This window comes from Cricetulus griseus, chromosome 6, assembly GCF_003668045.3.
Source record: "Cricetulus griseus strain 17A/GY chromosome 6, alternate assembly CriGri-PICRH-1.0, whole genome shotgun sequence".
In the NCBI taxonomy this organism is placed as follows: domain Eukaryota; kingdom Metazoa; phylum Chordata; class Mammalia; order Rodentia; family Cricetidae; genus Cricetulus; species Cricetulus griseus.
Genome location: NC_048599.1, coordinates 150544040 through 150616128, shown reverse-complemented (window position 1 = coordinate 150616128; position 72089 = coordinate 150544040). Strand labels below are relative to the sequence as shown.

Below are 72089 nucleotides of genomic sequence, written 5' to 3'. Positions count from 1 at the left end.
TGAAGTTACTGACATTCTTTTCCAAACAAATTCCATAAGTTAACCAGAAGCTATAAAATTATGCAAGAAACTCTTCATCCCAAGGTAAGGTGGTTGTTTTAATTTTTGAGACAACAGTTAACAGATGGCAGTTAACCTCATAAACCTCCTGCCTCTGCCTACTGTGTTCTGGGATTTCAAGACTGCACATCACACTTAGCCTCTAATGGGAAATTTAAAATTAAACTGGGTCCTCAACATCTTAAATCCATATTTGCAAATTTGCCTGACTCACTAAAAATGTAACTGCAGTCTATTAATCAATGCTTATAGAGATCTCAAGGTCATCTGTGGACATGTACAAACATTTTTTTTAAAGGGTTGCCTGCATCACTATCCTTGGGGAGTGGGTCGGGGGTTAGTGGGGAGCATGGGAGGATGGGAGGGTGAGGTAATGGGGCGATTGATATGTAAAATAAGATTGTTTCTAAAAGAAAAATAAGAGGAAAAAAATAAGTAGAAATAAAGAAAAACAAGTTTCCTGAAGACTGTGTGCCAGAGAAAAAAGTGACACTAATGAGGACCTCTGAGTTCAGCCTCAGTGTCCTCACAGATTTCAGGCAGGATACTTACAGAAAGCAGGTAGGGCTAGCTAAAAGGACCTGAGGGCGATCGATTCAGTTCATACATGTATTCTTCTCATCGTGTCTCTTTATTCTTCCAAAATTTTCCCAGATCCCACAAGGTTTCCGGTTTATAGACCCACACAGACACAATTAGCAATTCTCTGGCAATAGCAAGGATACTAGGCATTCATTTCTCAAGGCCAGGAAAACAGATAAGATCTGACAAAGAGATCACCTTAAGTCTCAGAGGGAAGTCAGGGGATATGATTTCTAAGACAGGAGAAGGGGAGTTAGTTCTTAAAACTACACTTGTGTGGCTAGTTAAGCTAGAAATTTGTAATTGATAAATAGAGAAAAAAGGGAAGAAATGCGGTAGCTGTGGTTTCTGCACACTGGCTTTCACTTTCCAGGAGGCTGGGAACACAGCGTCATGGTAGCTATGGCAACCTGCATAAGCTGGGGAAGGAAAATGGGTGGCATTTTCTTCACATTAGCATTTTCACCAAATGCTAGCTGATTAAAGGGGACTCCTCAGTGTTATATCAAAGGGACAAGCTAAGACTATGCCTCCCCGATCCTACTTAGACCAACAGCTTATTGATTTTTGACCTGTTAGTCACTGTGTAGTTTACTATCAAATAAGTCTTATCTTCCTAATTCTGGGTCTATGACCTTACAGTGCTATTAACGCCAGTAAGCACTGGTGGAAATATAAGTAGAAGTTAATAGCACCCACAGCTAAACACTGAACTGAACTGGAATTCCAGTTGCAGAGGAGGAGGAGTGATGAGCAAAGGACTCCAGACCAGGCTGGTGAAACCCACAGAAACAGCTGACCTGAACATGGGGGAACTCTTGGTCCCCAGACTGATAGCTGGGATACCAGCATGGGACTGATCCAGACTGCAGGAGCATGGGTTTCAGTGAGGAAACCTGGGAAATCTAGGGACCTCCTGTAGTAGTTCAGTACTTATCCCTAGCATAGGTGTGGACTTTGGGGGCCCATTCCACATAGAGGGATTCTCCTTGAGCCAAGACAAGACACACGGGGGGGGGGGGGGCTATGCCCTATCCCAAAGGATATGATAGACTCTGATGACACCCTATGGAAGGCCTCATCCTCATCCTCCAGGGGGAGCAGAAAGGTTATGTATGTGATAGGTAGGATTTTAGTTGGGGGGGTGGGTGGTAGGAGAGGAGGGGAGGGAGAGGGAACTGGGATTGCCATGTAAAACAATCTTGTTTCTAATTCAAATTAAAACATACTATAAAAAAGGAGTGCTCCTTTGCCATCATTCTCTGCCCTCATGAAAGACAACCTGTTAAGAAAAAACTGGTTGTTTTCTTGGGCTACAGAACACTCAACACATTGTTACATTGACTGAATTAAAAGACTGGCGGGCTATTGCTTTATCGTGCACTATTTCTGCTAATTAGGCAGGCCATCACAGGGCTGGGGCCACAATTCTTGTGTTCACTTGGCCTGGAGGATCCTCCTCTTGCTTAGGACAGGCCTGCCAACCTGACAGGCCACACGAAAACTCTGTTCAGAAAGAGAGGAAAGGTCCCCCACCTCCCCATCACTTGCTTAGGGACAGAGGAGGACTGCATGTCCTCATCAGCAGGATGGCTTTGGGAGGGCTATTCCCAGCTCTAGAGCCCCGAAAAAGATAAGGAAGTTTGACAAGGGAACAGAGCGCGCAGGAGAGATACAGCAGGTGGGGGGAGGGCGGAGGAGGGGGGAGAGAGAAGAGAGAGAGAGAGAGAGAGAGAGAGAGAGAGAGAGAGAGAGAGAGAGAGAGAGAGAGAGAGAGAGAGAGAGAGAGAGAGCAGACATTTATCTCCGTGTGAGGACAATGTAGCCCCACGCAGACCAGTGCCACACAAAGCGAACTGTGAGGCACTGCCTGGGGACCAGGTGCTAAGCCTCTGATTCCTGCCACTGCCTGTGTTTCAGGGCTCTGGACCAGGGTGTGCGCCTGCTAGCCCACTCTCTGTAGCCTCCACCACCAGAATAACAGAGGGGAGTATGCGCAGAGCAGAGCCAAGGAGAGGCAGGGTGCATATTAGGATCAGAGGAATGTAGGAGTACAGTGGCACGGAAAAGTAAAGAATCATTGGAAACTAGGAGAAGAAAGGGCTAGAGCTTGCGAATGAGATCCAGAGGGCGGAACAGAGGTGACCATTGGCAGTGCCTTTGGGATGTGGGCAAGGAAGAGGCAGATGGATAGGCATCCTACCCAGCCAATCTGCACCTGGTTCCTCTCCACCGCCCCGCCCCCAATCTCCCCAGCAGAGACACCAGAAATTCCATCAGTCTTTACAAAAGCGCTGTGCTGAGAATCAGAGTGGAGCTGGTTGCTAGTATTGGGTATTTTAATGGCGTTTGCCAGAGGAGTGGGAATCACACCTCCCATGGTATTCACCATCTGACCAGAAGAGGACTCCTTGGACCAGAGGGAGGGTGGAACAGAACCATCTGGAGCCCCAGATCTCACCCTCAAGCCACGCCCACCTCATCCCCCATCCCTGCTGTCAAGGGAATACATCTGAACCTTGGGTGAATGAACTCCTAAAACTCCTGCCACCACCTACCAATTACTGCAATTACAGCTTGTGCCAAGTTTGGCTTAGGCGGCTTCTTTTTCAACTTCATTGAGCCATTACAAACCCAGGATAGGAAAAGTAGTTGCTACAAAGGAAAACCAGTTTTTGGTATAAAAGTCTGCCTTTTGTCATCTGTATAATGAGGAAAAAAACAAAACAAAACAAAACACTGTCCTTGTCTTTTCATGTGGTTATTGCTATAAAGAGAAAAGTAAGGTTTATAAAAAATTCTAATAAACTTTCTGTGTAAAAAAGATTAGAGAGAGAATGTGGTTGTCAAAGGCTAAGGCTCTGTGATGGCTATTGTTGTCAACTTGACTATATCTGAAATGAACTAGTCTGGAAATGAAGGACACACCTGTGATCCAGATACTGAGGCAGGAAGACATTAAGCCTCTGATCTGGATCTTGAGGCTGGAAGACACAGGCTTTTTATTCAGATCTTGAGGCAAGATGATACAATTTTAATTTGGGTCACATCTTCTGCTGGAAGCCTATATGAGGACAATGGAAGTTTGTTTTTCTCCTGCTTGCCCTGGCCTTATCGGCAATCCCTTCCTTCACTGGCATTGGAGGTGACTTCTTTGGGATTCCAGTATATACAAAAGACCAGCTGAGACACCCACCTTTGTGTGACTGAACAACTACTAGATTCTTGGACTTTCTGTTCATAGCTAGCAATTGTTGGATTAGTTGGACTGAAGTCTTTAAGTCCTTCCAATAAATTTCAGAAAGAGAGTGAGAGAGATTCATTCCATAAGTTCTGTGACTCTAGAGAACCCTGACTAAATCAGATTTTGGTACCAGAGAAGTTCTAGGGAAACAAGTGTAATGGTGAATCTTTTAAGTATCTGGAATTGGCCTTTCAATTGGACAGTACCTTAAAATTAACCAGGACCTTTATCAACCAAAGCCTCTTCAGTCACTCACTGTCCTGGGAGCTCAGATGTTCTGGAAGCCCATGGTGTAAACTATATTTCTTAAAGAGTAAGTGCCTTTGATTATCTTGATTCATCAATAGTGAATGACAATTGATTTAGTGACCCTGTATATAAAACTTTTGACAGTTTGGAGGAAAATATGTTGCTGGTTGGCTGCTCTTAGTACCTCTGGATAAACTGATAAAGGACAGAAACGAGCTCCATGATAAAATTAACCAATTTCAGAAAACAGGGATAAAATTTGTAAGGGTCTGAGGAAGTGCTGAAGGAGACCCCAGACTCAAATAAGTATATAAAAGCAAGAGCATTGATTAGTATTTCAGCAAATGCAGGGTCATTCACCTGTGCAAAATGGTGACGTCCCCGAGAGGAGCATTCAGGCTTCTTTTAAGCACAGCTAAGGGGAGTTTCAAGGACAGTTAAGTCATCTCACGTATAATTGGTTGAACAAGCAGAAGTTACACTAGTATACTTTTCACTGGCTGAAGTTTAGTCTTATCATTTTGGGACATATTTGTACAGGCTTGGGCGAGTCTGGATGTGACTCAGAAGAGGCTGCTGGATTTGTCCTTGAGACATTGTGAAGCTGACTTGATTTAGGCCTGTTTTTGTTCTCTTTCTCATCCCTGAATGCAAGACTACTGTGGATAACTGGGCCTTTGTGGGAGAAACACCTGTTTTACCTTTCTCAGAGAACTGGAACCTAAATTCAGTTGTGAGAGTGGGAGAGTTTAACCCTTTCAAATTGACCTGCTCCAGATGTGAATAAAGAGTCTAAAAGTTTCTAAATGTGACCTGGAAGAGATCTTCTCTCCAGCAGCCACAGAGTTCAAGCTACAGAAAAGTTAAACCAAAACCCTCATCAATGAAGTTGGCTGAATTACAGCAAAATTCAAGTCTCAGCCTCAGAAGGTGTCAGCATTTAAAGTAAGGCTTTAACTGGTAAAGAATGGGATGCTATGTTTTTTTTTGTTTGTTTGTTTTGTTTTGTTTTTTTTACCAATTGTCTTTACTTGGGATGGGAATATGTGAAATGACTCTATTGAAGCTGACAACTGTGAACCCTCAGATTATCCAGGGTTTATCTCAGGTAAGGAAGTAGTATCCTCAGCCCCACCCCTTGAAACATTGCCTGTTTAACCTAGGAAGTTAATCATTCAGTGTCTGCTAAACCAGCAGTGACTTTCTCTAAAGAAAATGCCAGGCAAGATAACACTGATGGAATTTGTGGACCACCAATCATTGCCTCTACATCTATAATCAGACTCAAGGCAAAGCAGCCTTCCAGAGGGGAGGCAGAAAGTGTAATCCATGAGGAAATGTACTACACTACTAAAGCACTTAATCATTTTACTAATTTATTCAAGCATAAATTTGGGGAATATGTGTGGGAATGGATTTTAACGGTGTGGGATAATGGTGTAAGGAACATAAAACTAGATCAGGCTGAGTTTGTTGATATGGGCCCTTTGAGTGGAGATTCAGGGTTTAATATAAAAGCTCTCACAGTTAAAAAAAAAAAAGGTGTCAAAGTTTGTTTGAATGGGTGGCTGAAAAAGAGTATGATAGCTTACTGAAAAGGAGTTGGAGATGCCTGATACCCCTGGCTTAGTGTTGATGAAAGGGTTTTAAGGCTCAGAGAAATTGCAATGCTAGAGTGGGTATGCCGATTAAAACTTAATCCTCTATAATGGTTCCAGAAAACATGCCCTTCATGATACTAATGGTGTCACACAAAATGGTGAAAAGGGGCATCAGCAAAGCTGAAGAGTTTTGTTGTCAGCCTTTTCCTAGTGCCAGACCTTAGGGTTGGAGATGCTGCTTCTCAAGTGGATGAATTCAATGCAGTGGGTTTAATTAGGCCCCAAGGTAGAAGAGGCCAGGTGGCAGCACTGAATTGTCAGAGGCAAGATGATCATAGTTATCATAATGGGCAGCACAGACAAAACAATGCCTATAATGGTCTAACCTGTGATGGTCAACATAGGCAAGGTGAATTTTATAGTGGCATGATTGTGTACTTAGTACTAGCTAATCAATCATGATTTCCAGGCATGAAATAGATAAGAAGCCTACTGCATTATTTTTTTTTTGAACTTGTAAGTGGGGAAATTTTCAAAAATAAAAGAAAGGCTACACTGGATTGTGGCAAAAGGCAATCTCAGCCAGTGAATTCCAGACTTGGGTCAGGTTTCAGATTCAGAACCCCTTGAATTGAAAGGGTGGCCAAGTTCCCCTGAGGAAAAGATACCTACAAGTTTTACTGTTAGTCTTTTTCCTATTCTTCCACAGAGGTAACTGTGACATTTTGCAAGGGTTTCTGTATAATGGGAGGAAAGTAACAATCAGAATTTCTGGGGTCTGTTGAATACTGGTTCTGAATTGACACTGATTCTGGGAGATCCCAAGAAACATGCCCCTCCAGTTAAAGTAGGGCTTATGGAGGCCAGGTGATTAATAGAGTTTTTGCTGATGTACAACTCATAGTAGGTCCAGTAGGTCCCTGACCTTGTCATGTTGTTATTTCCCTAGTTCCAGAATGTATAATTAAGATAAATATACTTAGAAGTTGACAGAATTCTCCCATTGATTCCCTGACTCCTGGAGTAAGGGCTATTATGGTTGTAAAGACTGACTGCAAGCTTTCAGAGTTACCTCTGCCAAAGAAAATAGAGAATCAAAAGCAGTACCACATCCCAGAGGGAATTACAGAAATTAGTGCCACCATCAAGTGATGTTTTATCTTTGCCACAGCCTTAATCTACTGCTATTTCAGCCAGCAATTACAACTCTACAGTTACTGACCTGATTCTCTAGCAGTGGTCTGGCTACTCTGGCTGCAGACTAATGGGAATTCTATTCCTGAAAGCACTGACTCTGTTTCTCTCTTTCTCCTTGATGCCATCTTATGTAATAATTATTGAAAAACAACACCTAAAGTGCATTATAATCTGTAATTATAACATGTAGTTTGCCCCCAAAAAAGTGTGGTTTCTGGCATATCTTAGAGATTTCTATGCAGTATGAGATGTCTTTAAAAAAAGGTTTAAAGAGTCAAAATATAATCAAAGATTATAAGATTATAAGATTAGTAGCAATAGAATAGTTCCTTTGGTTTCTTCTGTCTCATATGAGGAGGCTTTTGACATGAGACAGAGATTTTGGATTTTCCTTTAACAAGCATGTTTGGGTTTAGAAAGTGAGAGAGCCATTCTCCAAGTCCAAAGACAGCTTTGATTTTAATTGAATTAAGATCACAAAAAGATCATTTGCCTTTTATATTTGTAGAAAGCAGCAGAAACAAATATTTGGGAAGATTTATAAAGTTTTATCCTGTTGGAAATGTGCTGGATGATTCGTCCTTCTTCAGATGTCTCATTTGTCAAATTCCTTAGTTGGATGATTTATTCCCCTGGAAAGACAAAAACAAAATCCATCCCAAACCTAACTTTGGTGAGTGCATTTTTTTTTTGCAACATAGAAATGGTTTTTAGCAACATAAAATAACTTTTAATAATAAAATACTTTATTTTTGCATTCCTGATCAAATGAATATTTATTGGTTTTAGTTAGTCTTAGTTTGGATTGAGTGACCAAGCTGTTGAATGTCTCTCCTGTTCCAGTCTAATCTTTATCAATCTTGATGGTATCCATAGCTTTTCTTCTCCCGTGGAAATGAAAGCAAAAACACTTTCCCCAGTATAACACATATCTTGGTTTCCATTCTGAGGTCAATACATCTTTAATATATATAGACTGATTTAATGCAGCATTTTTTTTAAATTATTGAATGTCTGTCTAAAGCCATTTAGCCTTTAAAAAATTAAAAGTCAATAAAGCACTGTGGTAAACTTTATTTCCACTTTCTTTTTATTAAGCATATCTTTTAAAGTGCAATTAGATCTTTCTGTAACTGCTTGTCCTGTAGGAGGATTGTGTGGTACGCCTATAATATGCTTTATGTTGTAATATGCAAAACTATTTCATTTTAAAAGAGACATATGCTGGAGCATTGTCTGTCTTTATTTGTACAGGATGTATAGCCATGATGGCCATAACTTCTAGCAAATGTGTGATTCAAGAATCAGCGTTTTCAGAAATTAAAGCAGTTGCCCATTGCAATCCCGAATATCTATGATATTGTGCACATATACTAATTTCCCAAACTCTTCAAAATGAAATACATCCATTTGCCAAATTTCATTAATTTTGAGTACCTTTTGTGTTACTTCCTGCAGGAAATGGAGTTTGATTATACAAAGAACAAGTAGGGTATATCCATATAATTTCTTTGTCTTGTTGCTAAGTGATAGAAAAATCTTTGTTTAAACCTTTGCTGTTAACTCATGAAGGGTACACAAAACTTTCTGAGTTGCTCAGACCAAGTTATGTCAACAGTCTAGTGAGGGATGTCTCAGACAGTTGCCAGATTTGTGCGCAAGCCAATCAAAATGAAAGCACTTACCCAAGAAGGGGTCCAAATGAGAGACCAGCACCCCCACAAACCATGGAAAAACTGATATCAGCAAGATCCAGACTGCTAGGGAGGATAAAAGTACTTACTAGTTTTTAAAGATACCTTTTCCCAGATAGGTAAAGTGTTCCTTGCCTGGACTGAAACTGATCAAATAATAACTAAAAAGCTCCTCTAGTAACTTGTCCCCTGATTTGGTCTCTTGCTGGCAATGGGTCTGACAATGGCCTGGCTTTCATAGCCAAAACTTCTCAATTAATAGCTAAAGCTTTGGACATAGATTTAAAAATTCATTATGCATATAGACCCCAGAGTTCTGGCCAGGTAATTTGAATAAACAAAACATTAAACTTCAACAAAATTCTCATGAGAGTCTACCAAGGATGAACAGGCCACCCTATTCTTTTCTTTAGCCCCCTACACCCCATATAGGGACTAATTCCCCTCACAATATTATGTTTGGAAGACTTCCCCTACTGCTTTCCAGGTTCACAGACCAACAGTTGGCATAACTGTCTAACTATTCCTTTCCTAAATCACTTCAGGGTCTCAAGGTCTCCATGCTATTTATTAGACTAAACCAGAGACTTAGCCAACCCCTAAGTCCATCACCAGTTCTCCTTCGTTCGTTTGTAGAATCTGGGTCAAGTGGGTAGTCAAAGGGGCACTGAAACTAATAACCTAGAAAGGCCCCTACAAGGTGATGCTCTCCACTCCTGTGGCAGTGAAAGTAGCTGGCATTACACCATAGAATCACCACAACCAGGTCAAAAAAGTAGAAGCCACAGATGCTGCTGCTAAATGGACAGCATCTATACTAAGGAACCATTAAAATTAAGGTATCATCGGACCTCAGGCCCTTCCACTCCCTGCCTTCTACCTCCTCATGAGACTTGTGCTTGGTATGAACACAGCATTATTGTCTAACCCCCATAGCCCTCAGGCCTGGACCTGTGACCTAAGGAAAATAGATCACAGGGAAGATATTAGTTAGTGTGGCTACAGACCAGCAACCAATATTCATCTTGACATTTATTTGCTGATACATACTTTAAATACATCATTGTATAGAGAAAAAGATAAGGCAATTTATCTTTTGCAATGGGAATTCAGAGTTTACAATGCTATACATGGTCTGCAGCTGGGCTCCCTGGTTACCAGAAACAAGAGAATTTCCACTACAAAAATTTGGTTTGGAGGCTTCCCGTCAGGTGAGTCTTGACACTGATCTGCCTCCCAACCTCCCCAATCAACCCCTGCTCGCTTCAGCCTGAGCATCCCCCAGACAAGAGTGGACCTGCCCAGACCAGAAGGCACACCCTGAGTCCGGACACACCTTACCCTTGTCCACCAACTTCCCTCTGCCCTCTGGCTGCCGCCTGAGCCGGAGCCCTCCACCTGCAACCTGAGAGAGGGAGAGACCCCACCTGCATCCACTGGAAGAAGGGATGGGAAGACGACAGAGTAAGAACACACTCAACAACAGAAAGACCAATATGACACCACCAGAATCTAGGGACTCCACACCAGCAAGAATTGAAAAGCCCAGTGTAGAGGATGAAGAAGAGATGGACCTCAAAAATTATCTTAAGAAGATGATAGAGACCATTAAAGAGAAAACAAGAAAATGCCTTAAAGAAATAGAAGAAAAAACAAGCAAAAAATACATGAAATGAAGGAAAAAATGAACCAAAAAATTCAAGAAATAAACAAATCCCTTAAAGAATCTAATGAAAACCAAGAAAAAACAACCAAACAAGTAAAGGAAACAATTCAAACAGTTCACTGTTTGAAAGCACAATTAGAAACAATAAAGAAAACACAGAATGAGGGGATGCTGGAGGGTTGAGCAAAAGACCCAAGACAGGGATGGAGAGACCTGCAGAAACAGTGGACCTGACCTACTGATGGAATGGAGACCCTAGTCATAAAGTTGGGGAAACAGCATTGGACCAAACAAAACCCTCTGAATGTGGGTACCAGCTAGGAGCCCAAGATATTCTATGGCTCCTCTGACAGCCAAGCCAGTCTTTATCACTAGAGCACAAAGGGACTTTGGGAGCCCATTCTCTATGAAGGGATACTATTGCAGCCCAGGAACAGCAAGGAGGGTCTAGACCCTCCCCCAAACAATATGACAGTCTTTGAAGGTCCTTGGTAGAGGGCCTCACTATCTCTGGAGAGGAGTTGGGAGGGGCATTGAGGTTGGTTGGGTGGGAAACATGGGAGGAGGGGAGTTCGAGGGAATGGGGGGGATGGATATATAAATATGAGTAATTAAAAATAATAAAAAAATAAAAAATTTGCAGCTTCCAAAAAATTTCCTTAGAAAAGATTCTGGCCTTTGGGAAATAACAACAACAAAAACATGGGAAATCAAACTTTGTGCTACAGGATGGACTCTGGAAATAGAGTTAATCATTCCCAACCAGAAATTGGCCAGAATTGCTAGTTTTGCTTAGACACATGACCCCCGTAGTATATAGTAATAGGAACCAGTCAATCTGTCAACCCATTGACTGATGTAAGTCAATATAACTGGGAGTAACCCAATGTAATGTTAAAGAACTTACAAGGTACAAAAAACTTGTCTAATATCCCAAACTTTAACCTAGGGTACTTCCCCTTATTCTGATGCCTGCTATTCTGCCTAATGAGTTAATTTAAGTGTATACCAGCAATATTACTCAACCTCTGGGACTACTTGGTGGGCATGTACTAATAGTTTTGCTAAAGACACCTCTTCTGATGTTTTCCAAACTAAGTAGATAGGTTGATCAGGACCTAGAGGTATTAAAATTTTTCAGTTTCCTACGTTTGGCTTTGAAAAACAACCTCTTGTTTCCACACTACTTTGGGACAGACTGCATGGCAACCATTACTGCTTGACAAAGTTTCATAATTTTGGCTTTGCAGATCACAATTCTCTAGCACCCTTTTAGCTTCATTTTTAATGATTATTTCTATATGTTATGGGAGTTCCCTTATTTCTTTTCTTCTGGGAAATTTTGTGTGGGCTTTGAAGGATGAAAATGTATACAGTGCTAAAGTTTTAAATAAAATAATTCTTTGGAAAAATCCCTGCCACCATGGAACCACACAGGAATCCCATTGTGTTCCCTAATTACATCAAGAACAGAAAAGTTAGAGATTTACTAACTGGACACACCTGATCCCAAGGATGAAATACAGATCCAGAGCCTGAGGCCATTATGTGCAGGAGTTCAGTTAATAAGTATTGAGGAATCAGAATGGTATGGTATAATGGGAAAAGAGTAAGACATCAGGACCTCCCTTTGGGAGGTGTATGAGAGAAACAGGTCCATGTAGTGAAACTAAGACATGGCACAAACACTGTATCATGCCTCTTGTGGAATGAAAATTGCTCTTAAATTGTAGTGGAGCATCTGGTCCCCAGAAGAAGTCCTTTTTCCAAGGTCAGGCATTTGGATAAGGGCCTCTATTCTCTTAGGGGCTTGAGGGAAGTTTCTGCTTGATAAAGCAGTCATCCTCCTTATCTCTGGCAGAAGGAACTTGTGACCCTTCTATTGATGTAGGTGGGCACATAGTGGGGTTCCTGAACCTTTGAGAACAACAGACATTTAGATATTGGCTGAACTTACTGCTTTGTCTCAGGAAAGATGCTATAATAAAGTTAATGGCTGCTTTCATCTCTGAATCATTGAGTCTGCTTCCAGTCTTGCCTGTGGCTAAACTATTGAGTATAAAAGTTTATCTTTTTTTTTCAGTGAATGCACAGTCCCTAGATGTCTGTTATTACCTCCATGTCCTGATTGGTAGAATTACAGGTATGTACCATCACAACTAATTTCTTTGGTGCTTGAAACAGAGTCCAAGATCATTCTGAGCATGCACTCTATAGCCTGGCCATATCCAATCATCTTTATTTGCTGTTTTTTGTTTTTGCTATCAGGAGTCTCAATAAATTCTAGAATCTAGATTCTAGGTAATCTTGCAGCCATTTCTATATGGATTAGGCAGGATCCCTTCTGGTGGACTATTAGACTTCTGACTGGTGCTACTAAATGAACAATGCTATGATTAATGCAATAATAAATTTCAAGTTCATAAGAGGTTGCTACAAACATCTCTACTCACTTGGTGAATAGGCTGGTATACAATGCCCTATGTGGTATTACTTAGTGTTGCAACATTAGGCCTAATAAAAGGCTTATTTAGAATAATCATGTCTAAATAAGTAGTATAGTCTGAGTTGGTAATGTGAATAAAAGAACAGTAGAGGGCTACTCAATGTCTAACAGCACCTGCTCTGGTAGGGGACATGGGGCTAAGTTCCCAGCACCCACATGGCAGCCCACAATCATTTGTTACTCTATTTCCAGGAGATCTGATGCCTTCTTCTGACCTCTGCAAATACCAGGAACACATGTGGCACACATACATACATACAGGGAAAACACTCAAATACATAAAATCATTTAAAAAAATTCTCTTTGAGGGGCTAGAGAGATAGCCTAGTGGTTAAAAGAACTTGTTGCTATTGGAGAAGACCAGAGACCAAATCCTAATACTTACGTCAGCTCACAATCAGCTGAAGGGGGATCTGAATTCTCTGGTCTCCAAAGGCATATGTTATCTGTCACACACACACACACACACACACACACACACACACACACACACTGAAAGAGATTAAAAATTAAAAAAAAAAAACTTAGAAAAAATCTCTTTCAACTGGTCATGTGGTTTCATATCTGCCATTCTAGCACAAAGGAACTAAGGCAGAGTGTATCACTAATTCTAATTGGTTTTAATACTAAAAACCCAGAGTCAGACACAGAGGGTAAAAGCTGAAAGATCAGAGACATGGAGGAGCAAGCCAGAGCCACCTTTTATGTAAAAGTTCTTGCCTAGTATTTCCTTAAATCAACTGCCTATGGATAACTTCCAGAACTCTTTTATTTTTAACGTTTAAATCTGTAAAAACTTGAATATTATGCAGACACTGGCAAATGCAAAACACAATGCATTTTCCAATTAGAAATGAGATTGCCTTTCCCCATTTTGATTTTTTTAAAATAGGGTCTTCTGTTTCTGAGTGAATGCTAAACTCATGGCCTACCTTCTTCAGTACCAAGATCTCAGGGGTGACCAAACCCCATGTTTAATACTTCTGGTAGTTTCTTCAACTGTCCTATGGTGCTTGCTGAATCATTAATAAATTTTGGATAAAAATGCAAACTCCTTGATGATGCTTCTTTTCTTTGGGCTATTTCTTTATTTGTTCACTAAGTTCTATTTTGTACAAATGCTAGTCTAAATGGTCAGTAGACAGGAAAAGACATTATTTCACAGAAGAGAAAGTGTCCTTAGAAGACATGTAGTGTGGTTATTTAAACAAGAATGACTCCTATAGGTTCATATATTTGAATTCTTGGTCCCCACTTGGTGGAACTGTTTGGGAAGGCTTAGGAAATATGGGCTTGTTGGAGATGTGTCATGGGGCATGGGCTTTGAGGTTTCAAAATCCCCATCATCTGTTTCTCTGCTTCCTACTTTTGAATAAGGACGTAAGTTATCAACAATCTCAACACCATGCCTACCTGCCTGATGTCATGCATAATGGTCACAGACTGTATACTCCTCTGCAACTGTCAACCCCAAATTAAACATTTCCTTTTATAAGTTGCTTGGTCATGGTATTTAATCATAACAACAGAAAAGTAACTAAGACATGTGGCAATGTACAAGTAAAAAGATGAATGGTTAATGGGGCTGAAGAGTTATCTCAGCAGTTAATGAACACTGGATTCAATCACTAGCACCTACATGATGGCTCACTAATTGTAACTGTTTCAAATAATTTATTGCCTCCTTCTGGCCTTCAAAGGTGCCAGGCAAGTATGTGATACATATACATGCAGGCAATACATCCAAACATGTATAATAAAATTTTTAAAGTACATGGTTAATCATTCCAGAAAAGGAGCATGTTTGGGCACAAAAGAAACAGCAGAGTTAGGGTTAGGGTTGAAGTTAGATTTGGTGGCCAAAGGCTGTTGCATTTTTCCCAAATAGGTGGAATTGCTTGAGCTCTATTTTAAAAACCCTGGTGTTTACTAGAGTGGAAGACAATTTTTTAATGATTTCTTCTTATTTTATGTGCATTGTTTTGCATTTCAAGTATATTCATGTGAGAGTGTCAGATCACTAGAACTGGACTTACAGACAGTTGTGAATTGCCATGTGGGTGCTAGGAACTGAATCCATGTCCTCTGGAAGAGCACCTAGTGCTCTTAACTGCTGAGTCACCTTTCCATTGTGTGGGAGAAAACTTTGATTTTTTTTTAAGGAGGTAAAAGTCGTTCAAAGATAGGTCCAACATAAGCAAGTCTTGAATTTTTACATAAATAGTTTTGTTGGGGATTCTGATAGTACATACCTCTGTTGTGTGGCAATTAAGGAGTTTTGTATTTTAAGATACATTCTTTGTGTCCCATGTCATAGAATGATGAAGGGTGCTTATGAGAATAGACTATTCCATGTAGCTGAGAGCCTTAATACAAATGGAGACCTAGATTCAAAGCTCAATATTTGAGAAGACTGAACATTCAACTGACAAAGGAAGAGATGTAGGAAACATATCTTTGTATTCATTTGTATTCAGTCAGAGAGTGTTGGAATTAGTAAGATTACAAATTTGCTTTATTTGTAAGATTTTGCTATATATATGCACCATATGCACACCCGATATCCACAGACACCAGAAGAGATCATCAGGTCATCTGAAAATGGAGGTATACAAAGTTGTCAGCCATCGTGTGTGTCCCAGGAATCAAACCTGGGTCCTCTGGATGAACAGCCACTGCTGTTAAACCAGGGAGCCATCTCTCCAGCACCCAATCTGGTTTATTTGAAAAACTCCTAGTTAATCACCACCAGGCATTAAGGAGGGAAAATCCAGCAGTCATCCAGAAGGACTGAAGAGCATTTGAAGTATCATGGACCTTTTAGGAAAGTGGTAAGGATATTGGTTGTATAGTCAGGGACAGGAGTAGCAAGATAATAAAAGTCATACTGATTAAATGTGGCACTGTAGGCAATAGTAGAGAGGCTGCCTTTGATGCCCTTCCCATATAATGAGATTGATGACTACCTTAATTGCCATCCTAGAGCCTTCAGAAGCAGGCACCCAAAGCTAAGCACTGAGCCATACTCCTGAAAACCAGCTGTAGAGAGGGAGGAGGGATGAGCAAAGCAGTCAAGATTGTGCTGGAGAAACCCACAAAACAGATGACCTGACCTAGTGAGTGCAGAGGGACCCCAGTTGTAAAGCTGGGGAATCAGCATTGAACCAAACCAAGCTCTCTGAATGTGGATGCCAGTTAGGAGGCCTGAGCAGTCTATGGGACCTCTAACAGTGGAACCAGGATTTATCCCTAGTGCACAAATGGACTCTGAGAGCCCATTGCCTATGGAGGCATACTATTTCAGCCCATATACAAGGAGGGTGGTCTAGGCCCTTCCCCAAATGATGTGACAGACTTTAATGATCCCCCAAGGAAGGCCTCACTGTCCTTGGGGAGTTAATGGGGGGTGGGTTGAGGGTTTGGTATGGGGCATGGGAAGATGGGAGGGAGAGGGAATTGGGGGATTGATATGTAAAATGATTGTTTCTAAATAAAAAAAAATGTGACACTGTAGTTTAATTTTAAGAAGGCAGGTAATGATTGTAACAACAATAATGAGGATGAGAAGAAACCCAAAGTTCTGTATAGGAACCCAGCCTTGTTTTCACTGACTGCAGCTATGGAGTGGGTAATTAACTCAGTAAATATGAACCCTAGTCCAGGAACAGTCTTAGGTCTTCTGGAGAAGAGGCCCATGTGGATTCCTGAAATAGGATCCATTATATAGGATATCAAGAGAATAGGGGAAAAGGAATATGCAAAAGTTATTACAGAACCTAAAATGGAAGAAAACATTCTTGGGTCTTGTTAGAGAAAGCAGAGATCTCTAACAGGCTCACTGGAGCAGGATACTTGAGCTTTAGAGTTTGGCAGGTAACTCCATGATAACATACCCTGTAGATTGGGCATGTGATCAGGACTTAATGTTAAAACAGTTTCCAGTGGTCACTTCATACTGTGAGCAAGTTTTAAGACAGACCCAAACCACTGGGTTAATGTGAAGGGTGATCCTTATTTATCCTAGAATTCAGTGATGGCCTTGATATTCTGTCCCAGTGATGTGACCTACCGAGAAAAAATATTCCGGGAGAAGAAAGTCATCATCTTCAGTTACATATACACTGCCATTATTTTGACCTCTTCCCAGGGACACCTATTACAATAGTGTTCCCAAGTATTCATGTTTCTGAGCTATACTTTAGTTGGGAATGGGTAATCATAAAAACAACAAAAACAACTTACTTGATTGGGTTCAGAATTTTTTTAAGATACAGTCTCATCTAGATCATGCTGGCATGGACCTCATTCTATACTGGAGGGTGATATTAAAACTTTGATCTTATTGTTTCCACCACCTAATTGTTTAGATTACCACGTTCTATTTTTCTCAGCCCATTTCTTGTACATTCTCTTGTGAGACAGCATCTCAATCTTTCATGTTGGCCTGTACTCACCCTGTAGTCCAAACTGACTTTCAACTTTTGAACCTACTGGCTTGGCCAACAGAGTAGCTAAGAATACAGACTTTCTTCACACTACTTCTCCTGTGTCTCTTAATGAGGACAGTATGACTTGATTAAGGGTTCATTTCTAAAATCCAGGATGACATCATTCACATCCTGGTCATTAGCTTAATTACATCTGCAAAACTGCTTATTCCTAATTTAGAGGTTCAAAGGATGTTGCCCTCAAACCTTCTCTCTCTCTCTCTCTCTCTCTCTCTCTCTCTCTCACACACACACACACAGTGGAGTATGGACTCATATACATATTACATTACAATACATATATGTAATAAAAGATTCTTATCAGCATCTAATATTTCCAATTTTATTTTTTGTGAAAAATCATATATAACTTGAATTGCATTGTGTCCTCTACTTAGTTATTTAAAGTATACTTTGCTAAACACAAAACTCTGTATCTCATTTTTACTTTTCCAACTTTACTTAAGAGTTATTTCATTGATATTGTGCCTCTCATTTTTATGATGTTATCTACTGTGCATATTTTATTCTGATTAAAATGTGTTATTTATTCCTAAAAACTTTACATATTTTGTTTATCTTCTTTGAAATATTGAGTAATTTAACAATTTGGGGATATAGTCACTATGTGCTGTGTAGCTACTTGGAATGTCTGCTTAATGTTTATGTTCTGAGTATTTGAATCTTCAAGTTGTGGCACTACTTGGGGAAGTATTTTAAAATTTAGAATGTATAGCATAGTTGGTCAAGGTCACAAAGACATGACTTTGAAGAACAAATCTGGTACCTTCCACGTTTCCTATCTTTAAATCTGTCTATATTCTTTGTGTGTGCTGAGGATTACAGTTACAAAGTATACTTGCAGAGGCATATGCCCTATTACTAAGGTATACTCTGACCTTCAGTTGCTCTATTTTTAGAAAAACTTCACATATTCTATGTGGTTATGCTGAAGCCCTCATTTGAAGTCTAATGTTCAAAAAGCACAGATACTTATGTATGTATGGCCTTTATTTATTTTTGTATGTATGGCCTTTAATAAGTTAGTTTTAACACAAAGTCCCAGTGATAACCAAAAATCCATTAAATGTTGCCCAGGGACCTATAACTCAGGATACAGCACTTGCCTACAATGCCTGAGTCTGTGGTTTTGATCCAAAGCACTATAATAACGAACAAAAACAAAAGAAATAAATAAATAAAAAGTTGCCTAATGGATATTGGCAAGGAACATTATTATTATGTTTCTTTATTGGGTTATAGTTGAACATTTTAATTTTCAATAGACATTTAAGCAAAATTCCATTTGAAAATTAACATGATAATGACATATACTGATGGTTTTTTGGGGTTTTTTTTTTAAAGATTTTATTTATTATGTATACAATCTTCTGCCCACATGCCAGCAGAGGGCACCAGATCTCATTCAAGGTGGTTGTGAGCCACCATGTGGTTGCTGGGAATTGAACTCAGGACCTCTGGAAGAATAGTCAGTGCTCTTAACCGCTGAGCCATCTCTCCAGCCCTACTGATGTTTTTTATATAATTTCCTAACATATAACAAAATTTGGTATTTTTCTACTGTGTGTACATGTTCTGTTTCCATGTGTGGGTATATAACTATGCAGATGCAGAAGCCAGAGGACACTCAAGCTACACATCAAGATTTTTGTCTCCTAACTAAACAATTACAAAAATGTGACACATTCAAAATGTTCATGTCTGATGAGACATTAATGCTTGTAGACAATTTTAACTGATTTACAAATTCCCCATGAATGATAAAATTCTAAATCGAGATAACACATGAAAACTTTTATGTGTAGACATAAAGTACAAAACTCATACTGCCACTGAGCCACAATTAAGACAAGTTAACTTTTAAACTTCAAATGTGCTCTCACTTTCATAAGTTATCTGATGGCTGGTATGGTGGGAGCATGGGTGAATGCCTGTTCTAGAATCCTTACATCTACAATATGTTGGTGAATCTTGGTCATAAATTCAGTTGGACTACTGACGTGTTTTCAAATTGGATTCCTCTGTTTAATCACCTCTATTGGGTTTCTAATTCCAGATGAATTTCAAGTTCAATTAAAAAGTTTTAACATTCTTCATATTCTTACTGTTTCAAACACATGGGTTGCAATGACATGGGGTGCTTCAAGGCTTTACTGCTTTTAACCATATGGAATGATAACTAAGTTGCTAAGGTGTCTCAATAAACCTGCAGGATGAGGCTCTAGAATTGAAAACATTACACTTTTTGCTGTACCTGGCATATCACATATGAAGTTTCTAATGTAGAGGCCTGATTTCTATTTCAAAAAGTATCTATTTTTATTAATTTCATTGGGCCCCACACCTGCATAAGTTTTCAGGTGTGAATTTATAGAGTTTAATGTTAAAAAGCTTCCCTCTGTTCTTTACATTAGGTATTACTCACCTACAATATACTCAAGTAACCTGAAGAATGACACAGTTTTTCTACATTTTTTAACTTCATAGGAGACATTCACATGTATGGCTTCTCTTACAGAGAGCACTGTGGTAGCATGCCTTCCAACAATCTTTAATCACGTCTCTTTGTGGTATGTGTTCATTGGTAGAATAACAGTTAAGTTTCCATAGTTTGTACATTAATCAGATTCTCACCTGATTATATACTTTATAAGCTTTCTGATTATATACTTTAGTAAGATTTCATGGATTCTTTCCACTCTTAGGCTTTCTCATCTGACTTTGAGTGAGGTGTAACATGAGGAAGAAAAATTTCTGCATTGGGTGCAGTTACAGGGTTTCTCCTTTGAGTTCTTTCATACACAGAGAAGCTGTATTTGCTGTGAAATGTCCTGCGTTATTTGCATTTAGTGATTTCTCATGTTTATGAGTTCTTTCATGTCGAGTGAGTTGCTTCTTGAAGTAGTATGCTTTCCTACACCGTTCACATGTATAAGGTTTCTCACCTGTATGAATTCTCTGATGTTGAGTGAGGTGTGACATCCACGAAAAAGCTTTCCCACATACTGCACAATGAAATGACTTCTCACTTGCATGAGTTTTCTGATGGAGAGAAAGATACTTCTTGCAATGGAATGTTTTCTTGCATTCTGTGCATTGATATGGCTTCTCGCCTGTATGAACTCGATGATGCTCAATGAGCAAATACTTGTTATAGAATGCTTTTCCACACTCTTTACATTCATAGGGCTTCTCGCCTGTATGAGTTTTCTGATGTGCCGTAAGCCCAGACTTGCTGTAGAAGGCTTTTCCACATTGCTTGCATGCATAGGGCTTCTCATCAGTATGAGTTTTCTGATGCACAGTAAGCTGTGTCTGAGAGTAGAATGCCTTCCTACATTCTGTGCACTGATAGAGCTTGTCACTCACATGAGTTCTCTGATGCACAGTCAGGTGGGACTTGCAGTAAAATGCTTTTCCACATTGCTTACATTCATAAGGCTTCTCACCAGTATGAATTTTCTGATGTAAAGTCAGGTTAGACCTCCAGTAGAATGCTTTTCCACATTGTTTACATTCAAAGCGCCTCTCAGCAGTATGTGTTTTCAGATGATGAGTAAGTTGTTTCTTAAAGTAGAAAGCTTTGGGGCATTGTGTGCATTCATACGGCTTCTTATCTGTATGAGTCCTCTGATGCCGAGTGAGGCATGCACTGAAAGAGAAGGCTTTCCCACACTCTGTGCACTCATAAGGTTTGTCACTTACATGAATCCTCTGGTGTAGAGAAAGATGTGTGTTACAGTAGAAAGACTTTCCGCATTTAACACATTCATAGGGCTTCTCCCCTGTATGACTTCTCTGGTGTCGAGTGAGTTGTGACTTATAGTAAAAAACTTTGCTACATTCTGTACATTCATGGGGCTTCTCCCCTGTATGACTTCTCTGATGTACAGTGAGATGTGACTTATAGCTGAAAGATTTTCCACATTCTATACACCCATAAGGTTTCTCACCTGTATGACTTCTCTGATGCTCAGTGATTTGTGACTTGTAGTAGAAATATTTCCCACATTCCAGACATTTGTAGGGCTTCTCCTCTGTAGGAGTGATCTGATGCTGAGAATTGATGTGGGAAGCTTTCCCACATCCTGAACTTTCATGTGGCTTCCCACCTATACAACTTCTCTGATGCTCAGTGAAGTGTGACTTCCAAGAGAATGTATTTGTGCACTGTCTATGTGCACAGGATGTCTCCTCTTTAAGACTCTGACAGTTGTTGAGGAGTGATTTAAAATTGAAACGGTTCTTACATGTCCTGTGATGCCCTGTGTCCTGTGACTTCTTGCAAAACATCTTCAAGCATCCTTTCCCTTCATAAGATGTTGTCCCTTGGTGGAATTTCTGTGCCACATTCAGTTCTGCCTTAAGACAGAGAGAGGAATTACTTATATTTCATATAGCCACAGAGCCTTTTCCTACAATGTGCTTTCTCATATTAGTTTGGAATCTTTCCTGTGTTACGGAGATAAATGTCATATATAAAGATGTCTAATATTTACTCAGTTTACCAGAGATCTCTTTAATATGAAAATTCATATATAAATAATATTGTCTCAAACAATATCACTGGTCAAATATATTGCCAACAGGACTGTCAATTTTGACTGAGATTATAGCAATTTAAGTTGATCAGGATGTAAGAGTAATTTTTCCATTATCATTAAAATTATGTTCTTCTCTAGCTGGCAACAATCACCCAAAAGAGAAAGACACTCAGTGGTGAGTTCCTTTGTAAGTGTATAGGAGGTAATAAATAATGTGTACACAAGTTTACATGTGTCTATGTATCAGAAGTTGCTCTTCAGTGTCTTCATAAATCACTATTTTTAGTTTTGTTTGGAAAAGGTCTCTCACTGGACCCAAAGCTTACCATTTTGGAGGGAATCACAGGCCAGCAAACCCCAGTGACTCTAATGTCTCCATCTTCACAGCACTAGTTAGAAATACATATCACCACAGCTGTCTTCATTTATGGCTGCTAAGGATCCAAACTCAAGTTCTTGTTTTCTACATCAAGCATTTTACTGACTAAACAATCTCCCCAAGCCTGAGTTCATTTCTTTCATTTTTCAAATTACATTTGCATGCATGCATATGCATGCCATGGCACACATGTGGAGGTCAAAGGACAAATTTGGGGGGTTTTCTTTTCCATGCACCACATGGGACATGGGGATCAAATTCAGGTGGTTAGGCCTGGTGGCAAGTCCCTTTACAAGCCAAGCCATCTTGCTGACCTGGGTTCAATCTTTATGTTTACATTTGAAATATGTTAAAAGCTCATGTTAAATATTTTACTTACTTCAACAATTTCTTCATTTGATGTCTGGCTGTTGGTGATTTCAACTGGCCACAAAAATCCATTGTGATATTCCTGGTGATTCTCAATTGGGGTGGTCATTTTATGAACACCTAAAATGACATTAAATATATCCTTATCCATGAATAACTCTGAAAAATTCTTCATGTCTCTTTCTTCTTATCCTTATAGAAACTATAAAATAATATTGACCCTCCACCCTCCAATATAGAGGTGAGTGTGAGTACCAGAGGCTCTTTGAGCCCAACTTTCCCTCTTCCAGTCCTCTGACCTGCAGCTGCCAGACCCTTCCCACCATCGAATGACTCAGAGGGACCTGGAGGCAGAACAAAGCAGCCAGCATCATTGGCTGCCATTCCGGTCTTGCCCCTCAACCCTCCAGTAGAGAGGAAAAAGAGAGACCCGACCTATATCCACTGGAAGAAGAGATGGGAAGACAAAAGTATAAGAACATATCCAACAACAGAAAGACTTTTATGACACCACCAGAGTCTATGGACTCTACACCAGCAAGACCTGAACATCCCAATACAGATGAAGCAGAAGAAAACGACCTTAAAAACAACTTCATGAAAATGATAGAGGCCCTCAAAGAGAGTATGAGATAATCCCTTAAGAAATGGAAGAAAAGACAAACCAAAAAATGCAAGAAATCAACAAATCTCTTAAAGAAAGCAAGGAAAGCCAGGAATAAAAACAATCAAACAGATGAAGGAACAATTCAAACAGTTCAAGACATGAAAACTAAAATAGAGACAATAAAGAAAACACAACTTGAGGGAATGTTGGAAATAGAAAAGCTGGGTAAACAATCAGAACTATAGATGCAAGCATAATGAACAGAATACAAGAAATGGAAGAGAGAAACTCAAGTGCTGAAGATACACTAGGAGAAAAAGATTCATCCACCAAAGAAAATCTTAAGTCCAACAAATCCCTAATGCAAAATATCCAGGAAATATGGGATACCATGAAAAGGCCAAACCTAAGAATAATAGGTATAGAAGAAGGTGAAGAAACCCAATAGTCACACTAGACAATTAACAGCACAACTGAAAGTTCTAGAACAAAAAGAAGCAAATTCACCCCAGAGGAGTAGATGCCAGGAAATAATCAAACTGAGGGCTGAAATCAATAAATTAGAAACAAAGAAAACAATACAAACAATCAATGTAACAAAGAGTTGATTCTTTCAGAAAATCAACAAGGTAGACAAACCTTTATCCAAACTAACCAAAAGGCAGAGAGAGAACATGAAAATTAACAAAATCAGAAATGAAAAGGGGGACATAAAAACAGACACTGAGAAAATTCAGAAAATCTTCAGGTCATACTTTGAAAACCTCTACTCCACAAAGAAAAAGAAAAAACCACATGATCATCTCACTAGATGCTGAAAAAGCCTCTGACAAAATCCAACACCCTTCATGAAAAAGGTCTTGAAAAGATCAGGGATAACAGGAACATATCTAAACATAATAAAAGCAATATACAGTAAACCAATAGCCAACATCAAACTAAATGGAGAGAAACTCAAAGCAATTCCTCTAAAATCAGGAACAACACAAGGCTGTCCACTCTCTTCATATCTCTTCAATATTGTACTTGAAGTTCTACATAGAGCAATAAAACAACAAAAGGAGACCAAGGAGATACAAATTGGAAAGGAAGAAGTCAAACTTGCACTGTTTGCAGATGATATGGTAGTTTACATAAGTGACCCAAAACTCTACCAACTCCTTCAGCAAAGGGGCAGGATACAAGATTAACTCAAAAAAAAAAAAAATCAGTAGCCCTGATGGGGAAAGTACTTCTGTGTATGTTTATCTTATTGATTGTTGAATAAAATACTGTTTGGCCAATGAGACAGCAAGTTAGACGGAACTAGGAGTCAAAGAGGATTCTGGGAGATGTAGTAGAGAAGTGGTCCAGGCAGGAAGTGACATAGCAAGGAGACTCATATTTGAGCGAGGAGAAACGGGAAGTTCCCTCTTTTTCCCCTTCCTCCTCCAGCGGCAGGATGTGATCCACCAGCAAGGAGGGACGCCAATAAGGTGTCCGATAAGATAAGTCTTGTAACATATATACATTTATGATAGTTAAGACTGAGCTAGCAGATGAGGAATCCTAGCATTCGCCAAGCAGCTTTGAACCTAATACAAGTTTCTATGTATTCATTTGGGCCTAACTTGGGTGGGCAGCTGGCATAAAGCTCACACGTGGCAGTGGGGCTCAGACGGCATTTGGCAGAAAGATTTATTGTAACATAGCCCTACTATACACAGACAATAAAAGGGCTGAGAAAGAAAGCAGAGAAACACCACCCTTTTACAATAGCCACAAACAAAATAAAATATCTTAGGGTAACGCTAACCAAATAAGTGAAAGACCTGTATAGTAAGAACTTTGAGTTTTTAAAGAAAAAAAGATATCAGAAAATGAAAAGAACTCCCCTGCTCTTTGGGTAGGTAGGTTCAACATAGTAAAAATGACAATCTTGCCAAAACCAATCAAGCCCCATCAAAATCCCAGCACAATTCTACACAGACCTTGAAAGAACATTACTCAAAAACAAAAAACCCAGGATAGCCAAAACAACCCTGTACAATAAAGGAACATCCGGGGGCATCACCATCCCTGACTTCAAGCTCTATTATAGAGTTATAGCCCTGAAAACAGCTTGGAATTGGTATAAAAATAGGTAGACCAATGGAATTGAGTTGAAAACACTGATATTAACCCACACACCTAAGAACACCTGATTTTTGACAAAGAATCTAAAATTATACAGTGGAAAAAAGAAAGATCTTCAACAAATGGTGCTGGTATAACTGGATGCTGGCATGTAGAAGACTGCAGATAGATCCATATCTACCACCATGGACAAAACTTAAATCCAAATGGATCAAAGACTTCAACATAAATCCAGCCACAATGTACATCTTAGAAGAGAAAGTGGGAAGTGCCCTTGAACAAATTGATACAAGAGACTGATTCCTGAACATAAGACCAGTAGCAGAGACACTGAGATTGACAATTAATAAATGGGACCTCCTGAAACTGAGAATCTTCTGTAAGGCAAAGGACACCCTCAACAAGACAAAAAGGCAGCCCCCAGAATGTGAAAAGATATTCACCAACCCCACATTTGACAGAAGGCTGATTTCCAAAATATACTAAGGACTCAAGAACACCAAATAATCCAATTAAAAAGATGGGTACAGAATTAAATAGAGAATTTGCAATAGAGTAATCTAAAATCACTGAAAGACTTAAGAAAGTGCTCAACATCATTAGCCATCAGGGAAATGCAAATCAAAACCACTCTGAGATACCATCTTACTCCTGTCAGAATGGCTAAAATCAAAAACACCAATGACAGTCTACGCTGGAGAGAATATGGAGAAAGGGGAACACTCCTCCACTGCAGATGGGAGTGCCAACTCATATAGCCACTTTGGAAATCAGTATGGCGACTCCTCAGGAAAATGGGAATCAGTCTACCACAAGATCCAGTAATTCCACTCATAGGCATATACCCAAAAGATGCACATTCATACAAGGACATGTGTTCAACGATGTTCAGAGCAGCATTATTTGTAATAGCCAGAATCTGAAAGCAACCTAAATGCCCCTCAACTGAAGAATGGATAAAGAAAATGTGGTATATTTACACAATGGATTACTACTTAGCAGAAAAAAACAAACAAACAAACAAAAAAAAACAATGGAATCTTGAAATTCGCAGGAAAATAGATGGGATTAGAAGAAACCCTTGAGTGAGGTAACCCAGTCACAAAAAGACAAACATGTTTTGTACTCACTCATATATGGAATTTACACATAGAACAAAGGATTACCACCCTACAATTCACACTGCCAGAGAAGGTATGAAAGAAGGATGACCCTAAGAGAGACATACAAGGTCCCTCGGAGAAGGGGAAAGGGACAAGATCTCCTGAGCAAATTGAGAGCATGGCGGGGAGGAGTTAGAAGAAAGAGAAGGGGAGAAGAGGGTGGCAGAGGAGGACTAAGGGAGCAGGAAGTTTGAGTTGGGGGAAGAATAGAGGAGAGCAAGAAAAGAAATATCCTAATAGATTGAGCAATTACAGTTTTAAAGAGAATTCTGGCACTAGGGAAATGTCCAGAGGTCTATAAGGATGACACCAACTAACAATCTAAGCAACAGTGGAGAGGCTACCTTAAATGCCCTTCCCTAATAATGAGATGATGACTACCTTATATGGCATCCTAGAGAATTCATCCAGTAGCTGATGGAAGCAGAAGCAGACCCACAGCTAAACACTGAACTGAGCTCCTGGAATCCAGTTGCAGACAGAGTGATGAGCAAAGGGGCCAAGACCAGTCTGCCAAAACTCACAGAAACAGCTGACCTGAACAAGGGGGAGCTCATGGACCCAAGACTGATATCTGGGAAACCAGCATAGGACCGAACCAGACCCCCAGAATATGGGTGTCAGTTGGGAGGTCTGGGCAATCTATAGGGCCTCTAGTAGTGGATCAGTATTTATCCCTTGTATACGAATGGACTCTGGAAGCCCATTACACATAGAGGAATACTTTCTCAGCCTAGACACACAGGGGATGGCCTAGGCCCTGCTCCAAATGATATGACAGATTTTTTTTGAAGATCCCCCATGGAAGGCCTCACCTTGCCTGGGGAGCAGAAAGGGGATGGGATAGGTTGTTGGTGGGGGGCAGAGGAGGAGGGGAGAGGGAACTCAGATTGACATGTAAAACAAGCTTGTTTCTATAATTAAATGTAAAAAAAGAAAAAAGAACCAAAAAATACATTCAATTATTTACCTATATGCGAGAATGCACACATGGCACACAATATGTGCAGTGGTCAGAGGTCAAATATATAGGTGTTTGCTCTCCTTTAACCATACTGTTCTCACGGATTGAACTCAAGCCTCTTTATCCACTGAGCCATATTGGGAACTCTCAGTTTTATCACTATGTTAGAGTTTTAACTGCAGAGACTATTGATAATATTTCTAGGTAGTTTTGATTTTTGTAAAGGCAATTTTAAATTACATTGTTTTCTTCATTTAATTCTCAACATGTTAATTTTTCATACGTAGTCCATGTTTCAATCACTAGCACTACATAAAACTAGACAATGAGACACCCCTTCCAGAAATTCAAGATGATCCTCAACTACATAGTGAAGTTGAGGTCATCCTGGGCTACATGAGATACCATTTCAAAAAAGTTACCATACTTGGCTGGTATATGTAAGGCCCTGGATCTTACTTTTAGCAGAAATAAGGAGGGAAGGAGGGAGAAAATACTGATTTGCTATGATGATTGTGTAACCTGCTACCTTTAGACCATGTTTAAGAGCCTAAATCGTCATTGAAGTATAGGGTCATGTCACCTGAAAACTGAATTATACCTATTTCTTTCCTAACTTGTATTCCTTGGTTTCTTTTTCTTGCTTTTCTGCTCACTATGAAATTAACATCTGTTTCAAAAAGACTGTGCACCCTCTATTGTCCCTTATTTTAAATGGAATGTTCTTAGTTTGGATGGATCACTCTATTCATTCCCCCCTTCCTTACTTCCTTACTTCCTTTCTTCCTTTCTTTCACTCCATTCCTTTTCCCCTTCCTTCCATCGTTCTTTCCTTCCTTCCTTCCTTCCTTCTTTATTTTTTCTTTTTGAGACTCAATCTCTCTATGTATTCCGGCCTGTAATGGTCCTATATAGACCAGACTGGCCTCAGAACTGGCAGAGATCTTCCTGACTCACCATCATGCCCAGCACATTCATACCTTAGCACTTTAACAAGTCATGAGTCCTACTGTAGCCAACACTCACTGCAAAAGCCAGCTTCCCTAACCAAAGCTGACACTGATGCTAATCTATAGACACATGCATGAATATTTAATAGGCAATCTGACAGGCACATCAAGTCCATTTAGCAAAACATGAGCAGTAGCTTCCTCACTAAGGTCTCTAACTATCCCAGTCACATATATGACAATTCAGTTACTGAATTAGATTATTATAGTGATCATGTTGTGGCAGAGTTGTCACTTTTGCTTGCTCTTTTGCTATAATGACTGAGTTTCCAGAGTGCCATCTGTGCAGGTATAAGGAAGGCTAGCTCTTTTCATTTTACATTCAGGGTCTTTTCAGTCAGCAGCCTCATCTGTAGCCTCAATCTTTATCACTTCTAACCGAAGAGGAAGCAAATTGCAGTAACAGCACCGCTACCAGAAAAGAAAAAGCAGACATAAACATAGAATAAATATAGAAACAAATTAGAGCCTGCAAGATGGCACAAGGGATAAATGAGCTTGCTGCCAGTATGATGACCTGAATTCTATCCTCAGAACCCAAATGGCAGAGGAACCAACCCCCACAAGTTGTCCTCTGGCCTCCACAATAGTGTGCCATAATGTGCACACACCTGCATACACATACACAAACACAAATACACACATACACTGAATAAAAGTAAACAGATAAATGAATTAATAAATAAAAATAAAAATGTACACCAAAGAACATGAGAGTAATGGAGTACACATTTCAGGCTAACAATTAATAAATATTATGCTGGGTATAGTAGCACACACCTTTAATCACAGCACTCTGAAACAAAGGCAGGCCGATCTCTGTAAGTTCAAGGCCAGCCTGGTCTACTTAGTGAGTTCAAGGACAGGCAAGGCTACACAGAGAAAACCTGTCTCAAAAAAAATGAAGTAATAATAATAATAATAATAATAATAATAATAATAATAATAATAACAGTAATTAGATAATTAAAAGGAAACAAGAGCAGAGAAAGCAAATTGGAAAATAGGTGTGGTAGTTTAAATAGGAATGGCTCCCACAGAGTCATGTGTTTGAATGCTTGACCCATAGAAGTGACACTATTAGAATGTGTGGCCTTGTTGGAATAGATGTAGCCTTGTTGGAGGAAGTGTCTCTCTGTGGATGTGAGCTTTGAGGTCTCATATGCTCAAACTATGCCCAGTGTGGCAAAGAATCTCCTTCTGTTGCCTGTAGATTAAGACATAGAACTCTCAGCTCCTTGTCCTGAACCATGTCTGCCATGTCAGCATGCTTCCTGCCATGACAACAATGGACTAAACCTGAAACTGTAAGCAGCCCCAATTAGATGTTTTCCTGTATAAGAGTTGCCATAGTCATGGTGCCTTTTCACAGCAATACAACCCAAACTAAGACAAAAAGGTTAAATAAAAAGAAAATAAAAACAAGAATTAAAAAGGAAAGGAATACATGAGAGGGGAACAGAAAAGCATATGAGATAATGAATCTGGTGACAAAATAAAAAATACAAGGTAAAATAAGCCTTTAAGGAAAAATAAAAATATAAACACAAAATAACTGAATAAAAAGGAAATAAAGTAAAAAACACAAACTATGAATTAAAAAGGTTGGAACCAATGAAATATGGTGGTTATTGGTATGTTGCTAGAGTCTGATGTAAGTCTTCTGTCTCACCTTATCAGATAGTGCCATATTTTGGCTGATTGCTATCCTCATCAAAGATTTGTGCTAGCAATAGGGCAGCATTCATTAAAAAACTTGCATGTTTGCATGTAAGGGAAACACACACCAGAAACAACCAAAACTTGCTGATGGGTTGATATGGCTAATTCTCTCCAGAAATTGCAAAAATCAAGCGTCTGGTCAGGGTTAGATAAGTTGGTGAGAAGCATTCAACATAACTAACATGATGAACTGTCCTCTTGCTGACCTCCCTTGCTCAGTATGCGTTCACCCACCTGGAAGGCTCTGAAGAGAGGCTTCCACTACACTCCATGGCCCAAATCCACGCTCCAACTTGAAGATCAACTCAGGTTTTGTCATGCAGTATCCTGAAGTGGGAGCAAATTTTGCATAAGTGTTAGGTTCAGTCCACCAACAAAAGACAACAGATCTCACCAGGGAATCAGAAACTTTCATTAGGGCATTAGAGGGTTACATTAACATTCTTCACTGACTGGAATAGCACCTTCAATCAGCATAATGGTTTCCAGAAAAAGGAAACAGGTAAATAAAAAACACATTTTTTTTTTTTAAAGATGTGATGGTTTGGAAGAAAATGGCTCCTAAAAGAAGTGGCACTATTAGGGAGTGTGGCCTTGTTGGAAGAAGTGTGTCACTGTGGGGACAGGCTTTGACATCTCTTTTGTTCGAGCTTCCTTCAGTGTGACTGTCAGTCAACTTCCTGTTGCCTGTAAGATGTAGGAGTCTCAGCTCCTCCAGCACCACGTCTCCCTGAATGCCATCGTGCTCTCTGTCGTGATAATGGACTGAACCTCTGAAACTGTCAGCAAGGACCCTCAATTAAATGTTTTCCTTTGTAAGAGTTGCCATGGCCATGGTGTCTCTTCACAGCAATAGTAACCCTAAGAAAATACTTAAAATGAATTATACCAGAGAAAATAATCATAAAAGCAACCAACCCAGGGACTGAAGAGATGGCTCAGTGTTTAAGAATACTTGATACTTGTACAGACCTGGGTTCAGTTTCCAGCACCCATATTGGGTGGCACATAACCACTTGTAACTCTAGTCCCAGCAAATCTAACACTCTTTTCTATCCTCTGCAGGTACTACATACACGCAGCATAAATAAAAATGATTTTTAAAAAATGCTTTAAGTAAACTAAACTACTGGGTATGGTTAAGCAAATATTTAATTCTAGCATTTGCAAGGCAGAGGCAGGCAGGCAGATCAATTTGAGTTAAAGATCAATCTGGAAAACAAAAAAGCAGTCTGATTTGTAATGAGTCAGCCAGGGCCATAGAGTGCAACACTTTCTCAAAATTCAATAAATTAGATAACCCAGGCAGATTTTTAAAAATTGAAAGAACATAAAGATAATTTAAAACACATCCATCATCACTGAAAAGCAAATATTCCTTCCATGTGTATTGTACAGAAAAGACAAGGACATCAAAAAATAATGAGGAAAGATAAGGCATACATCAACAAATGACTATGTCACATATGATTATACAAGAAAAATAGCAAGATGAAGAAAATTCTAAACACCGTAAGAAGAAAGCCAAATACAATAACACACACCAGAGGTACAGCCATGCATTTCAGCTGTCACCACATTCACCAGTATTACAATGACTTTAAAGCTACACATCGACACAACAACCAAACCTCAGGTACAGTAACCCCAATGAACAGAGGCACAAAAAAATCAACACAGCACTTAAGCAATTAGAAACTATGGTCATGTGTGATTCATACTAGGAATGCAGCACTCTCCATATGGAAATATGAAACCCTCATACCCATGTACTAGATAATATACAGCAGTATTTCTAGATATAGTGGCATCTGCCAATAATCCCAGAAGTCAGCAGTCAAGGCAAACTGAGCTCTGTGAGTTCCAGGGCAACCAGATTTGTATAGTGAGACCCTGTCTCAAAAAAACACTATGATCACAACAAAAGCAATCATATGTATACAATGGATGCATAAAAGGTATTTTTATCTTCAGGGGGAAAAATCTCAATAAACCATGACTATATGTAACAAACCCACAGCCCACAGCTAGGGGAGTAGAGCAAGCCTGAGATGATTTTCTCTAGGAACACAGCAAAATATGCTCTTTTACCACTCTTCTAGTTTACTAAGAAAGACATATATACCTCATAAGGAAAAGAAACAACAACATCCAAAGGGGCAAGGGGAATGGAAATGTGAGGCTCTCTATAAATGATGCTATGAAGAGAAAACATTAGACTCTAAACAGAAGAGAATGGATGCCATAACATGTGACCACACAAGAAGTCAAAAGTCAGACTTCACACCTTCTATGTGCAACAAGAACAAACTTGTTGAGAAAGTCAGAAAAATCCCCTTTAAAATGGCCACTCAGCACCAAGCATGGTAGGGCATGCATTTAATCTTGGCACTCAGAGCCAGAGGAAGCCACATTTCTACGAGTTTGAGACTGGTTCCAGACCAGTCAAGTGCAACCCTGTCTTAAAAAAATAAAAACAACAAACAAAAAACAGAAAGCAAAGAAAAAAAAGAAAAGGTTCAATACTGGGGCTGGAGAGATGTTTCAATGGCTAAGAGGACTTACTGCTCTTCCAGAGGATGTGGGTTCAATGCCCAGCAGCTGCGTGATTGTGCACAATCACCGTTAACTTCAGTTTTGGAGGATCTGGCACCCACTTCTGGCCTCCCAAGGAATCAAGCTTACATGTGGTATACAGACACACATGCATACGAAATCCATAAACATTAAAAAATAGATTTTATTCAAGATGGTGTCAGCTATCAGCACCTTTGGGACCAAGGATCAGCTCAAGGAGCCTGAGAGACCCATGGAGGCTCTGAGGGAAGACTCGTAGCAGAGGACTCTGAAGAGCCCACAGCATCTCCTGACAATTACAAAAAGGAAGATCTTATGGGAAGATGCTTTTGTAAAGTGGTCTCATGAAACTGGAAACAAAAGACGAAGAAGAAGGCTGACAAAACCAGAGGTGCAGGAGTGAAGGGTATGGGAATGGTTTGGGAGTATGGCCCCAGGAGACAAAGAACATGCCTTTGCTGAATACAGCTCATACTCGCCCCACTGTTGCAGTGGACTGGGGAGCACTGCCAAGCAGTGCTGGCACGTTAGTACACAGCAGCCTGGAGTTCTCACAGGCTGTGCTGGCAAACTCACTGCCCAGCCACACAACTGCCCTGACTAAGCAATGAAAGGACATTCAAGACAGGGAATGGCTCATTTTCTGGATTGGGCCACCTTGAAAGAACTCCATGGTCTGTGCTGCCAAGATTTTACATGTAATTTTCAGCATTGCTGAAAACAAATACAAACAAACAAACATTAAAAGTATTGAATCTTTAAAAGTTCTCTTCCAGATTTATTTCATTCTATACATATGACAATTTAGCAGTACTGGCCATGGAGGTCTTTCAAAGAGCCTGCTTGTTTGTATATGTACCGAGTGCATGCCTAGTGCTTACAGAGATCAGAAGAGGGCATCAGATACCCTGGAACTGGAGTTAGAGATAGTTGGAAGACACCATGTGGGTGCTGGGAACCAACTTGAATCCTTAGTGAGAGCAACAAATGTTCTTATGTGAACTGAGATCCTGAGCATGGCTTGGGCATATATGAGACATCAAAGCCTGCCTCCACAGTGACACACTTTCTCCAACAAAGCCATACCCACTCCAACAAAGCCACACCTCCTAATAGTGCCACTCCCTCTGAGCTTATGGGGGGGAGGGCAATTACATTCAAATGGCCACAGCAGTGTTTTAATATATGTGAAAAAGAACAAACAGAAGCAAAAGTCAAAAGGATTACATGAATCTCAAAATCACTTCTATAGAAAAGTAAGCAACTAATAAAAGAAATCAACCTACAGGGTGATAAACTATCGGGCAAACTATTCATTTAACAAGACATTCATTTAACACCTAAAGTGAAAGAACACAGCCAATCTGCTTAAAAGTGGGCAAATGTCCTGAATAGATACTTTTCAAACACAGATAGTCCACAAAAATATAAATAAATGCTCACCACTCCTAGTTATGAAAACATCAATCACAACCACAAGGAGGTGTTGCTTCTCTCATCTTAGCATGGTCACTTAACATGCACAGTAATAAATGCTGAAAGATACCATAAAATGATGATACTAATACAACCTCGTACAGCTAACATGAAACACAGTACAATGCAGCCTCAAAAAACTAAACAGAACTACAGCATGATGCTACTATTGCACTGCTGGGTGAACAGTCAGGGGAAGTAAGTACTATGCATAGAAATCTGTAGCTCCCCATGTGTTAAAATGTCATTCACAAAAGCCAAGTAAGTATCCATTGTAGGGGAAGCTGTAGCCACCCCTGCTTAGGGGCTGCCTAAAGGTGTGCCTGACCAAGCCTGTGAGGGGGTGGTCAGGGTGATGTAGAGTGAGAGTTGGTCAGGTGGCTGGTTTCTGGTTTCTGTTTCACTTACGGCTTGTTGTACAGACTGCTGCTGCACCAGCTGGCTAGGTCACTTTGTAAGTAAGGCTTTTTCCCTATTAAAATCCCTTGTATTTCTGCCTGGCTCCGTATTGGTAATTTCCCACCTTAATCCATCAATGGAGGAGAGTGAAGAACATATGGCACATAGACTAACCCAGCTTGCAGAAATGAATTCTTATAATGACATGGACACTACTGGAGGGTGTTACTGAATCTATCATGTTGCTATTTCCTCTGAGCTTAAAGCCAATCAACTGTGGGGACTTGTAGCAGACACTGGCCCATGGTCATGGCAACAGAAGACCATATAGCAGATCTCTGGGTCTAGGTTGATGATAATATAATGAGTCTCTTGAAATTCCCACATAGGGTTGTTATAAATCCAACTGACATTCCATTCAGGACTGGCTTTCAGCCAACTATGTGGCACAAGTAGTTATAAACCGAGTACGGTTGGGACTTTTTGGTGGCACAACTGACTAAATGCCCTAGTTCTCTAAGAATCCCATTAATTTCATTTATTTTCTATGCTGGAATTGATGGCATTTTTCTTTGGGTTTCTCTACTCACTTCATGGTTGTGAATAGATGTTTCTTTACTGTAGTGGAAATCTAGTAGAGTCTTTGTATCTAAGCTAAACATTAGAGTAAAATAGTTGCTTTTCACTGTATCTAGGGTAAACATCAAAATGAAGTAGTTGTTTGTTGGAGGTATTTAGACCTTGGAGAAATCATTGTAGAAAACTGTTGGGGGACATTTTATCACATTGTGAACTCCAATTCGTTGATTAAAGAAAATTAACCTTAATTTTGTATTGATTAAATAAAATTAACTGCTGTGGAATAATTCTTTTGTACACTGTAAAGATTTGTCACTCAGATTGGTTTTAAAAAAGCTGACTGGCTGGTAGCCATGCAGGAAGAATAGATGGGACAACCAAACTATGGATGCTGGAAAAAATGGTGGAGTCAGAGAAGTAACCAGCCATATGGAGAGGAAGCAAGACATGGCAGAAAGGTAAATGCCACCAGCCTCAGGACAGCGCACAGATTAATAGAAATGAGTTAAGTTGTAAGAGCTAGTTGGTGATAACCCTGAGCTACTGGCTGAACATTCATAATTAAGACTCTGAGTGGTTATTTGGGAGCAGGAGGCTGGAACAGGAAAAATTTGCCTACAATTAACCTTGGGTCAGAAGGCTGAGTTAGCAATTAGTTGACAGAAAATAATCATAGCATATCAGAGGGCATCTGGGAGAGATAGAGAGACACAGGAAGTAGTTGGGTAGAATTTGTGGTAGTGTAGGTTTATCTGGTTTGGTCAAACAGAAGCATGAGTCTTTCAGAGATGCCAGCAAGAACAGGTTAGCTTTTGTTACTGAGCTTCTCTGAGCTTGCAGGTTTTCACCCCAGGCTTTGAATCTCAAGTCTTATTTATAAACAGAATGACTAATTTAGTTAAAGCTACCTTTAGTGGCAGCAACAGAGCCAGTGCCTTCAGGAACAGAATTCCCTCCAGGCTGCAGCCTGAGTGGTCAGGCCACTGCTAGAGAATCAGGCCAGTAACTGTGGAGTTGCAATTGCTGGCTCAAATAGCAGGACATTAGGGCACAGCCACTGTGCTGAAGTTAAAACAACAGAAAATGGTGACTGTTTTTCTGAAGGAGCTTTATAGTCTTTGTATGGCTTTAGTCACAAGATGGTCCTTGACCCCAGCATGTGGTTGTTTGAATAGGTATGGCCTCCACAGACTCACGTGTTTGAATGCCAGGCCCATAGAAAGTGGCATTAGGAAGTGTGGCCTTGCTGGAGGAAAGGTGTCCATTGTAGGGGTGGGCTTTGAGGTCTCCAATGTCCAAGTTACACCCAGCGTATGATACAGCCTCCTTCTGCTGCCTACAGATCAAGATGCAGAACTCTCAGCTCCTTCTCCAGCATGACGTCTGCCTACATGTCACCATACTCCCAGCTGCCATGCTCCCCACCATGATGACAATGGACTAAACCTCTGACACCATAAGCCAACTCCAATTAAATGACTGTGGTCATGATGTCTTTTCACAGCAATAAAACCCTAAGACACAGCACTTGAGAGGCAGAGACAGGTTGACCTCTGAGTTTAAGGCCAGCCTTTTCTACAGAGCAAGTTCCAGTACAGCCAGGATGACACAGGAAAACCCTATCTTGAAAAATCAAAAAAAAAAAAAAAAAAAAAAAAAGACAAAGTAAAAAGAAAAGGAGTCAGCAATAATTCTTATAATTATCAACCAAGAATTTAATCCATGCAGAGTTACAGGACAGACTTACCCAAGAACATGAGGCTGCTGTAGTTCTCTAGCATCACATCCCTGTAGAGTGACCTCTGAGCAGCATCAAGATCCTGCCATTCATCCCAGGTGAAGTCCAAAGAGATGTCCTCAAATGATACAGAACCCTGTAATGATACATTTCTTTTAAACCCCAAGTACTCAGCTTTGGGAACATAAAATTAGGGGTTTACTATGCTCTGTATGTGGTTTCCATTGAAGGTTTGACAGGGTGTGGAACCATGGGAGGGAACCTTAATGCCAAATTGTGTGGATTAAGTTGGCATTCTTATTTTTGTTTTGTTTATAAGTAGTGTGACTGGGGTGAAAGGACCTGTTCATTATGGCTATATTATTTCAAGGGTTGGCTTCTGAATTTTAAGAACAGGAGAGAGGGAGTTAAGCATGCAAGCATTTTGTGTTCCCTATGCTGTGACTATGGATCCAATGTGACCAGCTATCTCAAGTTCCTGCCAGTGTAAGTTCCCTGCATCAGTGGACTACGCTCATAAACTGTGATTTGAAATAAACCCTTTCTCTTCTAAGTTGCCTTTTTCAGGGTATTTTATCACAACAGGAAAGAAACTAAGTGTCTTATAGAAGGTATTGCTTGAGTTGTATCATGGAATAAAAATTAACATAAATATCTTACCTGTGTTAATGCAGGGATTCAGGAATTTTTTTAAGAGTTTTTTAAGCAATTATACTACAAACAAAATCTGACGCCCAGTCTGAAGCCACTCCAGGCCCATTAAATCTGTCCATGTATTGAGTGTCTTCAGCTCAGGTGACTTGAAGGAATACAGGCTCCTGCCCCATGCAAGCTCTAGGAATAAAAGTATCTGGACACATGCAAATTCCTCTGCGCCCCAGAAAAACAAATGGTTCTAAGTAGGCATGTAACCATTTCCATGAGCTGAAATCCCCAGGAGTAATTCGAAAAGGAACTTCCTGCTTACTCAACACAGCTGTGTAAATGGATATGCACACCTTTAATTCCAGCACTCTACTCAGGGGAGGCAGAGGCAGGCAGTTCTCTGTGAGTTCTAGGCCAGCATGGTATATGAAGAGAGACTCTATTTCAAAAACAAAACAAAAACAGAGTACAAGTGTTTGAAAGGACAAGGGCCTTTTTTTTTTTTTTTTTTTTTTTTTTTTGCTAAGGGCAAACCCTCCTACTCTGTTGTAAAACATTTTAAATTATGTAGCACTACTCTGTCTTGGTTAGAGAAGCTTGGTCGAAGTATGCAACACTTAATATAAACATAGAGACTTGTAAGTGGTCAGAATTCTGAGAATTAAGTGGTTGCTGACTGCTCAGCAGTGTATGGCACACCTATTCTCATCCCTCCCATGGCTCAGGAAACACCACTGAAGAGGGCATGGGAAGCAGTGTAAGGATTCAGGGATTATTCTGGCCTTCTCTTGTCACCTGGCAGAATGCACTCAGGCAGTACTCTGGTAAGTCCAGGGTTCCATGACAACTAGTAGTCAGCATGCAGGTGCAAAGGACCCCTTTAGAAACAAAAGACTTCTGCCCATTTATACCCTTTTCCACTCCTCTCTTTCCCACTCTCTTCCCGCTGTTCCCCTGGGGCAGACAGGACTTTTCCTGTCTCCCTCTTCTCTTCTGTCCTCTCTATGTGTCTCTTTACCTCTTTTCTCTTTCCTCCCTCTTCCCTCCCTTCTAATAAAACTTCTCACTTAAGCTCTGTCAGCCTGGCATGTTTGTCCCTCTGCCTCGATCACCCTCACCTGCCATGCAATCCGCTAAGGTCCCCCAGGCAAGGTTCCCCTTACACTTCATCATAACAAGCAGTACTGGGAAACACTGTCTTCCAGAAATGACATGACTATTGCACTCAGGAACTCACAGATGCAGTGCCTACTTGCACATCCACAGTCTGTCATGAATGCAAGATAGGCAATAAGGCCTTACCATTCTCAGTGGAGCTCTAGGCAGTTAATAAATGCTGGAGGAGGGGTGTCATTGGTGTGGTCACAAGGAAGGCACCCTTGATTAAGTAAATAAACCCTCCCTATTCAAAAACATCCTAGTAAAATGTAGTAGACACAGACAGATACTTTAGAAAACAACAGGTCACTTCTTTAAAAACAAATTAAACAGGGCACTGTCCACTCTTGAAGGAGACCAGGGTTCCATTCACAGCACCCACATGGCACCTCACAACTGTCTATAACTCTAGTTCAGGAGATCTGATGTCATCTTCTGGTCTCCAAGGCCACCAGGTACTCATGTGGTTCACAGACATACATGAAGGCAAAACACACATGAAAGTAATTATTTTTAAAATAAAAATTAGTCTCAACAAGCTATCAAGCTTGAGTTCAATTCTTGGAACCTATATGAAGGCGGAAGAGAATGGAGTCTACGAGAGTTTCCTCTGACCTCAACATGTCAGCTCTGATACATCCACACAAATATATCATGTACACAGAACCACATGCACACACGCATGCACACAAATAATAAAAGTATCATATGGTCAACTGTTTTTATTTGTCCCAGTTATCTTCAGCTGGCAGCCTCTGAGGGAGTCTCAACTACGAGAATGTCCAGATCATATTGGTCTGTGGCCAGGTCTGTGAGGAATTATCTTGATTGCTGACTGATGAAGGAAAGTCACAGCCCACTGTGGACAGGTGATCTTGGGTTGTGTTAACAGTGTGGCTGAGTGTGAGTCAAAGAACAAACCAGCACAAAGCTTATTTCATGGTTTCTGCTTCAAGTTCCTGCCCTTCGTTCCCTCAGTGATAGACCATGACCTGGAAATATAAGCTGAAATAAAGCCCTTCATCCACAAGCTGCTCTGGTTATGGTGTTTGTACAGCAACAGAATGGTACTAGAACAACATTATGTTGGCTATAACACTATTCAGTAAAAATGCAGATATGTTCATTTCAAATGATTCTTAGATGAAGAGTATAGAAGGGCATTGCTCCCAACTGCAGGTTACCCAGCTGTTCTCCAAAAAGGCTGCTCATCCCATCTTAGACTACTGTTGACCCAAAGACTGATATTCATGAAACACTCCAAGAACCTAAGACATGTCAACTTTGGGCACCTGGTAGTTCTAGTTGCCTAATTGTAGGCAGTTCTAATACCTAAGACCTGGAAGACACAGGCTGGGATGAGGACATATCACTCTGTAAAGTAAGCAAGAGTGAAGTTACAAAAAAAAAAAAAAAAAAAGCATCCTGCTGAGGCTCATGTGCCTCTCAGCAAAAGAAGCACAAAGATTGTTCACATGGAGTCAGGAAAGAATCTTCACAGATTACTTGTGTGAAATGTTCACAAACAGAATTTAATTCCTCAAAATATACTGCTCAGAATTCAGAGGAAAATAAGAGACTGTTTGAAATATACCATAAAGAACAAAATGTTGACCACAATGTGGAAAGGGAAAGTTGCACGGGAATGCTTATAGGGTGGTGGAATTTTAAGAATTTGTTGGCAGAGTGCTCATCCTGATTCTGCATCTCCATGACACTGGATAGGAGGCTGTTGTGGGCAATGGATCTTTTTTGAGTATTGGAAGGATCCAGAAAATGTGTCAGCAACAGGGCAATGCCTTCCTTTGCTCCTTCCCACTTCTCCCCTCTTCTCCTCATTTTATGGGTTCCAGATACCTTTGCCCCGCCCCCACGCTCCACCTCCACCTCATCTAAAGGATCTTTGGAAACCACTCTCATTAAGAACAGTAGTGGAAAATGACTTTTCCCTGCTCCATGCAGCAACCTGAGCCATTCATTTTGGAGACAGCCACTCAGGGTTCTTTTTTAAAGTTTTTAAAATTACTTTTAACTATGGAGCATATGTGCTCACAGAAGCAGGGACAACTGGATCCCCATGAAGCTGAAGTTACAGGTAATTGTGAGCCACTTGATATGGTGCTGGGAATCAAACCCGAGTCCTCTGGAAGAACAGTATATGCTCTTAAGTACTGAGCCATCTCTCCAGGCCCATAAACCAGAATTCTTGACTTCACTACAGAAAAAAAAAAAAAAAAGAAGCCTGTATCAAACAGGGTTGGAATTTATCAAAGCAATTTAAGCAAGAAGCTAAGACAAAGGAAGAAAAAGAAGAGCACACACCCACTAGTGATGTGGGGTCTTCAAGAGCCACCCTTAAGTTTCTTTAGATCAATGATAGATAGACGATGGACAGACAAGATTTTGAGAACTAGTGACTTTGAGGACTAATGACCTTGCATTTCAAAGGATCACTTAAGAAGTTAAATGAGCTAAGAGGGTAGTTCCCGAGCTGCACTGGATAGGCTTATAGCTAGAAAGTAAATCAAGGGCTGTAGAACTTCAGGTGTTTTTACTGTTAATAATGTATAGTCTTGTTTGGCTGATGCCCAGAAAATTCCAGGTTTATGGGAAAGATGTAAGGTCATACTTGTAAAAGGTCATGTACTCATCGGTTGTAAACAGTTCACTGCTATTTTGACATTCGTATCTGAAATACTGTTATACAGGACTGTTGTCTCAACAAAGGCAACCTTCACAGGAAATCTTAATTTTTCTGGAATTCTTGATACTCAGCTGGAGAGAGACACCAGATTATAAAAGGACTGTTATGTCCCCTCAACATAGAACTTGTTCACAATTAAGCCAGGTTTGCTGGCCTGCAAGCACCAAGAATTTATCTGTCTCCACCAGCATTCTTTTTTCCACCAGTATTCTTTAAAAGAACTATTACTTTTAATTATGTGTATATGTGTATGTGCAGGTGATTGCATTTTCTCACAGACACTAGCAGTGTTGGATCACCTGAAGATGGAGCTGGAGCTACAGGGAGTTGTGAACAGCCCCATATCAGTGCTGGGAACCAACTTCAGGTCCTCTGCAAGAGCGGCAAGTACTCTTGAGCCGTCTCTCCAGTCCCCTCTCTCATTACTTTTTAAGTGGTGGGGGGCAGGGGTTCGTGTGCTCGAGAGTGTGGGGGGGATGGGAATATGGGAATCCATATGGAAATTAGAAGACAATCTTAAGTGTCAGTTTTTACCTTCCAACTGAAGACAGTCTCTTTCATTGCTTTTCTATAAGATATTCCAGGCTAGCTGGGATTCTTCTGTCTGTGCCTTTTTAGGGACAGTGAAATTACAAACACTCACACTACGTGCCCAGCTTTGATGTAGGTTCTGGGGGTTTGAACTTGGGTCCTCACACTTTCAGGCCAAATACTCTACATTAAGCCATCTCTCTAGCCCTTCCCTCATCTTTCCATGGCCTATACTTCCACATTCAGATCTCCACCAACCCTCCTCCTAGCCTCACAATTTACATTCCCCCTCAGATCTCCTCAAAATCTCATCTCTCTGCTGCAAGTTCCTATACGAGGGGTGAGGACTTCACTTACCTATGGGTATATGGTCAAATATTTAAAATGTAGTGAGAGATTATGTTGGTTTAGCAAAGTGACAGTTGTAGGTTCTCCTCCAAAATCTATGATTTCACTAGCCCAGGGTAGTTGTCTAGGTTTCCAGTATTAGGCAGGATTTCCTTCGAAATGCACAGCTGTGGAGTCAAAGCCCAACTAATAGATCAACAACACCACTCCTTCACCCTAGGCTCAGGGATCATTGCCAAAGAGGGCAAAGAATAACTATCAGATCTAGAGAAATGGAGTTTACTATGAGACTGTGTCTCCTAGAAATGTCAGAAACTATACCCAGGAAGTCTTACCAACATGGCTGCCTAAATATGACCTGAACAAGGACAACACCAACAGACATAATAACATGGACAGGGAAAGCTCTGGGGCCTTAATGCCAGACAAATAACTACAGGCAACAACAGAATGCTGAGAGTAGAAGTTGTCTTTCCCAGGAAACAATACACCAATTGGTCATCCAGTGCCAAATGGTCAGCCCTAAACACACAGGTATACTAGTAACATTATACAGACTGAACAGGCTGCATTTATGCATTTAGGAATGCCCCAACAACTAAAGAAAAAAAAGACATAAATTGAAAAGAAAGCAAGGTAGAAGTTAAATGGAAGAGTTTGGAAGTACAACAGGGGAAAACGATGTAATTACAATTTCAAGAAATAAAATAATTTTTCAAAGTCTTATCCCTTATACATCTTTCCCTCATTCTCTTCTCCCTCAGAACCACTTCTCTTAATTAACCTCAGACTGCTACAATGTCCTCTCCCTCAGACTCTCACCAAATCTCTTCTCTCAGATGCCTTTCCCCCAACTCTGGTTCCTCACTATTTCTCCCCAGTTATTCCTCAGACTTCTGCAGGCTATATCCCCTGCCTGAGACCATAACCTCCTTGCTAAATCCCTCATTTCTTCCCTTATACTATCTTTCCCTTTTATATCTAGAAGGCCTGTATTCCCCCCACTCCCGCACCCCCATAGGCCTCTCAAAGATACTTTTGTCCTAGTCCACCTTCATATACTGGGGACCATCAGCATGGTCTCTTCCAGCCATTAGATGTTTTCCTGAGCCTAGTGTAGCCACAGTCTTATCAGTCCCATGATGACCAAACCACTGCTTCAGGGTGACAAGCTATGGTAAAACCACTCCACTTCTGTGGCAGGCCAGGCTTGTCAAAAGAGACCTACCTGCAAGGGGAAAGAAAAAAATACGAAGAGAGAGGATGATGGGCGACAAGGGACACAGGGAGAGATCTGCAGATACAAGACTCCCAGATAAAGAACCAGAGGATCCACGTTGTCCCTGGCCAAGTTTAGGATACAGTTCCCATTCCTGCTCCCCTGATTCCTACAGTCTTTCTTTTCCTCTACCTCCTGCCCTAGACTGACTGCCCAGAACTCCACAGCGGTGGCTTGTTCAGGTGAAATTCTGAAAATCTCCCTGTATCAAGGTGCACTGAAGAACACCCGAATCAGTCTTTTGAGTCATGTCCCCAAACAGCAATTTCAGTTGCCCTCCTGCCAAGCATCTGGGAGCAGATGCTGGAAGTAGGGAAACAGGAATCAAGACTCCAGGGCCAGTCTCGGGTTCTAATTGTAGTCAGCTGTTGGGCCTTTTGATCTGTGTCTCTCAGCATGTCTGTACCCCAGTCTACAAGTCCTCCACTAGGTCATCCAGATTCCTTAAATACCACCTTGAGTGCAGTGAGCAAGGTGCAGGGATCCCACCAGGCCAAACCCATTCACACACAGCCTCTGTGCACACCTACTGGCTCCTAGATTCATCACAAGAGGAAGCAGGAATGACAGAAGAGCAGCTAACGCCACGGTGCCTCCCAAGTGCCTGTCTCTGCTGTGGATCCCTCTCTTGACTTTTACAAAAAAACAGGACCCAGTGCCAACCCTGATGGTGCAGGTCTATAACCTCAGCTACTTTAGAAGTCACACACTTAGATTTAGAGGGTCAGATTAAAAAAAAAACACAAAGACTCGCGGATATACCAAACGCAGAAGCCCTGGGCAGAAGGGACAGCGAGGGTCCGGGAAAGCACTGGCACGGACGCCGGGCCAGACCACCTTCGAACGCTGCTCCCGGCCACCACAGCCCAGGCTGAAGTCCAGTGAGCTGCAGGATAGGAAGGCCGGGAGGGGCAAGGCGGGAAGGTGCAGGGGACGGGGGGGCCGCGGGGAGAGCGGCACACAGAGCCCAGGTCAGGACGCCAAGCTCACCATTTCCTGTTCTGGACCCCCGTGTCCTCAGTGCGGAGCTCCCCGCAGCAGCAGCGAGCCACTGGTGACAGGACCAGGAAGAGAATCCCAGGTTCCCAGGTACCTAGGCCGAGTGAAGCGCAGGGCAGATACCAAGAGGGGTCGGAGTGTTAGGGGGGGGGGGGGGTGGGGTAGTGGTGGTAACACAACCTTAGTTCAGAACAAAACCCGCTCCCTTCTCTGTCAGGGAATCTGATTGGAAACTCTTATAACAGTGCTTTCCATTGGACAGGGCTTCAGGAGGTTTTTCCCAGAGGAGGACAGGGGCGGTGCGGGTGCAGTTGCTTACAAAAGCCAGAAGAGGTCGTAGGATTCCCTCTGTGCCATCTAGTTCTCCCTAACTGATATTTTAAGGCCTGGCCGGAATTAATTGGATATTAGGGTTAAACCTTCTACATAAAGTTATGTCAGCTAATGATTGATATGCAAATGCTGCTTTTTCGTAAGTGGAAATGATATCAACCTTCACAAAAAACAGACACAGAGGCTGAGCTATTTTGGTTTCATGTGTAAAACCTCCAAGATTTTTTTCTCTTTTCTGCTCGACATTTGTTTTTTTGTTGTTGTTGTTTGTTTGCTTGTTTTTTGGTTTTTCGAGACAGGGTTTCTCTGTGTAGCTTTGGAGCCTATCCTGGCACTCGCTCTGGAGACCAGGCTGGCCTCGAACTCACAGAGATCCGCCTGCCTCTGCCTCTCGAGTGCAGGGATTAAAGGCATGCGCCACCAACGCCCGACTCTGCTGGACATTTGTACTGCCATATTCAAATTAGAAGCAGGATTCTTTTTATTTTCTAATAGCTGGTGCTGTCAAATGTGAAATGCTTTGCTTTTTACAAAGCCTTAGAATTGTGGGAGAGACGCTTTACTTATGTTGATGGCTAGCTTTATATTTAACAATTTAACCACACCCTGTCTCAAAAAACAAAACCAAACAATTTAACCACAAATCAAAATTGGACATCTAAATGTTAAGGGTTGTTTTGTAATTGCCTGGTCTTGTACAACTTTAACAAAACTGTTGTTTGTGCAAGACGGTCTCAGAGTTATCTGCTGTTTCTGCTTCTGTTAACAGAAGCCTGTTTTGCTGGGGCTGACCAGAACACCTGCAGACAGAATACAACTTTAAAGTTTTTGCCTTTATGAACCCCTGACTAATGTGACTCTGGGCTACATTTGGGAATCCTGTGTCCTGGAGGAAGCCTTGGTGACAGTATCTGCATAAAAGCCCTTTCTTTGTTGAAATACATTCATGGTTCAGACTGGTAAATCTCTGAATGACCACAGAGCCCTAACAGACTCAGCAATTAATAGTGTGTATTGCTATAGCAGAGGATGGAATTGGGCTCTCAGCAGCTCACAACTGCCTGTGACTCCAACTCCAAGGGATCCAACACCATCTTCTGGCTTCTAGGTCACATGCTTATATTGATACAGGGGAAATGTGAATAAAATTTATACCATGAAGGATTTACTAATAAACTTACTTAGGAAATATTAAGTTACACAGAGTTGAATTCAGGTAAAGGAGTGCTGTCTCTAATACAATTGGAAGAAAAGTAGTATACTAAACAGGCTTGTTAGAAACTGTGAAAAAGAGAATTTTGTACAATTGAAGTTTAGGGTTGCTAAGAAAGGTTATATTATTGTTTGTCCCCTGAGACTGACCTCCAGTCTGGCTCCATATCTATAACAGAAGGAAGCAATCTTAACTTACAACCAGCTATGAGGTTCATACCCTCTCATCCCCATATCTAAGAACATAGTTCTAAAGGGAAGCTCAAGGGGACAGCACAAGGTCACAGCCACCATTAAGTCCTGTTCTGTCATTAAGTTCCATGAGCTCTTATCAGGAAAAGCATAATTCAGCTAGCCAGGCAAAATTTTTGGAAAGAAAAAACAATGGTGTACTTATAAGTAATTCTGGCGGTAACTTTGCTGTATGAATCTCTCATATGCCCAAGTGGCCAGACTTACACTCTCCTATCTCTGTTTAAATTGTTATGTGTTAACCTGGGAGCAAGACCTAAAAGATATGACAGCATTTGTAGAATTCCTAAGCCTAAAGTGTATGTAAGTTAACAAAGTCTTCTATTCCCGCCCAGCTCCTCTGTACTTTAGCCAGAGTCGAACTTCACCTGTCATTAAAGAGCTTTCCCCCCCCCCTTGTTTTTCTGAGTGTGTAGAGTGAATTCTCACTGGGCTGGGGTAGGGGCATATTTCTGCATCAATACCACACATAGACAATCCTGTATAGATAATTAAAATAAAAATATAAAAATGGCCCATTCCTGTATTTCTGGCCTAGAGAAGATTGGAAGCCAGCCTGGACTTTGACTATGTAGTGATCACTAAGGATTGGTTACATAGCATGACTTTATTTAAAGCACCAAAACAAACAAAAACCACAACAAAAAAGACCAAAACTCCAAATTCGAAAACTTGAAGTTGTGCTCTGATACACAACTATAATTAATTTCAGCTGACTATCTAAGAGTAAGGCGTGGGAGGGGTATCACTTGCACCCAAAATTGGGAGGCCAGCTTGATAACACAAAGAGACCTGGTATCAAAAGACAAACAGCTGGGCTTGATGGCATGCATCTTTAATCCCAGCACTCTGGAGGAAGAGGCAGGTGGTCTTTGTGTGTTTGAGGCCAGCCTGGTCTACATAATGCATTTTAGAACAGTAACAAACAAACAAACAAACAAACCATGAATCACTTGTATGGAATCCAAATGAACTACTGGTCACAGTTGCTATCACTGTTTTCTTTATTCTTTTCATTTTTTAAAGATTATATATGTGGATGTGGGTCAGCCTGGGAGTCTGCATGCATGTGCACGGTATGCATGCAGAAGCCTTGGGAGGACAAAAGAGGGAATCAGATTTCTTAATTAAATTCAGGTGTAGGTGCTGATTTGGGTGCTGGGATCCAAACTCCAATCCTCTGCAAGAGTGCAAGATTTCTTAACTGCCTAAGCCTCCCAGGCAGTTTGTTGGTAAGTAATTGCTAAATATGAACCTTGTGAGTTTAGCCTGGTTAGTTTTAAACTTAGAATACAAAATACTTCATTATGAATCCTTGCTAGTTTTTCACTGGCTTTTCATGAAAAGACCCCGAGTTTTGTCTTTGTATTTAGAGTATTAACAGTGCTGTAGATAGCATGACAATGTCCAGTTAAAATGGATTTTAACAGAAAGCAGTATTGTACAGTGAAGGAGAACCCCTCCTACCCCCCAACACATGCCTACCCAGCCTGGGTACCCTCTCAGATCCCTATTAGGCACCAAACACACCTATTTTTTCATAAAGAGATCCTTATTAAGTGGGGAAGAAAAGTTAAAATGGCTGCTTTCTAACTCAACAGCAAATGACCTTACAGGTGTGATTTTTAAGAAGAGAAAAAGGGGAGGTCTGTGTTAGGATGCGATAGGATACAGTGGTATAGTTTGATTGGGCATGTCAGTTGGGTGCACTAAAGGGGGATTTTTTTATTTTATTTTATTAGTTCAAATTAGGAACAAGCTTGCTTCAGATGTCAGTCCCTAAAGGGGGATTTTGATTGCTGGACTTTAACACTTTGGTAGCTGGACCTTGGTAGTCAGCCTCAGGAGGAAGAAGTGGCCAATTATGGTAATAGGCCTCAGTGTCCAGCTTTAGGAATGTAATCTAATGGCTTTTAGCAAGGCAGAGGGAATGAGAGAAGGGCAAGGCCTGGCAGAGGCACATGCTCGCATGGGCTACTGTCCCTTATGCAGGATAGATTTGAAGAATTTATTATTTAATAAATGTGCTGCTTTACTGGAGGCACTGCTTGAGGAAACTGTGAAATACTCACATCCATATTGTCTTATTCTACAGTTTCTGGAGTGAAAGTCATTTCTTTGCAGTGATGTGTAAAGGAACCTATTTGCCACTGGGTAACAAACCATTATGTAACTGATTTTTTTCAATTTCCTTTTCTTTTAATTATCAGGTTTTCTTGTTTTTTTATTTTCTTTTAACATTTTATTTATTTATGTGGGTGGGGGTACCCATGTCGTGGTACACTTGTAGAGGTCTGAGGACAGCTTTGAAAATTGTTCTTTTTTCTCCCATGTGAGCCCCAAGGATCATCTCATTTGAGTCTAGGTTCCTTTACCCATGAAATGATCTCCTTGGCCAAGTTTTCTGCTTTAAACTTTTTTTTAAACTTACATACATATGTTCTATATGTGTATGGCCAGAGAAGGAGCTTGAGTATCTTATTCTATGATACATATGCTTTATTCCCCTGGGATAAAATTTCTCCCTGAAGCTGGAGTAAGACTGACAGTCAGCCAGCCCCAGTGATTGCCCTGTCTCTCCCATAGCCCTCAGCTTTCTTATTTAATACTAGAGATTCAGGCTCAGGGTTTTATACTTAGGAATTCACCTTTCATCTTTGATCCATCTCTCCAGCTCCTATTTTACTTTTTTGGAACTCATTACACAGCCTTAAACTTGTAATAGTCTCCCTGCTTTACCTTTCAACTCTGTAATTATGTGCCACTCTACAAGGTGTTGATTCTGTTTTAATCCATATTTGGAGGGTCGCAATAAGATTATATATCCCATAGCTAACCAACACTATTCTAGTTTGCTTCTCTGATGCTGTGTTTAAACACTGACCTAAAGCAATTTGGGGAGGAAATGGTTTATTTGGCTTATAAGTTACAGTCCATCTTTGAAGGAAGCCAGGGCATGTTGGGGGCACCAAGGTCTTATGCCCACAGAGCAGTAGGGAGCCCGTAATGTTAAACCTACACATAGGGGCCTCTCCCCAATGGAGGAGATAAAATACCTGTTTTATCAACCAGAAGGCTGGGAGTGGATCTTGTTAGTGACCTGGTGACTTTTGTGCTTTTTGTGGAGGCAGACCTCACCACACACCTTTTGCTATAGCAGTAGTCCTTACCAAAATCCCTCAGAATGTTACAGACTCTCCCTTTCTAGCTTCCAGTTAATAGAACGCATCCTTAGGGGAGATGCCACATGTACTTTATGGTCTGCTGACCTCTGCTAGTGTGGTCAGCTAGATTCTGAGCCTTTTAGCTGTGGGACCTCCCTTCATGGTCACATGCACTTCGCAAAGGAGTCTAACTAGTCACATCATAAGCTTCATTGTACACCTAGAATTGAAATGATTGTTGCCTGGAAACTTTTCCCCCAAATTGTACTGTGTTTTAAATATGATGACTAGGAATTGATCCAGGTTGTCAAAGTCAATCTGAACCAAGTTTTCATTCTCATCTATTCATGGATTTGATTCCCTGCTTGGACAGGGACCTCCTCAAGGGGCAGAACTACAGTAGAGCAGGAGCTTGAAGGAGAAACCATAGAGAAATGATACTTACTGGCTTGATGCCCAGCTTATAGTCAGCTACCTTTCTTATACAGCTCAGGCCTATCTGTGTAAGGATGGTACTGCCCACTATATCAATAATCAATAAAAAAAGTGCCTCATAGACTAATCTGCTAGAAGCAATTGTAGCAGAATTATAATCGTTCCTCTTCCCAGGTGTGTAAAACCATCACCCCAGACTAGCCATCACATATCTTATATTCACATACATGCACATGTAACAATAAGTCTTTCCGCCAAGCCGCCCAATACCGCGTGGACACCCAAAATAGCACACAGGGTCTTATATTAATTACAATTCTACTGGCCAATGACTATGATTTCTTATATGCTTGCTCTGTCTTAAGTATCACACAGAGCCATTAATCTATATATTTATAAGGACTTATAGAGGATGGCGGCAGTATGCATCCTCTTCCCTGGATCACATGATGGTTCTACAGAGAAGAGAGGAGGAGGAAGAAAGCAATTTCCTGCTTGTCCCTGCTTATATTCTGAATCTGCCTGCCATGTTATTTCCTGCCTAGATCACAAGACTTCTCTTTACTACATTTCCCAGAATCCTCCTCAACTCCTAGCCCCACCTATCTTGCTTCCCTATGGGCCAACAGTACTTTATTTATCAACTAATAAGACAAAGATACACAGAAGGACCTCCCCCATCATCTCCTCTTTTCTGTATAAATAAAAAGAAGGGTTTTAACATAAACATAGTCAAATATGTAACAAAACAGTTACCAAGAAAGAACTACAGTTAAAATATTTAGTTCATAACATTTAGCAAGATTTAAAGAAAATATTCTATCATCTATTCTATCTTTGTGAGTCTAAAGTCTTATATGTAGCTTATCATTTATAATAACTAAAGAAAATTATAACCATAATTATCTGTGTTCAACTCCATCAAAGACCACAGAAGGATAAAATATAAACTCTAGATCTGACAAAGACATCTCACTGCCTGGACAGTCACCTGAAGTTCATCTGTAATGTTGGGGCATCCATATTCAGCCTATAGGTCACAGTATGCCTGGCAGACTTCTCCATGAAGCAGGAACCTTTTAGGACTGTTGATCTTGTTTTGTATGTTCAACAGTCACTTTCCTGTGGGCCCTGCATGTCCAGTTTATCAAACAGTCCAGGCAAGAGCAGTTTCTTGCCCAAATGGCTAGTCTTGCCATGTTGAAGGCAAACTCCATATTGAGTTTCTTCAATGCCCATCTTCCTTTCAGACTTAATTGGTGTGCCAGAAGCAGTTGTGTCTCACTGCCATGAAAAACCCTAGACCATTTAAATGCCATATATTCTGTAGCTCTTTGAAAGGTTTGAAGAATATCTATCCATCTCAAGTACATCTCTGTATATCTAGAAAACCTAACTAACCTAACTGTAAGTTTTGACTATTATACCTGAATATATACAATCTGTATTTAATTATGCATTACATTTTCAAAGATCTGTATGAACACAATACCTAAACAAGAGGAGAAATATACATATCACAAAATTGACCTTAAAGTTGTATCAATAAATGAAAATCCATACCAATGTAAAGGATTCATTTCTATATCCTATTCCCCTTTTTTCCATTAAAAAGAGATTGACTGTGATCGTTACCATTTATACACAACTCCATTTAAATGAAAACAAACATTTATAAACAGTATTTGGGAATTTGGGCGTCATTCATTCCAAATTGCTTCCTGATGGTTGGGGGCAATGTCCACACCATGGGGATTATGATAAAACACAGAAATCTGTCCAGGTCCTTGTTTTTGTAGTCTGTAAGGCTGTATCATCTCAGCTGTTTTAGACGTTGGATCACCTGGGACACTGTTTCAGGGAGTCTTGCTTCATCAAACCATATTAGTCTGGAAGGAATCCACAGCTTTTCATTTTCTGTGTAAACAAAAGCAGAAATTCTTTTCCCAAGTAGCCTGTCCTTAGACTTAAATTTTGAAGTCAAAGCATTTTTAAAATATATAAGTTGGATTAATTTAGCAACACTTATAATCAAATGTGTTGTTGCAGCTTTTGCTCTTTCCTCAGCAATCAATTTAAAGACAACCCAATAGCATACAGTATCCAGACTCTGTGTATTTTCTATTTTTACATGGCTTTTTCATTACTTTATTTTGTTTGCTTTTATTTTTTCATTTTATGAGACAGGGTTTCTCTCTATAACTTTGGCTGTCCTTGAACTCTCTCTGCACACCAGGCTGGCCTTGAAGTCACAGAGATCTTCTTGCCTCTGCCTCCCAAGTGCTGGGATTAAAGGCATACGGCACCAGTGCCCGGCTACTCTCTTCTTCTTCTTCTTCTTCTTCTTCTTCTTCTTCTTCTTCTTCTTCTTCTTCTTCTTCTTCTTCTTCTTCTTCTTCTTCTTCTTCTCCTCCTCCTCCTCCTCCTCTTCTTTATCCTGTTTCTTTTTCTGTCACAAGCCTATGTATATTTTTAAACACATTGTAAACTTTTAGAGGTTTTTCTTCATCTGAATCTGTCTTTATTGTAAATCTTTACCTTTTCTGGCCACGTGGTCTTTTATCTGCTAAACATTGGTAAAATTAAAGTGGCAGCCATTTTAACCACTGTATTTCCAAGATGGTGGGGGTATGTTTACCACCAGTACTGAGAGCTGTGCTCACTGCCTTGGTCTATGCTGCCATCAAGCAACAGGATGCCGGTTTAGAGAGCCAGCTGCTTGTACACACCATTGAATTGTTAGCAAGAGCCCTGCGGTTTTTTTCTGCTTATGCTGAGTTAGGAAACCTCTCTTAAAGGAGCCGCTGGCGTCTCTGCTTGTCTCTAGCAAAACAGAGACCACCTGAGAAAATGCTGCTACGAAGAAATCATGCTTGTCTCTGTTCTTTTGCTTCTAAAAATCCCTTTTTAAGCTTCTGTGAAGTTTTATGTGGAAGTTCGTAAAACCATATCCTGACACAGTTTTTCAAATATTATAACATAATGCATGTAATTGGTATACCACACAATCCTACAGGACAAACAGTGGTAGAGAGATCCTACACAACACTGAAAGAGATGCTCCATAAACAGGCTGAGGGAACAAATCCACCCAAACATAGGTTACATAATGTGTTATTAACACTAAACTTTCTTTTTTGTTGTTGTTTTTTTTTTTCGAGACAGGGTTTCTCTGTGTAGCTTTGGAGCCTATCCTGGCAGTCTCTCTGGAGACCAGGCTGGCCTCGAACTCACAGAGATCCATCTGCCTCTGCCTCTGCCTCCCGAGTGCTGGGATTAAAGGCATGCACCACCAACGCCTGGCTTAACAGTAAACTTTCTTTTGTATTCTTTTTTTCTTTTTTGTTTGTATTTGAGTATGTGATTTATTTTTTTCTTCTTTTTTATATTTTATATATTTGAATTACAAACAAGATTGAATTACATGATGATCCCAGTTCCCTTCTCCCTCTCTTCCTCCTCTACCACCCCCCCAACTAAAATCCTACCTGTCATATGTCCTTTCTACACCTGACTCAAAATTTCTGCTTCCTCATGACCACTGCATCCTTCCTTTTCTTCTCTTCTCACTCTCGTAGCTTCCTGCCCCCTCTTCCCATGTTCTCAATTTGCTCAGGGGATGGTGACCCTTTCCCCTTCTCCAGGGGACAAAGTTTGTCTCTTTTAGGGTCTTCCTTGTTTACTACTATCTCTGGCAATGTGGATTGTAGGATGGTAATCTCTTACTCTATGTCTGAAATTCACATATGAGTGAGTACATATCATGTTTGTCTTTTTGTGATTGGGTTACCTTGCTCAAAATGGTTTCTTAGAGTTCCATCTGTTTTCCTCAAATTTCAAGATTTCATTGTTTTTTTTTTTTCTGCTGAGTAGTACTCCGTTGTGTAGATGTACCACATTTTCTCTATCCATTCTTCGGTTGAGGGGCATCTAGGCTGCTTCCAGTTTCTGGCTATTACAAATAATGCTGCTATGAACATGGTTGAACAGATGTCCTTGTTGTATGAATGTGCTTCTTTTGGGAATATGCCTAGGAGTGAAATTGCTGGATTTGTGGTAGACTCATTCCCATTTTCTTGAGTAGTCGCCATACTGATTTCCAAAGTGGCTGTACAAGTTGGCACTCCCACCAGCAGTGGAGAAGTGTTCCCCTTTCTCCACATCCTCTCCAGCATAAACTGTCATTGGTGTTTTTGATTTTAGCCATTCTGACAGGAGTAAGATGGTATCTCAGAGTTGTTTTGATTTGCATTTCCCTGATGGCTAAGGATGTTGAACACTTTCTTATGTGTCTTTCAGCCATTTTAGATTCCTCTATTGAGAATTGTCTATTTAGTTCTGTACCCCATTTTTTAATTGGATTGTTTGGTGTTTTGGAAAGTAGCTTCTTGAGTTCTTTGTGTATTTTGGAGATCAGCCCTCTGTCAGATGTGGGGTTGGTGAATATCTTTTCCCAGTCTATGGCTGTCGTTTTGTCTTGCTGACTGTGTCCTTTGCCTTACAGAAGCTTCTAAGCTTCAGGAGGTCCCATTTATTAATTGTTGATCTCAGTGTCTGTGCTAAACAGTAAGCTTTCTTAATGCTAATGAAAAAGGACAAACAGCCGCAGAAAGACACTGGACTATGGAAAAAACTACTGAACTGAGTCAGCCAGTATACTTCAAAGATGTATTGACCTCCGTATGGAAACCAGGACATGTGTTACATTGGGGAAGTGGTTTTGCATTTATTTTCACAGGAGAAAAAAAACTTTGGATACCATCAAAGTTAATCAAGATTTGAGTTGAAAAAGAAAAACCTCTCAATGTGGAGAAATGACAGGTAATCTACCAAGGTATATCTCATAAACTGTATAGAAACCTCACAAAGGAAAGGGAAGTGTTTTGTTTTTATCTTCACAGGAAAACTCATCTCCAGAAGTCAAAGGACACTGTGTGGGTAGATACTTAAAGAAGAAAAGGTAGCTATAAACATAAATCAAAAGGAATGTGCCATATGATGAACTCTACAGCTCTCTCTCTTTATTTCCTAGTCCCCATTCAATTAAACCAATGCTGGCTTTAGAATTGTATTTGGCTTTCCTCCTCTAAATCCAAGCAGGTTAGTTAAAATGAACTTCATAGTTTCTGTATTATATCAAGAATCCAATTGATGTAATACAGAATAGGAAAAATATTGGAGACTGTTATTTATCTTTTCTTGGCTCTTTCTCTCAAGTTATATATTCCCTCATAATTGTTATTTTCCCATTGCTGCCTTTCCAGGTATGCATACATATACAAGTAAAAATTTCTCTGCTAACATTTATGTTTGAGTCCCACACAGCCAATGAAAAACTGCCTGACAGCTATCACTGGATGTTCTGGAAGAAAATGGGCGACACCTCCTCAAGTACACTGGATCCAACTTGCTACGCTTCAACTCACAGTCCAGCCAGAACTTTGGGTACTGACGTCAATCAGCACAAGAACTTCAATCAAGATAAGGACTTCAACCTGGACCTTCAATTAAGCATCTCCCACCAGACACGAACTGGATAGAACCCATTCAGGACTTTCCCCACACTAACATTTTCTCCCCACAGGACCCCATGAGGCTGTCATTGTCCCAATTCAGCAGAAAGTAGCTTGGAGAATAGTACACCCCCTTTCCCCCACTGTTGACACCTAGTTAGGGCTAGTTTCCTATTGTTTAAGGTTGGGTTTGGAAGGAGGTGTCCAAGCTTGGACATCTCTTTCAGATGCCTTTAAGGTTTAGTTGGAATAGTTATAGTTAAGATGTGATATTAGTATATTATTATATCTTCCTATAATTCATTTTTATGACTGTTAATTGTAGATAATTTACACTGTTAAGTTTTAATCCTCCTCATTGCATCTTCTCGGGTTTAGTACGCCATGAACTCACCCGAGTCAGTGGAAGCCACATGAAGAGGATACTTGATAGCCAAGTGTCACTTCTCTTACCATCTTGATTTGTTGCTGTAAGGAATATAAGAGTATCCTAAGCAAGAACAGAGTAGGACTTAGAGAGCCCCCTCCAAAAGTATCCATTTTTTTTTCTAATCTGAGGGAAGTTGTCTAGAAAACAAATTATACTCAGATGGACTGAAGTGATAGGAGAGTGGTACAAAACCATGGGAAATAGAACTGAGACTTCGGGAAATGCCAGCTGGAACCCATAAGCATAGCAGTTTTAAAAAGCAAGCCCCTGACTCTTCTGAATTAACCAATGGTAAAGCTTTAGACTCTAGGTACATAGCATTATTCTCTTTAGCCTGCAGTTGATGTCACCACTATCAGGAACAGTCCTGCTGCATATGTATGCATCTTTTATGTAGGCTCACTACAGATGGAGAGACCACCTGATGACTCAAAAGACTTCAGTAGGTTTTACTGACACTGTCGTTACTCTGTCAACCAGATGTAGAGAGTGAAGGCTGCTCTTCTTATCCTCTCTAGTATAGCCTCACCTGTGTCGTTTCAGCCTATGGAACATAAAGGACCAGGAGAGAGCATTCCTGCCAGATAGCATTTGGAGCCCTGTTTCCCATGTTCCACCATCTCTAACTGAACTTAGGTACTTGAGTTTCTTCTCTTTTGGGGATTTGAAGAATAATAAAGGTGTCTAAAAATAACTAGCTAGGAAGCAAAAGAAATGTAGAGAAACCATGCATATGCCTGGGGGATCTTTATGTCAGAACATAACACGGAGTGAGGAATACTAAAGGTTTTCTCTCCTTAAGAGGCAATACCAACTGGTTCTATTTGATCATTAGGGCCTAATGATCATGCCATGTGTTATTGGTTGCCCCTTGGTAGTATCTGTGGCCTAGTCAATACTGGTTAATATTACCTGGCAAATAGCTTTGAGTTCATTGTGTGAGAGGTGCTTGCTGTGGTTCTTTCTGTGTGTTTCTGTGTTATCCTGTTTGCTTCTCAGGGAATCTTGAGCCCGGTTCCCTTTATTGAGCTTCTCTCTTTAGGCAACTCTGGTGATTCCTGCCTCAGTCTGTTCTAATCTTTCCCTCTTTCTACATGCATTAGAAAAATCAATTACCTCACATTCCATACATTCCAACTTTTCTATGTCATATTTATTTCTGAAGCATAAATGAACCCTGATCATAGCTGAAAATATGTCATTAGTATGTTGTTAATAAGCCCCAGAAGGATATGGCTTTTTATTTCCAAAGATCATTGTTTTTGACAAAACAGATTGCAACATGCAGAAACCATTGCATGTAATGAATTGCCAGGCTGCTGTAGAGGTCTAGAAAGAAGAAAGTTGAGGGTAGATTGCAGGGAGCTGTCATGCATACAGGTGAATGCTGAAGTTTTGAAGGACTGAATTGTTGGGGCCCACCAGAGTCCCAGCTGCATGGGAAGTGTGGCTAATACAACAGCAGACAGCCTCGGGACAAGGCTGACACAGCTGCTCACAGTGGAATTCCATTTTCTGCTTTCTTCTTTTGTCGAAGACTCTCACGTGGATGATCTGTTTCCCCCATCACAAGTTGGTTTCATGTTTAGTACGTCACACACCTGGATCACAGTGCTTCTGAGCTTTCCCTGTACTCTGTTTATTTTGCTCAGTGTGGGGATCAGGCTTTATCCACACAGTTGCAGATGTCAGTAGTTCATTCTTATGTACTGGTTAGTAGTGTTACATTTAGAGAATTGCCAATTTTGTTTATGTTTCTTAATGGACAAGATACTTGTCCATGGAAGATGTCTGCTGTAGGGCTTTTATGAGGTTGTGTTGGCCTGCTATTTTATGAGGTGTCACCTGCTATTCATCTACTCTTGAGGGAGAGCAGGAGAGGAGTAGGCAATACTTGTCTTTTTTGCCTCACACTGAAATGCAGTAATTAAACTAACTTTAATCATTTCAGAGTGTATTGAGAATGAATATGCAAAGTTCATGGTGATAAATTTAAACAATAATAGAGAACAGCTACCTGTTATTGGAAAAGTTGGACTTACATGGAGAACTACTATTTTTGATGGCTTTATTGAGGTAAAAACAAGTCTTTTTTATTTATTCGAAGTAACTTTATGTGTAATAATAATAAGAGTAAGTCTTTGGATGTGTATGCATAACCCTCCCTTAAAGTAATCTGGTTTCTGTAGATTTGTGAATTCTTTTAGCAGCATGAGGTCTTAATCAAGTATTTATTTAATGTTTTGTGTTAGTTACTGTTCTATTGCTGTGAAGAGACACCATGACCAAGGCAACTGGTATAAAAGAAAGTATTTGATTGGGGGCTTGCTTGCAGTTTTAGAGGGTTAGTCCATGATCATCATGGTGGGAAGCAGAGAGGCGGCACTGGCACACTAGCTGAGAGCTTATTTCCTGACCTACAGGCAGAGAGAGAGAGAGACAGAGACAGAGACAGAGAGAGAATGAATGAATAGGTCTAGTAGGTCTGGTGTAGGCTTTTGAAACCTCAAAGCCCACTCCCAGTTCATGTCTCCTCCAACAAGGCCACACCTCCTAATCCTTCCCAATCAGTTCTCCTAACTGGGGGCCAAGCATTCAAACATGAGCCTATGGGAGCCATTCTCATTTAAACCACCACAAGTAACTTTGTTGTCTATGGAGTGTATTGAAGAAGAATGGTTGGTAGACTGTAGCTGTGTTTTGATAGCTCTGATTGTGCCCTCTGTTCCCTCACACACTCAGTTAGTCTGTCCAATGGAGAGGGAGGAGGGCTGAAGGTTGGCCAGGTAATGGCATTTGCTGGAAAAATTTTCACTTATTTGAAGGTTATGCAGTTACGAATTCGTGTTCTAATTTCCAGGATCTTGAACAGCTAAATAGAAGTAGCCAAATGGTGGGGGAGAGTTGGTTTAGTGTTGGGGATTGTTAGAGAGGGAGGGTAGAAAAAATGAGAGATTTCCCATGGTTCCATTCTCTTGTGTGACTTTTTACCCATGGTAACCCCTGGTTCTCTTTACTGAGTGGCATGAGTGGAACCTGGCCTCTGCACTATGCTTATTTTGCTCTTTGTTGTGCATATCTGGACAGAACTGTAGTGACAGGGGCTAGGGTGCTGTGGAGCCTGACCTTCAGACCATTTGGTATTGGTGATTTACCCTGCTTATCTGTGAGCAAATCCTAACCCTTGGTAAAAATCGAATTTGTCACATATAAAGGAGGATTATTGTTTCATACCTTTGAGTACAGATGTGACCTTTTGTTTTTCTGTGATAGACTGAAATGGCCATGATGTAAAAATACATATTAAAAAATATTAATGTTGGAGGCTGGAGAGATAGCTCAGAGGTTAAGAGCACTGGCTGCTCTTCCACAGGTCCTGAGTTCAATTCCCAGCAACCACATGGTGGCTCACAACCATCCCTTATGAGATCTGGTGCCCTCTTCTGGTGTGCAGATATACATGGAAGCAGAATGTTGTATACATAATAAATAAATAAATAAATCTTAAAAATTCCCTTTCTTTAAAAAATATTAATGTTAAAAATAGACCTTGAGGACCAAGAAAGGCAGAATATAAATATGGCATGATTAAGGTGTCAGGATAATATTAAAGTTGGTTAATTCCAGTTTCTCTCCACAGCAAGATCAAAGCAGGTGTTTAGTTCTCTGTAGTTAGAAATGGAAGCATAGCAATTATACCATGAGACAAAGCTTTATCTTAGCTCTAGTACTGAAAACAAAGTCTCCCCTAGAACTGCTTGTAAGGAGGACTCAACCCTACGCCTGAGTCCTTTAGCAACGAGTGTGCTGGGGACTTCCACAGCATTTCTCACAGAGGCTGCACTACCAGCTGCAGAACCTGACCCTCCAGCAAGCTTTGGGCATTGTTTCTGTAGGTCGCTCCATGTAAATTCGTGATTCTGCGTCTTTGAAGTAGTGGGTTGTGGCCCTGGACAGTTTCTCCAGTAATACCTTTTCTCACAGGGAAGAGTTTGTTGTCTCTCCTGAGTTAGAAGTTGGGTGGATCTGCATGTGCCATTTATGTATAGAGCCAGTATTATGTATTATGGCAAATTAATTTTTGTAGCTCCCAAAGAAAATACCCAAATGAGGGAGGGATATCATGTTCCATGTGTTTGCTGGATAGCTCAGGATTTCCCTCCAGGAATCTGACCACCCTAAGCATAGTGAACAGTAAGACTGCAATTTAAGAAATTAGCTTTCAGAGCTTTAGCCTCTTGGTTTCATTTTGTTTAAAGGAAGGACATAAAGTAAAAAAAGGTTTTAGCTGGATATACTTGCCCATGTTTTTACCTCTCACATTGGAGAAACTAAAACAGGGTGATAACAACCAATACAAGGCTAGCCTGGCCTACAGAGTAAGGCTCTGTCTGGAAAATAAGATAATTCTTAGTTACATATGACTATTAAAAATAGAAATGAAAGATAATCTCTTCCACCCAGAATTGTAGACATAGCCTTCAAAGATGACAAGGCATGAAGGAAAAACCAAAAGAAGACACAGAAAAGGATTGCCAAAAGAAATCCATGAATGAGAGATTCTGATAGTAATAAAGACGGATTAGGAGATATGTCATTGTGAAGTATACTGAACACACAGTGAGGCTACTTGACACAGACCTGGCTGTCCACACCACTGCACAAGAAGCACAGTTACTGACCCTAGAGCACTGTCCTGTGTGGGTCATGTAACATTCAGCCACTGCAAGCACCTGTAACATGTTTCTACCATATAAAAAGGAGAACTGATCTATGAACTGTGAGTTGAACTTCCACCACAGAGCTCCTGTCTAGGCTTGGGATGCTCCCTAATGCATCATGACCAAGCCAGCAAGTGTTAGCTCCCTGCACTCCTGAACTCTGGGAGACCAGTGCTTCCTCATGGGAACTGTGAAGTTCAGACCATCAGAGGCCTCTGTCAATCAACCTAACAAAGCATTGCTTTGTTCTTTTAGCAGAACCAGATTTGGGTGACAAACATTATTAGCATTTACCCAGAGAGGAGTTTTACACACAAGAAAGATGTATCTACAGTTCTCAAACAAAAGAGATTCTTTTATTTCGAAGTCATGTGTGACTACAAATTACCTTTTTTTTTCTCCAAACAGAGCCTTACTCTGTAGCCCAGGCTTAGAAATCAACATAGAGCTTGGCATAGTTTGAATTTCATCCAAATCAGGCAGGATTAGTGGTGGACTGCAGGTAGATGGTGTGGGGCAAGCAGAACTAAGGTGGCATCAGACTTCAGACAACTGATGGTCAGTGATATTGTGTCAGTGTCCAAGTTGCAGTTCCAGTGCACTTTTTCTGGCATGACCATGGGTTTGAATAAATTATACCAAACTTGATTGATCTTTAGGTCATCCAAGTTGTTGAGCAAGAACTTGGATATTTAATTCTTGAACCTGAAAGAGATTCAGCCTGGTGGTACACTTTGGAAGTCATGGACATCTTACTTAATATGAGTTGTGGATGTAGACAAATTCCTTCTATGGAGAAAGTGACTATATATAATAAAACCAGTGCTTTAGGTCAAGCTGTGAGGACTACTATCAGAGCCCCGTAGAAGCTATGGGTGTTCTGGAAGTGCTAGAAAGGTAGTATTTGAAGCAAAGAATGCTACACAGTGCTGAGCCTGCCCAGATGGAGACTTAGCAGATGTCCACTGTGTTGAGAGACCTTAGGAAGAGGTGGGGTCAGAGTGGGTTGAAGTGTGAGCAGGAGGTGAGTTTTTGGACAAAGGGAAGATAGGTTTGCCTGCAGAGAGAAGAGAGAGCAAGGAGCACCTGAGCTCTGGGAGATTTATTACTCTCTGTGTGTCTGTCCATTTGTTCCCCCTCCCTCTGAATCCCCACCCCACCCCAGCAGTCATTTGAACAAATCTGAATGTTGAAAGCTGATAGAAAAGAGGCAGTATTCACTGTGTCAGAGGCTACCTCCTTATTGGTGGGCCATACCAAAACCCACTCGATAAAAGCACACTTAGCACAGATGTGCAAGTAAGGAGATGGTGGGGACATAGTTGTGTATTTGCTGTTGGCAAGATAGGAAGGTGTTGCTGCTCTCCCATCTCTCTGGCAAGAGTACATGATTTGCAGGGGCGAGTAGGGCACAGAGGGTCATAGGAGAGGATGAGGTATTCCAGTTCAGGGCAGAGATGGTATCCCATAATGCACAGTAGACTCAAAAACCTGTGAGCATGGCCATGGCTACCTGGGGATAGCTCCATCTGTGGCTGTGTACTGTACTTGGTGGCTAGATCCAGACACACACAAGACACCTCAGTTTAGGCACAGCTCAGTTTTAGCAGATCTGGAGCCAGGTGAGATAAAGCATTAATGAAGAGGCCAGTCCAGTGAAGAACAGTGAAACAGAAGTGGATGACATGAGGTCTGAGGAAAGCTAGAGGGCTGGTAGGTTAGGGGTCATGGGTCATGATGCTCCCCAAACCTTTTCACACACACAAACACATGTGACCACACACACTCCTTTCATCTAAGCAGATGTGTATTTTTTTTTCTTTTAACACATAGTTGTGCCTCATACATGTAGTTGAGGGTGCACTAGCAGTGATGGCGTACAGTGACAAAGTTCTGGTGGGCTGGGAACCAGGAGTAACTGAGTAAGCAGGAAGGTGAAGAGACAGGTTAGAAGCAGGGCCCACACTGTTGATTCTGGAAGTGCCACATTCCCAGGAGGTAAAACTGGGAATGAATGAGTGAAGTTAAAGGGAAGATCATAGGAGTCGGATAGGCCTGTGTGAGTGTGTGCACAGCAGGGAAGAGCAAGTGCGACCTAGTGTGGGGCTCAAGTTAGGAGATTCTAAAGGAACAGCTGTGGGAGCTGAGGCACTGTACATTAGCCCAGTCTTACCAATACTCGCTGCCTGGTTCTGGTACCAAATTCCATGCAGCACTATAAAGAGGATCTGAGTGAAGGGCAAATAGGGAATCTTTGACATACTTTAGCAACTTAAAAAAAACGTAATTATTCCAAGATGAAAAGTTAGCGGTAAAAATTAACACCATCACTCTATCTCCTGCCCTCTGTCTTAGTTAGTTAGGTTCACTTGTCTGCTTGCCTTGACCATGATCTTCCCACTAGAGCTTTGCTGTCTGCCATCAGTGGCTGGCCAGAACTATGCTGAGGAAACACAGCAACAGTCAGCTTACCACACCATGGCACTGAGGCAATGCATTGCCTTGTGTCACCCAAGTATTACATGAGAATATTGGAGACATCTGAGTAGCCCGTGTGACATGGGAGGTCTTCCTCTCCCTTCATTCGGTATTCTCTTTCACAGCCCTGTCCAGAGATTATGCAACCTTTGCTGTGGTTACTGCCTAGGACAGAGAAACTGAAACGTGGTCTCACTGGGCTGGAAAGGGATCAGCATGTTCAGATAGACCCATACTTAACTCTTTAGATCAAAAGCCCTTGGGCATTTTGCCTCGTTTTCTACATTGGATATGAAGTATATTTGTTATTACATATGGCTATACCACATGTGAATATATTCATAGGAATATAATATTTTTCCTCTTTGTGCCTTTATTTAGCCAAAGTACATGAGCTCTCTGTGGCACACTCACTTGGCCTTACCATATGGTGCCATCTTTGATGTCAGGATATAGTGTGGGACCCTCTCTTCATGCTGACTAGAATCTCTGAGATAATTATTCTTTTTATATACTACCCAGTCTTGGGTATTTTATTATAGCAACAAATGTGCGGAGACACCATGTGATTAATATATGCTTTGAAACCAAGTTTTCATATACACAAAAAAAGCATTTCATAATCATATTGCTTTGTGAAGAAGAGAGCCCTTTGTTTACAAAGCAAGAGGATTGATTATGGTGGGTATCTTGGATACAGAGAGCACCACAAAACAGGGCTCATTAAGTTGAATCAATTTAAGAAAAGTATCAGGTGCAAACTCTTAATCATTCAGTTGGCAGTGAAAACAGGTTTGAGTTAAACACCAGAAAAGCATATTCATCCCTAGTGGGGGATAAAAGGTATTTAAAGTGTGCTCAGATGCAAAATATTGTCTGGCTTGAAATCCGGTCAAAGATCACCTTTTACTGAAAGATTTTATATAAGCAACCTGGTAGTTGTCTCTTATTCTTACTAAGGTCTGCTTATAAACCTAATAATTACAAGTGCCTGAGAAGCAAGGTGCTTAAATGGAAAAGCCTATGTGAAATATTTCCCTGATGCTTGTAAAGGAATTGTGCCTCCATCAAGCTGGTCTGGAGACAATTTTGGTATTGGGATAACATCATTCGGTCTTCATCCTGGAGAGCCTTCTTGGGTTTCCCATGAATTTAAGGAATATCATTTATATTTCTTTGGCTGTAGTCGACATGGCTTAGATTGCTGTTGGACAGATGTTAGCTGCAGAAGCCATGGGCAGAAAGGCACACACAGTGGGCACTACCCAACAGGATACCAGTAGGGTTAGGCCCGAAGGGCAAGCAGTAGGGTGCCTAGGAAATGAACTGCCTAGAAGTATGGAACACTAGAACCCTGAATAGTGGACGTCATGTGTCCATGATGGCTGAAGCACGGAGTCAAGACTAGTCTGGTCAGGGGCAAAACAGGCTGAAGGCACAGCTGCAAATGAGCAGGCCCACGGTTGGTCAGTCAGCAGTTGGTGAGTGCCAGTATTGTTCAGGCCCAGATGTGAGCTGGGCAGCACAATGCTGCTCTCCTTCTGGAATTCATGTGTAGAGGAGAGGGCATGGGCAGGGAATGTTCAGAGGCTGAAGAGGTACCTGTGGGGTCAGTCTAGAGACCCTGCATGGTGAGGTCGGGTCCTCGGCCCATCCTTCCAGGGCTTTGCTCAATGCTCACTTTACCCTCTGGTTTCTGGATGATCATGAAAAGGACTCTTGAACTTGACCAGAGGCCAGTTTGTGTTTACTGGTTGACATATGTGCTTGCCATAGCGAAACAAGAAACACTCATCTCTGTGGGTCTAATCACAAGAAGTGCTGTCAGGGTTAAGATGAAACAGGTGATTTCTCACTGACAAGGTTAGCTGGGGAGAAAGTGAAAATCTCACCATGAAGTAATAGTAACTTTCCTTGGAAATGATCAAGAGCTTATGGAGTGTCAGGTACCATGCAAGAGCATTACTTATAGTTTTAAAGATCTCCCTAAACCTTACCGGGAGATGGTATAAAGACATTTCAGCTGGGCGTTGGTGGCGCACGCCTTTAATCCCAGCACTCGGGAGGGAGAGGCAGGCAGATCTCTGTGAGTTCGAGGCCAGCCTGGTCTCCAGAGTGAGTGCCAGGATAGGCTCCAAAGCTACACAAAGAAACCCTGTCTCAAAAAACCAAAAAAAAAAAAAAAGACATTTCACCACAAGGAGCTGAGGTGGAATTTAACCAGAAGAGAAGAGCGCCTCTGGTGATGAGAGTTGGGATCTCCCTGGTCCCAAAGCCTGGGCCTGATCGCTAAACTGTACTTCCTGTCTGCTCTGGTGCCCTCGGGCCAAAGATCTATCCTGAACATTTACCATGAAAGGAATTGTAAGTACATAAGTATTTAGCAGGGTGTTAAAAGTGTCATGAAGCTAACTGAGTAATAAACTTGTTAAAAGAATTGTGTTGTATAAAACTGATGTCCATTAACACAAAACTGAGAATATCCAAGTCTATGAATGAGTACCAGGTAACAAAAGTCTGCGTTTCCCTCTAAGTAAGAGACCTGCAAATAGACAGAGGAGCGCTCAGGATGGACACAGACGATTGTGGCAAAAGTGAGATACTTTTAAATAGATGGCATGGGATCAGTTGTAGCAACATCTGGAAAGAGAAACACCTACTTCATGCCATGCCTGAAGGCATGTTCCAGATCGATTATAGACCCAAGTGTGTAAAGCAAAGTAAGAAAGCACCAAGATGACAATGTGGGCAGTCTCCCCCTCTGCAGTGAAAGGACCAATTGCCTGAACAAAAGATAATCAAAGTGGCTGTGAAGATAGATGCCTCAGTGGGTGAAGTGCTTCCTGCCTAAGCATGAGACCTCTAATTCTGGAATATTTCTCTTCACACTGGGCCAACTTAGAAACAATATCTGCCTCTCAGAAACTTTCAGAAGCTATGAACCAGCAGTCGAGTTTCCCACTGCAGATACATAAAGATTTCTAATTGCACCTGGTGCCACCTCAGCTTTCCTGCAAAGGAGAACCTGAGGCAGGTTCCAAGGCATCAAGAAACAGCTGCTCAACTCCATAATTCCCTTCAGGACTTCATAGTGCAAGATTTAGCCTGGGAAAACAGAAGAGTAGTTTGACTCTCCCATCCCACACAAAGTTGTTGTCTGTGGTCCTTGTTAATAAAATTTAGCCACTGAATAAATAAAACATCATAGAGGAACATGAGACCTGGAAAAATTATGGTTGCTTACTATGCTCAATGGAAAATATTAATTGATGAAATTGATAGAGATCGAATAAGTTAAACACATCTGTATTATAAAATTTGCATTTATATATTTAATAGCTTATAATACAAATTACAATATTTTATATATAATACAATATAATATATGTATGTATTATATTATAAGCTATTTACTTATGTGGTCTAGGACCAGGCCTAATGGTATTTAATGTTGCTATGATTCTGAGAAAGATGTTTTATTGATAAATAGTCTAAACATCCTCAGGATCATATTGGTGGGGTTAAGAATTACTGAACCCTTTGCATTTATTTGAAATGCCAAGTACTTCTGAAGTGTAGTGCACTTTAAGCTAAGTAAAAATTGCATATTTTTCAATAGACAGAATAATAACCAAATAAATGCAGTTGGATCTGTTGATGTCATACAATTATGATTTTTTTTACTTGTAATCCTACTAATGTTACCATAATGTGATAAACTATTTAAAATCAGAAAATTAGTTCATGGATATATTAACTGTATTACTAAATTCTGGTATGACTGGACAGTAAGAGTTGTTGGATTTGCTCACATACAATACAAATTCCAGTAGTCCCTAGTTCCCCGGCTCTCGTGCTTTTCTCAGACAAACAGACCTTTCTGCATTTAGGTGAGAAATGTGGTTGTCATGGAGTAAGATCTTCAGTAGTAATCTGCATATATATTTACAAACTGCACCTCCCTGTTTTCCTGCAACAAGACAGTGCCTTTCTGTAATGAGATTCTGCCACTTAATTTCTAACTTCCCCTATTACCGGTGCCCCTTAAGAGGTGGATGGCAATTCAGGAGAACCCTGTGCCTAATGAGGGTCCAGAGTGTCTGCACTCACATTTCTGTCTACCACTTGCTCTGTCTTCAGCAATGATGGTCCATGCAATGCTGACCTTAGAGTTGTGTTTGCGCTTCCCAAGATGCTCATGGGAGCACACAGGCAACTGCATCAAGGGGGTGGGGGGTCTCACAGCTCTTTTGTGGGAAGAAGTCCCTGGATACTGAAACATATTTCATGCAGGGCAAGATTTAAAAAAAGCCTCCACACTGGCCTTAGAAGTTTGTGAACAGCCCCACTATTGGAGCAGGTGACCTGTGTAGACCCTGGATTCTGGGTTCTTTATGGGTTCAATAAATTAGGGGGCTTTGGACAGGGTTCTCTAGAGTAACATAATTTATACAACACACACGCATGCGCACACACACACACACACACACACACACGCATGGGGAGGGGCAAAGAGAGAGAGAGAGAGACAGAGAGAGAGAACTTATTAGCATTGTTTACAGGCTGTGGTCTAGCTAGTGGCGATCTTGGAAGAGCCAAGACTCCAGTAGTTGTTCAGCCCAGGAAGCTGGATAGCTCAGCTGGTCTTTAATGTACACTGGAATCCTGAAGAAGTAGACTCAACGGCCAGTGAAGAAATGGCCTTGACAGTGAGAGTGAGAATGAGCAGCAAAAAGAGCTGCCTTCTTTCATGTCCTTATATAGAGGCTGACAGCAGAAAGTATGGCATGATCTTCCGGCCTCAAGAAATCTGGATTAAATGTGGTTCTTCCCACTTCAAATGATTTACTTTATTAAGACAAAAAAAAAAAAAAAAAAAAAAAGAATCGTCTACATTTGTGCCCAGCTACTTCGATTTTAGTTAATTCCAGATGGAGTCGGATTGATAACCAGGAATCTTGCTATCACAAGGCATAACTGCTTTTTTAGCCACTGCAATTTATGCTAAAACCTGAAACAGAGAGAGAGAGGGAGGGAGTTAATTCTCTATGCAGAATCTCTCCACCTGTCAGCAGGTGTGAAGTTCACACACTGATTTTCTAGGACTCAACATTTGGTTGTTAATCAGGAGTGGAGTATGTCCTCTTGAAGACATACTTAGCATTCATTGACCTGACTGCCCTAGAAAATGGTGAAATCACTGTGTAGATGGACACGTTTCCTTTATCATTGAAGTTAACACCAGCTCTGGGCTTAGGCACTTCCTTCTAGGGTTGCAGCTGATAACTTATGGCTAAAGGACAGGTTCTTGCTCATGTTGAAGGGACCAGCTCCCCATTTCGGCAGCCATGACAATAACACGTGCTGCTATGACCTTGCCTTGGTTACTAAGAGGTCAGATGCCTGCCTCGTGGCAAGGAGCCAATCAGAAGTTAGCTCGTGGCGCTATGCTTTATGGCTCTGGGTGTACTTTACGGACAAGCGCACAGCAATGATGCACAGGGCATAGGCCCTCCAAGCCTGGAGGCACACCAATCCTGAGCCTGTGCTTACCCCTAGACACTCCCCTTACGCTGCCCTACAAGATCGCTCAGCAGCCAGTTCGAGGTGTCTTTGCTAGCCATCTGCCTTGGCAGGTGGGTGAAAGACCCGAGCTAACATGGGGTTAGCTCGTTAAAAAAAAAACCAATAAAGCCTCATGCAGTTTGCATCAAGCTCTTGAATCTGCCTGGTGATTGGGGTGACCATGGTCGTGGGCTGAGACCCCGGAGGCCTGAGTTTTTCCGGGGATCTAACAATGTGTCACAATGTTCTCTCAAAACCATGGGGAGGAAATCTTCTCTTCTCTAAAGGACAGTGACCCTGTAAGCGAGGCCTAATACACCTTTGTGTGCATCTATTTAATGCCAGACAGCAACCTAGGGGTGGTATATTTAAAGCTAGTAAGAGTTTTGGGATATGGGTGTTTTTTGTTTTTACATTGAGCTTGTCTAAGTAGGAAGAAAATCAGAAGAAAAGGCAGGAGAGGGCAAATAATTGGAAGAAAGTGGGGAAAATCATTGATCTTTTCAGTGTTCACTAGACTGAATAAACTAAGTGACTGGGCTCACCCATTCATGCCAGAATGAGTTCTAGAGTGTGGGAGACAACATTAGAGATGCCCACAGTAGAGAAAGAGGTGTGATAAGGAGAGGCAAAAAGAGGAGGTGAGAACCACAGAAACAGAAAAAGACGGGAAGATTGGGAGAGTGGTCAGAGTTGGTGAATGGGCAGGTAAAACGGTGTATGTGGTGCAGGCTGGACCCTCCATAGCTCTGGGTCTCCCTTTTCTATGCTCAGATGGATCCAGCTATTCTAATAGCCTTGTGATAATATTGCTCACTTAGATACCTTTGATAACATCTGTGAAATTCTCTTGTTGTTTTGATGGTCTTTGGTACTTCACACTCTTTATTAATACATGTCTTACATGGCCCATACCACATAATGGCAGTGTTTAAATAGAACATTTGCTTGGATGCCATAAACACTGGTTTCAATATTGCCAGTTTCTATGGCCCATTGACAATTTCTGTGCTAAAAGCTGATATTTTGCCTGCAGCAGTCCAGGATTGTGGAAATTTTACATAATTTGGTGAAATCGTGCTCAGAGATAGAATTTCATAGTTTACCATGCCTTTTTTTTTTTTAATACATTTACAGCAGGACCAGTTTGACCTATATTTGAAATGCCTCAAGGCATGAAATTCCTCCCTTTAACATGACCCCAGTTATGTAAACGTCATGCTGTTCAGACCTGTAAGACTTCGATGAAAATGTGTTTTTGGACAAATGCCTAGGGTCCATATTCTGAGCTAAGGCTAGAACATTAGAAAGGTTTTGTATCTTACAGCTGGGCTTTGAGCTTAAAGGCAGATGCTATTGGTCTAGGTCAAGCTGGGCTCTGCCATTCTTTGGCCCTGTCCTTAAGAGGGTGGCTTAGCTTGTCCCCATTCTGGTTTATTAGTACATGTCTTAGAGGTAGCAGAAGTTCTTGTCTTTCCACGTGTCTAGTTCTGATCCTGTGAGGGCCCACTGAACCTGCCCAGAGTTCACCTGGATAGGTGTTGAGGGGTAGAAATTGCCACCCTTAAAATGAGAGACAGACACCACTATCCTTGGTTTGGGAGTGATGATAATTGTTCCTTAAACCTTTGAGGACAGATTGACAAGACCCCCATGAGTGAGTACATTTGGGGGTTGGGGTCCAGAGAGCAATCTGGGTTCCAGAGCAAGAACCCTTTCGTTCTTCATCAAGCAATGGACAATAAAAGGCTACACCTGCCTCACAGGTGTAGTCTTTGCAACTGCAGACAGGAAGTTCAAGTAACCCTCAGCTCCTACCCTGCACGCTAGAGGGCAGTTTGAGCTTCCAGATTCCTGAGAATGCTTCCTGAGCAAACTCAGTGGAGGCTTATGAGCTGATGCAGAATGGATACTCAGGCATCTCTGGGGGGGGGGGCTGGTTTATCATTTTGTCCAACTCCCAAGATTAGGAACCAGAATGGAAGACTAGAGAGAGAGAGAGAGAGAGAGAGAGTGAGAGAGAGAGAGAGACAGAGACAGAGACAGAGACACAGAGAGAGAGACAGAGAGACAGAGAGAGACAGACAGAGAGAGATACAGACACAGACACAAACAGAGACATATGGTCAGAGACAGAGAGACACACAGACACACATCCACACCTACCCACCCCCCCACACACAGAAAACATTTAGCAGCTAAGTCATAAGCAAGATGAAAGAGGGCTCTTTAAGGACGGCCACTCCATGCCCCCAAACACTTGGAACCAGAGCACTGAAGTCCCATAACACCTAGTACCCATTTCATCCCACCTAGAGACCCAGCCTCTGGCACAGCCAAAGTCCAGATAGTGGCATTGTCCTCTGTTGTGTAAAGATACAGATTGGCTGACAGGAGCTGGGTAGAGGAGGCAGGAGGTGGCTGTGGTCTTGATGTATGCCAAGCAGAATAATTTAGTCGTTTGCCTGAAGACACAGAGCTTTGGCAGCACATGCAGGGATCCAGGATGAGCTGTGAGGCCCAAAGGGTGTAGGAGATAGGCAGCCAAGCATTCATTTCCATCAGAAGCTTCCCCCAAAGCACAGCATGGTTCTTTTGCTCACAAGACTTCTCAAAAGTATCCATATACATGATATCCCCATGAAAGTCTGCTTTCACTAGATGTCACATAGAAGACAATGATGACAACTCTGCTGAGGCAGAAAGACGTCCTTCCTGAGTCTGCCTAGGATCTAACCGATGAAATTTATCCAACCCCACCCAGAAGTTCAGAGAGCAGAAAGCTGTGTTGCAAAGTCTGCCAAAGAGGTTCACACTCACTCACTCACTCTCATACTCACTCATCCACTCACTCACTCACTCCTCACTCACCCACTCATCCACCCACTCATCCAGTCACTCACTCACTCACCCACACACTCACTCACCCACACACTCACTCACCCACTCATCCACCCACTCACTCACTCACTCATCCGCTCATCCACTCACTCACTCATCCACTCACTCCTCACTCACTCATCCACTCACTCACTCTCACACTCACTCACTCACTCTCACACTCACTCATCCACCCACTCACTCCTCACTCACTCACTCATCCACTCACTCATCCACTCACTCACTCATCCACTCACCCACTCACTCACTCATCCACCCACTCACTCCTCACTCACTCACTCACCCACTCACTTACTCATCCAGTCATCCACTCACTCACTCTCACACTCACTCATCCACTCACTCACTCTCACACTCACTTACAACGATCTCGTCAAAGAGCTGAGGCATGGTGTTATGTGTATGCATTGACAAAGTTCTGAGCCCTCCCTGTGTTCAAGACACACACAGAGATGGTGATACCTGAGATCTC

The 72089-nt window shown here is 41.1% G+C and overlaps 1 protein-coding gene across 3 annotated transcripts; it reads right to left on the bottom strand.

Moving 5' to 3' along the window:
• Positions 1 to 17615: 17615 nt before the first annotated feature.
• On the bottom strand, positions 17616 to 44802 carry LOC100752942 (zinc finger protein 25). Of its 3 annotated transcripts, none has more exons than XM_027423625.2 (5): positions 44605 to 44802; positions 36959 to 37085; positions 30415 to 30507; positions 22610 to 22719; positions 17616 to 21669 (listed from the first exon to the last, which is right to left on the bottom strand). In XM_027423625.2, the coding sequence occupies exons 1-5, from the start codon at positions 44605 to 44607 to the stop codon at positions 20077 to 20079; spliced, it is 1926 nt and encodes a 641-aa protein (XP_027279426.1). In that variant the 5' UTR covers positions 44608 to 44802; the 3' UTR covers positions 17616 to 20076. The 3 variants fall into 3 exon arrangements, with proteins under 3 accessions (XP_027279426.1, XP_027279428.1, XP_027279427.1); XM_027423627.2 differs by lacking the exon at positions 44605 to 44802 and adding an exon at positions 36408 to 36547 and having other exon boundaries at positions 36959 to 37086; XM_027423626.2 differs by lacking the exon at positions 30415 to 30507.
• Between the last annotated feature and the right edge of the window lie 27287 nt (positions 44803 to 72089).

What these genes read in the sequence shown, in the direction of transcription:
- LOC100752942 (XM_027423625.2), bottom strand. An exon ending in CAGCAGCCTCATGTTCTTGG is followed by an intron (nt 30,508 to 36,958) that starts GTAAGTCTGTCC and finishes CTCCCACTTCAG; the next exon opens with GATACTGCATGACAAAACCT. An exon ending in CTCTCTTCAGAGCCTTCCAG is followed by an intron (nt 22,720 to 30,414) that starts GTGGGTGAACGC and finishes ATGTCATTTTAG; the next exon opens with GTGTTCATAAAATGACCACC.